Source organism: Bemisia tabaci, chromosome 3 (assembly GCF_918797505.1).
Source record: "Bemisia tabaci chromosome 3, PGI_BMITA_v3".
Taxonomy (NCBI): domain Eukaryota; kingdom Metazoa; phylum Arthropoda; class Insecta; order Hemiptera; family Aleyrodidae; genus Bemisia; species Bemisia tabaci.
Genome location: NC_092795.1, coordinates 37,583,108 through 37,640,393, shown reverse-complemented (window position 1 = coordinate 37,640,393; position 57,286 = coordinate 37,583,108). Strand labels below are relative to the sequence as shown.

General features: G+C 38.0%; 2 protein-coding genes across 2 annotated transcripts; both read left to right on the top strand.

Annotated features, from left to right (window-relative positions):
- The first annotated feature begins 932 nt into the window (after positions 1-932).
- Positions 933-25,502, top strand: LOC109032928 (maltase A1). The gene is given in 12 exon segments (XM_019045276.2): positions 933-1,184; positions 2,012-2,191; positions 13,211-13,368; positions 14,834-14,968; positions 16,307-16,503; positions 19,108-19,306; positions 20,805-20,997; positions 21,000-21,038; positions 21,427-21,625; positions 22,799-22,951; positions 23,794-23,868; positions 25,043-25,502. Coding segments are annotated over 12 exon segments (1,785 nt in total). The 5' UTR covers positions 933-1,012; the 3' UTR covers positions 25,128-25,502.
- A 7,133-nt stretch (positions 25,503-32,635) lies between these two features.
- LOC109032925 (alpha-glucosidase) lies at positions 32,636-51,919 on the top strand. The gene is made up of 11 exons (XM_019045274.2): positions 32,636-32,900; positions 33,520-33,696; positions 34,452-34,612; positions 35,352-35,489; positions 37,879-38,078; positions 38,845-39,043; positions 40,122-40,356; positions 42,146-42,368; positions 49,313-49,465; positions 50,283-50,375; positions 51,359-51,919. Exons 1-11 carry the CDS (start codon positions 32,741-32,743, stop codon positions 51,429-51,431), a joined length of 1,812 nt encoding a protein of 603 aa, XP_018900819.2. The 5' UTR covers positions 32,636-32,740; the 3' UTR covers positions 51,432-51,919.
- The last annotated feature ends 5,367 nt before the right edge of the window (positions 51,920-57,286 follow it).

The window sequence follows — 57,286 nt, the reverse complement described above, 5'->3', positions numbered from 1 at the left end:
GAAGTTATTCCTGGTATCTGGTTTCCTGAAAATGTTTTTGAAAAATTAACTTTTGAGGATTTCCAAGATTTTTCTCTTGGTAAGTTGGTTTGCTTCTCGGATTTGCACACTGAGGAGGACCTTTAAAAGTATAAGTACTTTTTTCAGTTTAATGCACGTTATATCACATTTTCCTGTTAATTATTGAATTTCCTGGAATATTCTGTGACAACCGCTTTTACGTCGCAGCTTTGCGCCCATTTTTCTCCACTTGAGCATTTGACACCCTCTGATTTCCTCCTTTCCTTATTGCCAACCTCTTACAGAGCATCCACACCGTCTTCTTCCGGAAGTAAGTCAATCGAAAACTTGTTTGGGCAACCGATCATGTGTCATCCTTTACAAATGTCCTGAAAAATATATACCAACACGAATACACGGATTTTGGTTAGCAAAATTGCAGAAAATCAAAATTTTGAAAACATGCATTTCAGAAAAGCATGATTCTGGATATTCATCATCGATTTGATATATAGATGAAAATCTCAGTTGATTAAAACCTCATTGACACCAAATTCGTGAGAATATGCCTCACGTAACAACGTCAGACTGATTTATCTGAAATCAGACTGACGCATCTACACGAGGGTGGCATGATATGTACTTTTATTTTCTTGGAAAAATACAATAGTGGTCCTTGATCACTCCACCATGGGCGACGGTTTTGATAAAAAATTTGAATGAAAATCAATGCATTCAAAGGAAAAATGCACACGTGGTAAGCATACCTGTCGTCAATTAATTTAGACCCACGACATGCGTAGTTAAGTAATAGCCTTGAAAAGTTTTCACGTTAATGCAGGTATACAATTTGATACCGGGATTTTTTCTCACCACTCAAAGGCGCCAGATCCATTCCACTCTCCCTATAAATCACTGCACACGGCTTGGTCAACCTTCACTTTTCGTTCGTCAACCTTTCCTGTTGTTAAGAGTGGTAGTATGCTGGTTTGGTAACTTCAGTTTAGTTTCGATGGGTTTCGGCCTATTTGTGGTGGCGCTCACAGCGTTTACTTGTTCGGGACTTGCGCAGTGGCAGGCACATGAACCTCAGGAAAAGAAATGGTGGCAGGAAACGGTTATTTACGAAATATACCCACAGTCATTTTACGATTCAGATGGCGATGGTCTCGGAGATTTGAAAGGTAATGAACTTGTATTAACCATTCACATATTTTTTAACGAAATCGCAAGAGAAAATATTAAATTCAGTGTCAGGAGAGCGTCACAAAACCTGCGTTAGTCGGAAAAAGTTTACAATTTGAAAAAGATAACAATATTCACCGAGAGGTCAGTGAAACATGAAAGAAATATTAGTTGATTTTAAAAAGTATATGAAAACTCCTTAGCACAGTAATTGGATAGGTGTGCAAAATTTGTAACTTTCATGACAAGGTCACGCAATAATGACCGATTAATAAGCTTTGAAACAATCAAATTGGTATCGTAGCTCGCAAGATGGTTTAAGAATATGCGTCAAATTTAAATACTGCCCTATTCTATTAAGGGCAGACTGGGAGGTGCAAATTAACCCGGAGGTAAACATAATATTGCATCTAGCAGTAATGCAATATGACTATAGTCATATTTATTTTGTCCTTATAACCCACGTAGTGCCTCGTGCATATAAGGAACGTATGGGCTCCAGTATATACTGAAGAAAGGTCTAACTTTTCTTAATATATTGTCTGCTGGCAATCACTGGGTAGATACCACTAATATACAAAACTTTGCAAGCATTTAAATGAAAAGATGTTTGAGTTTTCATATTTTATCCGCGCCACTGAGTGCTAAAATGCGCACAAAGAGCGTGTTGACTTTTTTTAAACATATTTATCAAGGTTCCTTATTATTGCTGTTTTTATTTTTTCCCCCGATGCTTCAAATTTTTTACTGAGTACAATAATCTTCTTTGTATCCGGAAGGTCCTCTAATAATTACGTGTGTTTATCAAACTTCTGTCATTAAATAGGCATCGAGGAGAAGATGGACTACATATCCGAGCTTGGAGTTGGTGCAGTTTGGTTGAATCCGATGTATGCGTCGCCAGGAAAAGACAATGGATATGATGTCAGTGACTTCAGGGCCATCAATCCTAAGCTCGGAACCATGGAGGACTTCGAAAGTTTGCTTAAAACCATGAAACAAAACGGTTAGACAAATAAAGATTCCATTTATATATAATACATCGGGTAATCAGCATAAGTCTGGTGGCATATTACATTGTAAGGTATATTGTGCACACGGAATTTTTCATTACCTCTACAGGCAAAATCACCCGAACATGTTTCTGAATCGGATCCGAAACATGTTAGGAATTAAGTTCCGAGATATCATTCTGATGGCCATAGTCAAGAAGGTGTAAAAAAATGAATCAGCGCGAGTTTCCATGACACTTGACGAATGGCATTCGGGACATAATGCGGAATATAACAATTCAGGAAAATCATATGAAAATGATCCTGAGTCCTATTTATAAATGTTGCTGAGATATAGTTAAAAGTTATCTTTTTCATGTCTATTTTTCAACGTTTATCTAAAATGTATCTAGCTGAGATTACTTGAACACAATCGATTCTTTTCGGAATGCACGGAGAAAAATGGAACAGCGTTGTGAACATGTTGCCGGCTGTGTCCGGTAAGAATGCGTTAGAGCACATCTAAGGTGGTGTGAACATCTGGGGATGGATGCGTTTAAGGCATGGGCCGAATTTTTTGCTCTGTCCCAACGACCTGTGCGGAACTGTGCTGAACCCTTGGTACGCCCGACGAAAAAATTGCCGCAACCATCGTTTCGCCTCGGTCTAGCGCATGCGCATAGACGCCGGGGTGTGTACGTGCATTTCCGAACTGCGCCGCGGCACCAAGGTCGAGCTAGGGATGTTCGATTAGTCAAATAATCGATTAATCGTAATCGGTAGTAACCTAGTTTTAATAATCGATTACTACGATTAATCGGAATCAAATAATCGATTAATCGATTAATAATCGACTATTAATCGATAAGATCGAAAGTATGACGCGCCGTTTGGGCAGAACTCTGACCGCGGAGCATCAGAGTGCATCGTTCGCATCGGTATCACCGGTGCAACACATCGGTGCCACCAGCCTTCTCCGGCTTTTGATTGGCTCGCAATTTTCCTCAATTTTCTTTAGTTTGAAAGAAAATTTCTCGTGAAAACCTCTCTGAAGTGCTTCTCAAAGCGACTACAAAGCTATTGATATATTACACCTACCATGTTTCTGTTTTTTTACTTTCAATTTGAATCAAGTCTCAAAAAAAAGCTGTACCTAACCTAACCTCAACCGTGGGTGTTCATTTTCATGGCAAAGAGAAAACATTGCAAATAGCCACCAGCAGTTCTCGATCTGAAATTTGACAAATTTTCAATTTTAAATCATCTTTTGTGACCTAAAATGGTTTTTTGTCGTTCAATCAGTGTCGTCTTAATACCTTTTCACTTCAGTTTCTAAAGTTTATGGCGTTTCTTCATTGTTCCTTTCGCTCCTAATGGTTGAAGCTGAAGCCAAGTAGCTCGTCGGTCTGATCTGCTTTTTTTCCTCGAAGAGGATTTAATTGTGCCTCTCCTTCAAGTCTCAGCTTTAGCAGTGTTACTTTTTCATCATAAACAATTACTTTGGTAATAATCAAAAGTTTACATTTCAGTTCTGTATCTACAAGTGTCTGCATCAGGAATCGTTCTCCGAGAGCAGCATCTCATGACTGCAGCATACAGATGGAAATTAAGCTTGTTTCCTGGTTTTACTTAAACAACTTGTGCTCTAAATTTATCGTTGAAGTGACAAATGGTGTGTATTACTGTACCTGAAAGCCTAGCGTAGAAACTTTGAGCACCTGTCTCAGAGTGAGCGGTCCTTTGTTGCGGTCAAAGCTGCTCATTGATGACAGTTTCTCAAAGGGAAAGTCTTCGATGGATCAAGAAAAATCGTCTCCCTGAAATAGTAGTTAACACCCTTTCTTCATGACAATCTCAAAATGTAGTCCTCGCCCTAAGTTTGGGACCATTTCTCAGTTTTATCCTTGATGTTGCGGTGTCATCAGAAGTGCACAATTTCTGTAGGATCAGTTCATGGTATGATTTGGAATATTTTAATTACCACTTATCTCGGTATGTGACACTACAGACTTCCTGTCATACTTTATTTTCTAAATGGGAAACCACTTGACGGAAGGTTTTAAAAACTGCCGTGATTTTTCTTCTCTTTACGAAGAAAATCCTGCAGGAACTTCAAGGAATGATGTCGATTTGTACTCTTTTATTAAAAGAATATAGGAGCTGAGATTTTTAAACACTGTAAGAAGTTTCAACCATCTGCTCTGCAAAGATAATTTGAATTCAAATCATCCTATGAATAGAATACCATGCGTTCGGAAGGGGTGAGCACTTGAGGTTTCATTTGCCTGGGGAGGCGCCTTTCAAATTCACTGCCAAAGGGACTCTAGCAATATCTGGCAAATGGAAGGTACTGTCCTAGTCCAAAAAATGTAAAGAAAGCCTAACCACCCCCTGGGCTCGGTGTAGTTGCTGGATTTTTCCCCCTATTTCTGGATTATTATTTGAGGATGCCTACTGGATCTTAACTTTCACAGAAGACGGAGTTAATGCTGAAACAGGAAAATTTAAGTTGGAAAGTCCGAGAAGTGGATCCGTACCTCAAGAGTCTGAAGCTTCACCTTTATTCCAGCCCAAAGAGATGGTTATAGAAACATTCAAATTTTCAAAAGATGTTGACCTAGGGCAGCAGAGAAGGAACAAGCAAGGTCAAAGGTTCAACCCGATACAGGGAGAAATGGCATTGATTATTGCTCTGTTTAGAAAAAAAAAAGTTTAAAAACTTGCTTTGGATGTTTTTCACCCCTCTCAGGGAAAAAGAACAGATATAAATTCAGGTATCAAAGAAAAACAGTGACAATAATGGGCGGCGCTTCGTTCGAGGAAATTTTGAGTGACATTTAGTGCTCACAGCATTCATAAAAGCGCTCATAATGACATTTTTGAAGGTTTATCCAAACGTGAAAGACCATTAAAATCTTCTTGACATGACTTGGAAATAATTTCAATGAAATTTCAATGCACATTTCAAAGATTTAGGAAACCTGTGATGATGATTGATTTTAAATGATTATGAGCTTTGAGTTAGACTAAGAACAACACAAGACACACCTGAGCAGCCTGATTGTTGAAATTTTTTGTTTGTCGGGACGGCATGGATGACATAGGTTAAAAAACCGAGCGAGATTAGTCGGCTATGTCTTATCCCTGCTTTGTCGTGCCTTTGTCAGGTGGAATGGACAACATACTGTCGGAAACTTAAGAGGTGCCGTTAGCTTGTCAAAAGTTCAACTTGACATAGGCACAACAAAGCAGCGATAAGACATAGCCAACCAATCACGCTCCGCCTTTTAACCGATGTCATCTATGTCGTCCCGACAAACAAAAAATTTCAACAATCAGGCTGAAATCACATGATTCATTTTGTTCCCTATAATATCCGTAGAGGAATGGTAAAGGAAATCATTCGGAGTCCGATTAATACTCACTAGAAAAGATTTATTCACGTCAAGGAAATACATATTAAATCTTAATTTATACCTACATACATAAGCCATGGAAGAATTATTAGAGAATGACATAGAATGCGTCATCAGTATAAGTCATTAGATAATTTTTCTTGATCCATCGAAGACTTTCCCTTTGAGAAACTGTCATCAATGAGCAGCTTTGACCGCAACAAAGGACCGCTCACACTGAGACAGGTGCTCAAAGTTTCTACGCTAGGCTTTCAGGTACAGTAATACACACCATTTGTCACTTCAACGATAAATTTAGAGCACAAGTTGTTTAAGTAAAACCAGGAAACAAGCTTAATTTCCATCTGTATGCTGCAGTCATGAGATGCTGCTCTCGGAGAACGATTCCTGATGCAGACACTTGTAGATACAGAACTGAAATGTAAACTTTTGATTATTACCAAAGTAATTGTTTATGATGAAAAAGTAACACTGCTAAAGCTGAGACTTGAAGGAGAGGCACAATTAAATCCTCTTCGAGGAAAAAAAGCAGATCAGACCGACGAGCTACTTGGCTTCAGCTTCAACCATTAGGAGCGAAAGGAACAATGAAGAAACGCCATAAACTTTAGAAACTGAAGTGAAAAGGTATTAAGACGACACTGATTGAACGACAAAAAACCATTTTAGGTCACAAAAGATGATTTAAAATTGAAAATTTGTCAAATTTCAGATCGAGAACTGCTGGTGGCTATTTGCAATGTTTTCTCTTTGCCATGAAAATGAACACCCACGGTTGAGGTTAGGTTAGGTACAGCTTTTTTTTGAGACTTGATTCAAATTGAAAGTAAAAAAACAGAAACATGGTAGGTGTAATATATCAATAGCTTTGTAGTCGCTTTGAGAAGCACTTCAGAGAGGTTTCCACGAGAAATTTTCTTTCAAACTAAAGAAAATTGAGGAAAATTGCGAGCCAATCAAAAGCCGGGGAAGGCTGGTGGCACCGATGCAGGGCTTCCGCGGTGAGAATTCAGATAATACGCGTTATGGAACGCAATGGAACGCCCCTCCCACTGATATAATACGCCCAATGGAACGCGTGTAAATTTTATAAAATACGCACGGGACGCACGTTTGGTCATATAATACGCCAATCAAACGCGAAGAATGCACCAATTCCAGAGAAATGTTTGCAAAATACGCCAACGCAACGTCATGACGTCATGACCTTGAGGTTAGAAACGTCACTGCTGAGCGCCAATTTCAAATTTGAAGCTTTAGATAATAAGTATTTTAATTGCTTAGGTCGTACGAGAAAATTACGCCGTTGTGAATGTAACATTCAAGTTGTATTTCAATTTTAGCCATGGTTGAAATTTGGAGAAAAAATGTTTTTTCAAGTAATATGTATGAAGTCACCTAGTGTATGCAGTACAACCAAAAACGGATGCCATACATATATTGTAAGTAGTGAAGGGATCTTTCTCCCCTTACTAAGCAAAAGCTTCAAGGCCCAAAGTTACCTAATTATAAGAAATTTTGATAATTTGACCCATAGTATATAAGAAGGAACTTTCATTTAGGGTTAAACATGGGATCCAAAATGGCGGCAACAAAAAACAACCTCGTCACTGGTTACAATGTTGCTCAAAAGAGCCTGCCTATTGGTCAAGCAAGTCTGGTGTTGTCAAATCTCCGAGTATCAGAAGGAAAAAATACGAAAATACGCAATTTCAACATAAAATACGCTAATATACGCAAGACGCACAATGGAACGCGCGGCTTCATAAAATACGCACTGCGTCCTAAAATACGCAAAACGGAGGCCCTGCACCGATGTGTTGCACCGGTGATACCGATGCGAACGATGCACTCTGATGCTCCGCGGTCAGAGTTCTGCCCAAACGGCGCGTCATATCGAAAGCTTTGATAATGCTTTTTGAATCTCTTGTTTTTTACCATCTAAGTAAGCTGTTACGACAACTCACTTTTGGTTGGGCCAGGATTGGGCTGAAAGTGGCCTAAAAAAAAATCCAATTCTGATTGGTTCTCGCTCATGGAGGCCGAAACTAGTGCACCAAGATGGCGGTACCTCGTATGTGAACAAGAATAATGAAAATATTACCTAATTGTGGTTTATCAAGAGTAAATTGTTATTGCCATCGGTCCAAAATGAAAATAGATTAAGAAATTATTCACAAACCAATCTCATTTTCTTTTTAATTGATCAATTTGTTGATGTTGTTGTTTCTGTGTGACAGACATCGCAGGATTCCTGGTCCTTATCCCCCAATATCGTTCGTTTGAGTGCACTAGTTTCGGCCTCCATGGCCAGCCAAGGCCGGCTGCCAGTCAGCTGATAATCGAGTTGTCGTTACTCTGGGTATAAAGGGACTCTAGTTTAGTAGTTTTCTTACTTTGTTTATTTTCTGTTATTATACCTAAAATTTTGGGCAGTTTTGCCTGTATTTGTATCTTAAATCTTACGAAGAAAATTTTAAATAAACAACTGGTAAAATTTTGAAGCTGCACCATACAAAGAGATGAGGTTGTTGTTTTCGAAATCGGGTTCCTCATACTTACAGTCTATACGGAAATAATTGTTTGTCTACTTAGTTGAAGAATTCATTCAAGAAAAAAAATGTTTTTCGACAGAGTCCAAAATGAGGACTTAGGCCTTGTCTCCACGGCGCAACTGTTGAAGGAAGTTGGCGCAACTGTTGAAGGAACGGAACTGTCTCACAAATGTTTCACTTATAACAGAAACTTTCAAGGTCAGAAGCCTCGAACGTGGAACAGTTGTTTACCTTTTACGTCTGATTTAACCTCAAATAAACGATTGAGTGAGTGCTTATCCCACGATTTAGCTTTAATTTTGCCATTATTCAACATATTTTAAATCATAATTTTACTATAATTGTTGCTTAAGCACTTTTACGCGATTCCTTCAGTTATATGTGGCTTATTTATCCTTATTTAGCTAAACGTAGGACGTTATTTTCTAGTGAAGGTGTTTAGTGTCAGATGGAATCCAGGCTTATTAACTGCTTTTTCAGATAATTCTTGCAACTCTAATCAACATTTTATGACTACAGAAGCAAAGCAAGCAAAGAGCTTTACAGACTACAATTGAGTTATAGCCTTACCTACCAGTTCATCATCTGCGGAGAACTTTTTTACTGTATCCACACGATTTGCCTAAGATTTCAAGATAAGGCACCCTGCTTCCCTTTAAGTAGTGCACCGAATATTTTCATTTCAATCTACCGATTAAATCTAGAATCTGATCCAATCAGAGCTGTGTAGCTCTTGAATTTGTGTGTTATCCATGTATCTATTTCCTGGTTGTCCTACTGGAAGTGTGAGACCAGCCACAACCGTGACCTGCTGACTTATTTCTTTGATCCAATCTCTTGTAAATGATGACTCAAATTCTGAGGCCATCATTTATTGAAACTAGTTCAAAGTTATTGCTCCAAAGTATCGTCACTCTTCTCATACTGAGGTAGAAGGAAGGAGATTTTTTGGTGAGTGCTCTGTTATCCAAGATTTGCAATTTGAGATAAGAATACGGTTTTTATTGAGGCGTGTAACAATTTTTGGTCGTTTAATCACTTGTTATAATTGAGCCTTGGCGTTAGAGATCCATCAACTGTGGAAAGTGGCTCTGCCTGTGCAAAAATATCTTGTGACAGCAGTGAATGTTAGTAAATGCACTTTACAGGTAGACCGAAAGCTCTTTATTCCAATCTACCCGAATAATTAAATTCAAAAGCATCTTTGAATTGAGTTCATATCGAATCTCAATGGGAGAATTATATACAGTGTAAGCGAAAGAATATCAATGGTAAGGTTGGGTTTGTGTCTTAGGTTAGTGAAATGCAATGGCAGGTTCTGAAATCTTGTTTGTCAGTTGCTCTTTACATGAGTCACCTTTGAAAATCAAGTTTCAGAAAAAAAAACACATAGGTAGGCAAACAGTAGTAGGTAGCTTGCCTATTTTCTTCCTGTCTTGCTCATGGACTCGGAGAGCAGTCGGAAAGAGGGGTGAGAAACAGGATTTCAGCGCGTATCTCTGGGAATGTGGAAATTTAAAATTTGTGAAGCGTCATCAGTTTTTTAAGATTGTCATCGTCCGTTGCCTCAAGAGGATTTAGACGCTTCTGCTTCAGCGATACATTGTTGACCTATCAATATCCGCTTATTTTGATCATATTTTGAAGGAGCGATTCCCATAAGTATTCCCGATTAGTTATTTGTTTCACTGCAATAATGGCAGACATACAGTCTTTACGACACCATGGAGTGAAGGTGCGGTGCTTTACTGGATTAGCACTCCTACACTTTCAATGCTTATATCTACCTATTGTAAGATCATTAGAAGCTCGGGTGAAGCTTTCTACATCCTCATTTCGCATCTCGTTGTGAGCCATGGCCAGTGTACCTCGACGGGAATCTGCCCATGGTCTTACCCACCACCTTGGTGGCACCCTTTTACACTTTAAAAAATAAAGGGATGCAGCTGCAGCACTCGTCAAAAAGGCAAAATATGCCGCACTCAACCGAGCATCACTCATTATGACAATATAAGAAAACTCGACATGGACAATCAATTCTACAAGTGCTTTGTTTACAAAAGTTGATACTGATTAACCTCAAAAGTAATTGAGTCGTTCAAATATTCCCGCTTAAATGTTCCGGGAACACTTAGCCGTGTGTCGAGACAGGGAACCTCGGTTGGTGCAACAAACGCGGAACAAACACGCAACAGTTGCGCTAACTTCCTTCAACAGTTGCGCCGTGGAGACAAGGCCTTAAAATTGACGCGCTGGGTGCAAGGGCATTTTGCATAGGCTCACGTGCACATGCACGATAGAATGTAATAACTAAACAACACAAGAATAATTTTCATTCAAAAGGCGCGTTGAAAACTTTCATTTGCTAATGAATAAGATATCGCTGAATTACAGAGTTGATTAAACATTAAAATCAGACTGATGGAATTTCGAGGAATACTTGGTTTGGAAAATTTGATGTGATCGTAGCACAAGAAGAAATGAAATAATTGAGAAAGAAAGTAAGAAAGAACAAGACCGCAGCTGCAGCTACATCTACAGCCGGGGGGCCAATCAGATTTTAGTGCCAGCCGACGTCATACTTAAAAGTCCAATCACATTTGGTTTGGGTGGGTCTATCTGACGTGCCCATGGCCGGAGGTGGATCAACCTTTTGTTTGAATTAATCGATTATCGTTTGAAGTAATCGATTGTATACGATTATCGATTATTTTTTATTAATCGTTTGAAGTAATCGATTAGACGATTAATCGGGGAAGACGTAATCGAGTACTAATCGTAATCGAAAGGTAACCGATTAATCGATTAATCGGTTAGTAATCGATAATCGGAACATCCCTAAGGTCGACAAAAATGCTGAGTAACGGTTTTGAGTTTGCACGAATCTGGTGTCGTTTCTCGTTTGGTCGTTTCTAATCTCTTTATCTGTGTGTGTACCTGCGGTTTGATTCGGAGTCGTATGAAAGTGTGTTTTTTGACCCACTGATTTTCCATCAACATAAATAATCTACTCGGGAGGAATAAAGTGAGCTTGAAAGATTCAAAGCTTTAGTGTGCGGTGTGCCAGCTGTGCCTATGATCTCTCCAAGTTTTATCGCGTTTCAGTTCAGCATTTTGTCTTGACCCAGTGAATTTTCAGTGAGTTCTTTCTTCTTTTCACACAAATTCTAATTAGTCTTCTACTCATTCATACATATATTTAATATTGTACATGCAATGTCCCAGCACATGTTATGTTGAAAGGTACGTTTTGCTTGCTAATTTAAACAAAATATACCTTCCAATCAAAGTTTGTGCTGTACTTTTATCTGCCTGATTCTGCATTCTTATTGTGTGAAATGAAAAATAGAATTTGGATATCTTAGTGCTTCCTCCTTTCGTGCCTTGTTCTACCGATAAGTTCCGCTGTGAAATATACTAGTTACTTGCATTGATAATTTGATACAAAGAAACAACTCATTTATTTTTTTGAATTGAGTCCTGATTATAAATGAAGCCTTTACACAATACCTGCTAAGCATAAATTTAAGCCGCTTTAAGCAGTTTCAGTTAAAAGTAGGTTCCTGTGTCTCATTACCTCATTTCAGTGAATAAGATTTAAAATGCGCATAACCTCAAATACTCAGTGACGGTTTTCGAGGTATCCTAATTCACAAGAATCAGTGATGTCTCCGTAAAGTGGAAATCATTACAATGGTTTGGTTTTGTGAAATGGAACTCCTGTCAAAAGATTTCAAATGCCCATGCCCTGAATAGTGTCTTAGTCCACAAGATTTCTCAACATATGACCTCATTAGGCCTGCATTATCCTGTTTTGGTGAGTTCCTTCACCTTTCATGTCTTCTTTCCAGTGATTTGCTTTTGCAGCATGCCTGTTTCTTCGACATTATCTTTTTTTTCACTTCTAGGTATCTAATTTATTATCCCATTTCTCCTAGGTACTCGCTCCGTTCTATATTTTTGTTCCACTTTTCGATTTTTCCTCCGTGATTTTTCAATTTTTTTAAAATAAAATACCTAGTAGAAGTTAACAAGGTCCTTCAAATGTCAAAATTTTCATGTTGATGAGCATGTTTTCCTCCTCATTATAACTTGTAACATGTAACACCAAAAACATTAGAGGAGAAAAATAAAATGGTGAAGAAATTTTAAGATTTTTTAAAGATTTAAAATGTGCTCAGGTTTTTTCTTTTGTTTTTTTTTTCATCCTCACTGTTAACAAAAGAATAGAACAAAGCAACCTCCCCCTCCTCAAGGGGTAAGGGCTGGGGGAGGGGGATCGCCCCTCCCAATATAACGCCTCCGCCCCCTCCCCGCGCTGACCACAGGCAAAACTGTACGTAGGGGCATGAATTTCCGCATCTGGGTACATAGATTCCGCACCTGGGCGCATCCGCCGAAACTGTGCTAGGCACATCCGGATGGCTGCGCTCAAGTGCAAAAGAAATGTTGGAGCAAAATCGCCATCCGGGACCATGTGCTGGAGTCCATCTTCTGGTACTCAGCGCGGTTCCATTTTTCTCCGTGTGCCGTCAAAATTACTCTATATTAAGTACAAGATTTGTCATTAAAAATATGTTTGCGACCTTTTAAAAATATATCGTTGAAATCGAATCAATGATATCTTTTGAAAATGATTAAACACATTTCTCAATGCACGGCTCATCTGAACGAATTTAAATAAAAGGTCAATGATTCATTGAGCTTTCATACCAAAGGGTTACGATATTTTGAAAAAAAGAGAGTCTCTTGAATCATGAAAGCCAAAAAACAAAAATTTAAGTTGATTCGTAAGTACTTAGGGCATAAAAAGCCGTATTCCTGTTGAATCGTCTCGTTTAGTATTATCCTTGAAATGGTTTTCCTTCCAAATTGCGAGGCAAAAGGTTCTAAATTATACTTACTTTCATCGCTCGAATATTGATTCCAACGATTTTGACCCTTGGGAGGTATTTAAAGTCTGCGGGTACCTTTAAAACTGAAAATACACGTAACTATTATAGATTAAATTTATGGAAAAACCATTTGTAAGAATATTTATCATTGATGGATTGGTTTCCAGGCATCGAGATGATATTGGACTTTGTTCCAAATCATACTAGTGATCAACACGAATGGTTCAAAAAAAGTGTACAAGGAATCAAGCCGTACGATGATTATTATATCTGGCGTGATTCAAAGGGACGGAGAAATGGAAGACAAAGGCCTCCAAACAGCTGGGTAAAATTTTAAAAAATGTTTAACTTTAATATTTTCTCGATTGCCTACTCACAACAATCCAAAGATGGGTTCCCAAGTTTCGTACCCTGCCTTCTTCCCCCCAAAAAAATTGCTTCCTTTATTCTTGAACAAGGACGTTAACCATAAAAATGTAAACGTTTGGGAAATTGAAATTGTCAACAAGGGTTTCAAATGAACACATTAAAAAAACAACAACAGAAGCTGCACTTTGAAAATGAATGGATCGTATTTGATACATCAAACAGGTGGGATTGTATCGATGTCGATTGGTTCAACGTGTAAACATAGCCTCAAAAGTCGATTGAGTGATCTGAAGGAACGGGTTTCTAGAGATAGTTTTTAAGCGTTCAGCCGATAGGCAGCGCTTTTTGATTTTGACTTGCCTCTGAGTACTAGTATACTAGTGCTAATGCGTTTAAATGGCGCACCAGCTCATCGATGTGTATAGGCTTTTTTGGGGGGGGGGGGATACATTTTTAAAATAAATAAAGCTGTGAAAACTGTATTTTATGCTTTTAACGTAATGCGCAGGTAGTTTCGATCGTTTGTCTATGAGAAAATTTCTTAGCGGTAGAGTAATTCTTATCGAAATTGATCGTTGAACTCAAATGAAGCCTAAAAAAAAACACGCCTGATGAGCTCAACGGTGAGCTCATTTTCGGGAAACAATAATACGCGCTTACGGTTTCCTTGGTAACCTTTGTTTGCTATCAGCTGATGTTTTATTTCCATTTCCCAGCCAAGTCGACGGAGTTTATACGTCCTTTCTTCACTAAATACATTTACTAACACCTGAGCGCTTTTCTAATACGACAGTATTAGAACTTTCCCGCTTGTTTTTTATTCTTATGAGTATTTAATAGTAATGCAAAGTAAAATTGTCAGGAATTTTCTCATTTTCCCTATTTACATCATATAATTTTTGTTTTAGCTTATGTTCTATTGTTTTGAACCAAACGATTCATCGAACTTCTATCAAATACGATTTATTTAGGTTCAATTTTAAAGAATTTAGAATGAGGTTCCAGTAAATAAGTATTAAAATTGGATAAAGGTCATGGGTACATAATGCATCATTTAAAGAGGCTCGCCGTCTCGAACGTACAATGTTAATCATTGTAAAGCTAAATACTATACCGGAGTCCATACAGCGCCCAAGAACCCCAAAAGATAGAGATACGGATGCTGTAAAAAATTGAATCTAGCCAGAGTACGGATCTATCTAAAATCTCTTGATATTAGTTTGTTTAATACCACGTGCTCAGGATGGCGCAGGCTTATAAATTTTGCCCTGAAAAACTCTTACTGCTGGAGTTATTACTTCACATAAACATGTCTTTAACTTCTTTACTCGTTAACTTTAAATTTGCACTTTGAACTACTGCTTGTGTCTTCATGTTACATTTGTAACTTTAAACGAGCAATTACTTGCGATATTTTACAGCAATCCATATTTGAGCATTCTCCTGAGAGCGCGTGGGAGTGGAATGACGAGAGGTACCAGTTCTACTATCATGCTTTTAGACGTGAGCAGCCCGACCTCAACTTCCGGAACCCATTGGTCGTCCAAGAAATGAAGGTGAAATCACTTGCACCTCAAAAACACTCTAAAGATCTGAAACTGCACTCGTATATACTTTCAAAGCCGTCTTGATAGTTGATATAATCATCGTGACTATTTACCAATTTAGCACAATTTCAAGATTATTTTGCACTAATTTTTCCTCTAGAGTTATGATCTACGAATTGTGCACAAAAAGTTATATTTTACATCCATCGCGTACCGAACAGATCTTTTAAGCTAGGGGTAAAATCCCCTTCCCCCAAGTATTAATTTTCCACTTTTTCTTCAACGTTTTTCTCGCTACGATCCGCGTCTCCCAAGATCTCGCATTATTGGGATTTTTCAAATATTAACATTTTAGGGTAGTGGGATACTAATTGTCAACGAGTTACATTATTTAATATCCTAACCAATAAGCCGTAATCCGTACGATTCACTTTTGTGACGAAAGCGAGCTGCCGGACACGCATTTCAATCTAGATATGCTGACCTCATAGAGTACGTTCAAGTAAACAATTAGTTTAATTTCCCTGAGTTTACGTCACTATTAACCCAGTATCATAGTGCGCATGCAGCCTTAATAAGTGCAGACCCTTCAGAGATGATACACATAGAGCGCGGGGAGTCGTATTAAAATGAAGTGAGCTGGGGCCTTGTTCTGGTCGACGAGTTCCAAGCGAGGTGTCCGCCGTGATTCGATCACCCTCTCGATACATTTTCGATGCAAAATGGCGATGTAGAACACGTAATAATTCTTATCCTCATTGTTTACATCGAGCCATCGGATACCTGTTTATCAAAAACAATCGATAATGCATCGATATGGTGACCCGGCACCGCACAGGAGTCATGTAATCCGGTAACAGGAAAATGCAAGTGGCGCCAGCTCCCCCATTCCCACTACGACTCTATGCACTCTATGGTGATGAAGCTCGAGGAAAGGGGCAACATTACTAATAAATCTCGTGTAAATATGTACACGTCATCACATCATAATAATAATAATATCAGTGGCGTGGCGTGCTTTTCGATCTATCGATATTTCCTCAATGGGAGCTGCGGTAAATAATCGATTATCAAGGTGTTCGCTGCGAACACCCTGTTCATCGATATTTTTCCATAGGTTTAAATGGCAGATCAATCGATATATCGCAAAGCACGCCACGCCACTGAATTATATATAAAAGGATACCATAGATAGTATGAGTGTTATATGTAGCATATAGTTACGTACCAGTCGGTTTGAGTTTAGTATTTTAATAAGAATGTAATTGCCCTTTGAGAATATTTTAGAGTTTCGGTGTGCCTCTGAGGAAATATTTTGTAAGTAACTTGTGGAGTTTGTTGTCGCAGGACATTCTCACATTTTGGATGGACAAGGGTGTTAGAGGCTTCCGTGTGGACGCAGCCCCTTTTATTTTTGAGGACGATGAGTTGAGGGATGAAACAGGACGACGCTACGCACGCAGAAACTTGCCGGAGACCTATGAGCTTGTCAAAGAATTGCGTGAACACACCGATGCATACGGCCTAAAGAATGACGTTGAAATGTAAGTTTTGTTGTAAGGAATTGTCTCCTCGTAATTGTAGAGTACCTATATTGAGAGAGTATGGCCACTGGGCCCCATGGAGAGGCTTAGGACCCAAAAATGGCGGTGCTTTGTTTTGGTTTTTGTGGATGGGAGGGGGGTCATTGCCAACTTTTGACGGTTATCACCAACCGCACTTGCTGCCAACCTTACTACATCTAAGATGATTTTTCTCAAAAATTGCACACGATTAGCCTTAAAAATATGTAAAGAAGTCGCAATAGTGCATTTGGGTAAATTTCTCGTTACGATAAGCAAAGAAAACTACATTTTCAGTCATTTTGCATTACATTGATGTCTGGCGTCCGCCATTTTTGGGTCGTAAGGGCTCCATTCAGCCTAAGATGGCTGAGCCAATCAGAGATGGTAACACCAGTGGTCATACTCTCTCAATATAGGTACTCTACCTAATTGTAACGAAAAGCCGAACATAAATATACGCTACCTTCTCTTTCCGTGATTCAGAAACCATCTGTGAAAACAGGAAACCGAATATTTTCAAGCAAATGAACAAATGTCTCAGAAAATAGAAAAATAGACGATTGGAGGGGATCAGCAAGACACAGAGAAGATGGAGAATGTATTCAAAGCTGCGAACATTACAAACAGTGGAAACACAAGGATGAAAAACGGGAAACAAGGCTAAAAATATTTTATACTATTTTATATTTTATATTTTTAGCCTTGTTTCCCGTTTTTCATCCTTGTTTTTCCACTGTTATCATTGTCTTGGGCTGCTCTTAGAAATTTGTACCTTTGAACATTACAAATATCTAGGAGTTCGAGTATCCTAGGATGGAAAGATAGACCAAGCCACAAAAGATCGAAACCTGCAGGGAAGGAAAGCTACAGTTCGCTTAGAACTAATATTCTAAAGTTTAAAATTGGTTGATTGTTATCATAAAATTGATGTTCTAATTACAATATTTCGATGTTAATAACAACCCTTTTGAGCAAAGCTCAAGGGGGGAGAATGTAAAAGTAAAAACAGCTGATATTAAGACTTCTAGGTTAGATGAATATATTTCAGTTTTCAGTCTGCTCTACACTGTCGACTTGTGCTGATCAAGTCGATTTACAATGAAAATTCGATGTTAATAACAACCCTTTTGAGCGAAGCTCAAGGGGGGAGAATGTAAAAGTAAAAACAGCTGATATTAAGACTTCTAGGTTAGATGAATATATTTCAGTTTTCAGTCTGCTCTACACTGTCGACTTGTGCTGATCATAAAAAATAATAAGAGAAGAAAAAAATTGTTTTATAACACCATAATCAAAAGCACTGTGACCTACGGCAGTGAAGTGTGTCCCATGAAAGATCGCACCAAAGAGATTCTTAAGGCAACTGAGATGGATTTCTGGCAAAGATCAGCCGGAATCTCGAAGTGGGATCACGTAAGGAGCGAAAGAGTCCGTGGGATTATGAACGCTGGGCAGAACATCGTGCATGAAACTGTAACCAAACAGCTTGTCTGGTATGGTCATGTTCAACGAATAGCAGATGACAGATTGCCTAAGGAGGTGCTAGATTGGGTTCCTTCCGGGAGAGGACACAGAGGGGACGTCCAGCAAAATCGTGGATAGGTGGCATTCAAGATGAAATTACAAGATGACATTTACCGGATGACCTCTGGGTCGATAGACAAGAGTGGCGATTAGGTGTCGCAGAGCGCCCGGGCGTGCTGTAATAGCGGCATGAATGTATATAGAACTCATACATGAATGATTTAATGAGTAATGAATTTATTTGTTATCTAAATTGCATTCTGCAAAAAGGAACCAGGAGAGTTCCGATGTTGCTAAGATTGTGCAACTTTCTTTGCCCTGCAAACAGTGGCGTGGCGTGCTTTGCGATGTATCGATTGTTCTGCCATTCAACCAGGTAAATAATCGATTATTAAGGTGTTCGCTGCGAACACCCTGATTATCGATCCTTTTCCATAGGTTTAAATGGCATAACAATCGATATATCGCAAAGCACGCCACACCACTGCCTGCAAATATAAACTGATCATCAATACAAATATAATCTTTACTATCAATAAACTATGAATTCAAAACGAAAATTCCATTTGCAAATTTGATTGTTTTCATTATTTCAGTAGTTTTATTGCAAAGAATGTATGTTCCACAATCCTAGCAACATTGGAAATGCTCCTGGTTCCTTTGTGCAAAATGCAATCCATTTGTCAATGTGATACTTTTGGTCGGAATTTTCATTTTTGAACACATTAAATAGTGAGTTTCTGTTTGTTTTAAAAGCAACGGCTTTGTTGAAAGTGAAAATTCAACGGAAATTGAAAGAAGTATTCAAAAGTTGCATTTGAAATAAAAATCCAGATGAAATTCAGAAGATGGTGTATCAGTAGTCGTGCAATTTTCTTATTTTAAAGCGGTGCCACGGCCATTTCCGGTGATTCGTAAATAAAAGAAAGCTATCAAAATATTTGCATTATCTAATATGTCTCTGCCTACACTAACCTTAAGTTTGAGGAGTTTTACAATATAAAGCTATTTTTCTTACGTTTTGTATGCTTATTTAACGTTAATTTTCTATTTTTGCAGCTTTTTCACAACCGAAGGATATGCAAGCCCTAAGAAAACTCTTAAGTATTACGGTAAAGAGACTCGCCCTGGTGCCCACTTCCCTTTCAATTTTCTTTTGCTGAAGAAACTTAAATCTGAAACAAATGCTAAGTCTCTCAATGAAACAATTGTTGACTACTTATCCAGTTTGAAAAGTCATCAATATCCCAACTGGGTGGTGAGCTGCTATATTTTAAACATACTTCTCTCCGTCATGAAATTTAAAGTAACTAATCAGGTGCTTCTTTTGTCTTACTTTGCAATTAAAAGGTGCAAATTAACTTCTTAAAATTTCAATCAATCTAACAGTTCTTTTCTGGTTCAAGAAAAAGACAGGTAAATAACCAAGGTATAGCTATGATCCATGGCGCTCGTTGATGACGGCAAAGAGTTACATAACTATTCGTGCTTGATGGATGATCATTTTGCATCCGCGAAATTGAAGACGTTATGGCGCGAGGCGTAAACTCGCAATGCACCGCTCTATGCTGCGAATGAGGTGTCACTCGAAATCAAGGGAAATGTTAAAGAACAAGACGCGGATACGTTACTTCTATCCTCCGATGTGTCGCTCACATAGCCCTTGGAGCACCACTACAAATAAGACAAATAGAACCAATACGAAATGGAAATAGTGCGAGGGAAAGAACGCACGTTGATGACGGCGCATAGATACAACTATTCGTACTTGATGGATGTCCAGGTTACATCTGTAGAATTAAAGGCGCAGTGCTGCAAGGCGTGAACTAGCTAGCAATGCTCCGTGCTTTTTAAAAGTGTTATAAATAACTGTGAGAAGGGACTTACAATTGAGTTATTCGAGGAGGCAGCATTTGATCGGATGGAGACAAAACTTCTGACATTTTTAGTGTCTTTCGTAAAATTAATCAAAACTGACCAAAATCCATTAATTAAAGTCGATTCAAATGCAGGACGGGGAATGAAGGGTCTGTTGCAAGTTTTTTTCCAGAGCATAAGAAGAGTCTCCTCTTTTTGAAAATTAATTACACAGGTTGTAAAATTCACTAGTCGTGATTTTTAAGCCATTTTTACTAATAAATAACTATATGCATACTTTTTGCTCAAGCGAGAGTTGGCAACAAACCTGTTGCCCTTCTACTCTCTTCGATTATGTAGCATCGCGTCCATGATATTGGACTCCATGCTCACCCTTGATATACTTGCCTGCTCATCTCGTCCAAGATCTTGGACTCCATGCTCATCGCCAAACTTTTCACTTCTTTGCTTGAGCATGGAGTCCAATAGCAAGTAAACCGTTCTTAGTTTTAATGTTCATCATGATAGAAAATCGTATACTTTTTTGTATCTAATCTAACTGAACCTAACCTAACCTAACCTAACTCAACCTAAACAATACCTATTTTTCACGAAAACACTTTTTTACGTCTTTACTTCACAAAAATTGTCCCAATAAATTTTTGGACCATATGCTCGTGTATTGTCAGAGAATACCTGCATCCCACAATTTTGGACGTTATGCTCACTTCGGTTTTTCTAAAAAATTATCCCTCATTAAAGTGATCATGGAGTCCAAGATCTTGGACGTGATGAGCAACCGAACATTATATAGGTGATCATGGAGTCCAATATCATGGACGCGATGCTACATTACCCTCTCTTAAAATGAGACCTCTTTGTGTTTTCCTCTCTGTTAGTCCGGAAACCACGACTGGCCGAGGATTCCCTCCCGCATGGGAGCGTCCTCAAGCGTTGATCTTCTGAACATGCTTAACCTCTTGCTCCCGGGCACGTCCACCGTCTACATGGGTGATGAAATCGGCATGGATAGCTACTGGAACTTGGACAAGAATCAGTGTCCTGACGACGTTGGCGAAGATTATCGAACCCCGGTAGAACTCCATTCCATTGGGATACTTCCAGAAACGCAGGTACATACATTGTCAGTTTCTTACGTCGAATCTTCCTGATTATTTTCATTAAATTTAATGAAATTACCCGCATGAAACCAGAGTCTGCTGCCACGGTTTGTGGCTCAGTAAATCGTAGCCGGCCGACAGCAACTTATTTTCAGAATGTAAGGTTCGTGTGAGTTGTAAAGTTGTGTGTAAAGTTGTGTGTAAAGTTGAATGTAAAGTTGTGTGTTGAGAGCAGTGGAGGTTAGGAGTCGTAGAGCGCGAGGGAGTGCTGTAAAGCGACTTATATGTACGTATGTATGTAGAGTTTGTGTCCGTCACGTTCAGTCGATGCTATCAATTACGATTATCAATTAATCTTATCAATTACAATTTAATGAGCTTACTTACTGGTGGGTTTCAGGATTCACGACAGCTCAGAAACCGTGGATTCCAGTCAACCCTGAATATTACTACACAAACGTTCAGTCCGAAAGACAAACAAGAGGCCCGTCTTACTTACGGAATTTCAAAACTATGGTTAGGTTGAAATCTACCCCCGCTTTTACCCAAGGAGAGATGAACTCTTACGTGATTAACAAGCGGGTCTATGCTTTCACCAGGTAAGGCAACTCGAGTTGCAGGACAACATTGCATATTTGCATTTAATGCTCAACATTTTCTGTTCTTAAAAACATGCTGACGATTTGTTCATTTTTTTTACTCAGCTCTCATTTTTATGATGACATAGTGAATTCCCATGGAAGCTGAAAGTGTTTCGGATGAGATTAGTTCCGTCCCGTAATGGGCCTGTTGCATGCAAGAGATACAGCCGTGCGAATAGACTTTTTAGAGGTTAAATGACACGAAAATTACGATGGTCACATTAAAAAAGTCTGAAATACACTCCTTACTGCGCAATTTGCGTTGTTAGGAACGCGCTTTTTCAAATTTTCCTCGTCTGGGGGCAGTTTTCTAACGGCAACTCGCGGCTATTTCCGGTCAACTAAAACTGACAACATAACCTAAAAATCGGAGCTCGTGATATCGTGAAATGAAATGTAGAAGGATTGCGTTGGATGTTTAAAAGTTGATCGATTTGGTTACCGCATAAAGCGCACATGGACCACTATAAGAGATCACGTTGGGTTTGTAAACAAACTGAAGGAAAAAATAACAACAACAACAACGACTCGGCATCTTCCGGAAATCACCGAGCCCGCCGTTTGCTCGTTTCCGGTGATTAGAAAACTGCCCCCAGACGCGGGAAATTTGAAAAAGCGCGTTCCTAACAACGCAAATTGCGCAGTAAGGAGTGTATTTCAGACTTTTTTAATGAGACCATCGTAATTTTCGTGTCATTTAACCTCTAAAAAGTCTATTCGCGCGGCTGTATCTCTTGCATGCAACAGGCCCTTTACAGTCCTTCTATGCACGGAATAAAGAGTACGGTGTTCTTGGATGGCCATTTTCAATCAGTGTGGTAGTACCCCGATACATTGGGTTACTGACCCAAATGTTGCGGTAATACCACAATTGGAAATGTCCATATCATTCAAGAAATTGAGATAGAGCCACAATTTTAGGTTATCATCCCGAACACTTTTTTTTCCGTGTAGTAAAAGAAGGCGAAAGTGAACGTGGGTAATTATAATTGCAAGTTTCCAGAGAATGAATCTCAAATGGATAATCAGCAACTTAGTCTAAGCTCTTTTTAATTACAAAAAAAACGTAATACTTATTAAAATATTATTGATTATCCTTGTTTCATAAACAAATTTGTATTTATTTTACAGAAAAAACCGAAGAATTATCTATCTAATCATAATGAATTTAGGAAAGTCATTCAGCGAACCGTTTGATGTGAGTGAGCATATTGAAGGTATCGGTATTAATAATGCTATCGGCGTGAAGGTGCTCAGCGTAAACTTAGGAGAACTCGGCGATAAGTAAGTGAATTTCGATTTCTTTTCCCCTCTTTAATTCAGCATGGGAGAGTTACCACTGGTAAATCGTATTTTGACTTAATAACTATTGGTTATTTTTTAGTGACAAGTTCATTAACTTTCCTACTGATGCCGCATAAAAACCAGACACATTTTGGAATAAAAACTGCGAGGTCATAATTCTTGTGAATTACTGGGTAGTTTGAGTCAATTTTGCGACCATGGATGTAGAGCCACATTCTTTCGTCTCATACTGTTGTGCTAAGGAAAAACGCTGTTTGAACATTCGAGAGTTGCCGAATTTCCCTTGATAAAACATGTATTTTTGACGACATTCATGCACATTTTTCCTCGAAATTTCCAGATATTTTGAATTAAATTGCGTACAAAATTGTCGGAAAATTTTGGAAAATGATATTCACAATTTTCTCAGTAATTTCGGTTTTTATTGGAGGAGACTTGGCAAAGTTGGAAGGCTCATACGGCGTTTTTCCTTAGCACGGCAGCATAGACAACAGTTTTACCATCGTATTAAACTACAATTTATAATCGTGTGTGCGTTATGAGTCGTCATTGTTCAAGCAATTAATATTACTTCCGGTTGTAAACTAAGAAGTTTATTTTTAAACCTTACGTCATTATTTTATTACTTCATTATTCTTATATTTATAAGGAAACCTCAAAAAAAGTGATACAAACTATAAATTGGACTATTTTTCTCTTGTACTCTTCATCTCAGTTCTCGTTATTCGTTATAATATCTCTTGTTGGAGATATCTTCTCTTAAAGATATCTTAAAGATTTCTCGTCTCTTTTTCTTATTCGTTATTCTCTATACTTTTTAGATGGAGCCTTATATCAAATTTGTTTTCGAACGATTGGAACATGCCGCCAAAATCAGGAATGGTCGTGACTTTCAGGTATGATATGATATGGGAATCAAATTGTGTTTCTCGTGAGAACTCTCCATATGTGAAAGACGCTTACGAGGAGAGGAGCGCATTTCAGAGTTTAGATTTTTTACATTTTCCCAAGATAAAAGTGAGACACCAAGAATAAAGTTAGAAATACAGGAAGACAGAAAAATACTTACATTTTTTTCACGGCTATTTATTCAAGATTGCGGCATTACTTCAAGCCAGCAAATGTACAATACAGGATTCGATGGATCAGATATTTTTGTCATCGTGAATTCTCTGTTAGTTACGGAAAACTCAAATTCTCAATTACATTGGGTCAAGAATCAGGTCTTTTTGTCTTCGTTTCCTCTTATTCACGCCTTTGCAACACTACCTTAAGTGCCTCAGGCAGTTCAAAAAATAACTGTACAAAAAGCTAAGCAGCAGATAAAAAACTGTACAAAAGATGGCTTAATGATTTGTCACAGAAATTACATGACGTCTGTAACCGTTCTGGCCATGAATCGAAGGTCCCGCTATTTTAAGAGGTGCAACGCTAAAACTGACAGCTAGATACATCTATTCGTACTTGGGGGGTGGCTGTGTTGCATATGCACAAACCTGAAGGCGTTTTGCTTTCTTGCTATATACTGGTAACTATGTACTGCGCATATTTACATTGATATTAAGTTCAAAATTTGCTTCCGCTCAGTTTTGGAGCATCTGGATTGAAAAGTTGGTAAAATAACACGCCTCTCGGTTCACGACGTTATGGATTTTTTTTCGTATTTTAATATGAAACAAAAAATAATAATGATATGATCAAAAAATATTAAAAATAATACGGCAAGGCGATAGTAAACGACTGATTACCAATATTTTACAGTATTTTATGTAATCCCTCAATGCTTTCGCAGAATACCTTTAAAAAAAATTTATAATGCTAAAATGATATTCTTTTTGACAAAAAGTAGTAAATGGGAAGTATCAAGATATTAAAAAATTAAAACCTACCACTACTAATGAGGCGTCAAATGTTAGAGACATTCGTTGCTTTTTGTTACTTCATCGCATCAATTAATGTTTTCATTTGAATTAAATGTGATACAAAAAATGAGTTGGGCTTACTGATATGCTCAGGACTTTTAATGGATATTCTGACGTTCTCATAATATTTTTGTTGTCATATTTGCAGGGTACGTTATCGGAATACCTGCAAGTACTCGGCTGATTGGACCTCAAAACCTTTACCTTTCTGGATGTCACAAAGAGATTTGTGAATTGGTTGATATTCCATTCACTCTCTTGAAAGTATAGTTATTAGTCATTGTAAAAATGCAATGATGAAATTGTTCCACTCTTCATGGAAATTCTCTTCCCCAATCTCATATGGCTGGCGGTGCAACATAATCACTGAATTAAGCTAATTTAAAAGAACTTGATCTTTGAGGAAATTCACGGGTGCACACATTTAGTGCAGTAAATTTGGAAAGATCTCTGTGGCATTCATGAAACTCAGTTATCTAGCTTTTGAGCACCACCAAATACTCAAAGAACGTGTGATTTATATATTAGTGGTCCAAAATAATTGTTTATGTGAGTAAATTATAAACAAGGAAAAATGTAAAATAAAATCATCAAGTTAATCATAAAGATTTTTCTGTGTCAAACTCCATGTATTTTCCTCAATTCCTGATGCATTAAGCAATGTATCAGAATAAGCCAAATTATTGTGAGACGAGAGCAACCGTTGAAGATTGGGAAAAGAAGAAGAAAAAATATGAAAAAATTCAAGTAATTCTATCGATTTTAAATTCTAACCACATTTTTTTTTACTATTTTACAGTTTAAGCATATCACTTGGCAATTTCGTGTACTTTCCAACCAATGGGCATGTTGCAAACTTATGCTAGAGCAAAAATTAGAGTCGTTACTCACAGAAAGTGTCTCAAAAATCACGATGAGTGCATCGGCAAAGTCTGAAATGCCCAGTTCCTTCCCTCACAATTTGCGTATAAAATTTGCGTTTTTTCGAGCTTCCCGCTTCAAAAACGATACCACGCGGTACAGGGGAACATTTTGTTAGAGGAGTCATTCCATCCAACCCCTGCTCACAAGGATACCACGCAATATTCAATATGGCCGACGCCAATGCGCTAAAACACATGTGACGAGACGATGATTCTAACCACCTCATAACAATCGGTGTGTTTACATTTACATTTTTCTAGCGTTGACCGCAATCACACGCTGAATGTGGGAGCTGAATGTGGCTTGAATGTGGAAGTCATCGGCCCGATGCCTGAATTTTGCGCGTGACGCGCAAAATTCAACAACGATTCTCAGTATCCATCGGACCAATTTTGAATTTGTCTGAACTATTCGAGTAGATTTGATACACATCTGGATGAAAATAAGTCGAATTTGCTAAATTTCAGCCGTTGGGCGATGACTGTTGACTTCCACATTCAGGTGCTAAATTCAGCGTCTGATTGCGGCATTAGTTAGATATCCGCCTTGATGGAATCGTGCTCTCCTCAACTTGCACGTGGAAGCGTCGGCCATGTTGAGAATGGATTGAATGGAACGTTGTCACCTGGACTGTAGTATCCTTTTTGAAGCGGTAATCTTAATACAACGCAAATTTCATGCGCAGACATTGAAGTTAGCAGAGCATTTCAAAGTTTGCCGATGCGCTCATCGTGATTTTTGATACATTATCCGTAAGGAACAACTCTTATTTTTGCTCCACCAAAGTTTCGCAACAGGCTTATTTATGTTCAAAAAAAGTACTTGCACAAACCATGCATTGATGGCTCATGCATTGGCACACAGGTGGATGAAGAACCATGACGAACAGAGAGTTGGTGAGAAATGGAAGCAAATATACGGGGTCGTGGCTTTTTCTTTCTCAAAAACGCGTATCCCGGTTGCGATGTTTCGAAATCTCTGCTACTATTTTATTTTATAAAAAAGACCAAACAACATCATAGCTTAAAAAATTTACAGAATATTCTTTATAAAGGGAGGAATAATCACTAAAATTATCAAAAAATAACGTTTAGCAGTTTTCCTTGTAGAAAATAAAGAATGACAGGAAATCTGCGACGCCGCAAACCGAGATTCGCATTTCTGCATTTTTAAAATTGAAATGTTCCTTCCAATAAAAGCCAAAAATAGCGGTATTTTGCTTCAAAATGAAGCAATCTTACAAAGATTTTCTGGATCTTTGTCAAAAAAAAAGAAAAAAATAAAGTAAAATAAACCTTTTTCGTGGAAAAATGAATTTAAGAGGCAGATAATAATGCTAACATAATACTGCACTCTTGGTTTTTGGAAACATTTTTGTAATTGTAGTGCTGTAAGTTCTGGGAGTGGCTAGTTGATACGAAAACTTTCCCAAGGGATCTTGAGCTGACTATGAATCCAGTAAAATCAGTAGACTCCAAAGAATGGTCAGCCTCAGTGGTGTAGTGGTCAAGGCAGTTCGCTGCCAACACTGAGGTCCCGGGTTCAATCCCCGGAGGTGACTGATAATTGAGGACACTCAGATATCAGTCATCGTGACTGTGGATGACTATGCCACTCCAATACCCTGACCCTTCGAGGTTACAGGGTGCGGGAGGGACATAGTCACCCAGTAAGTAATCCGTCTGCACTGTTCAACTGGGTTGTGAAAAATCGGTAATCACTCGTAGAGTGCGCGACTGCCAGCGCTACCTATCAGTGTAGATTGCAACAACACAGTCCAACTCGGTGGAGGCATGGCCGTGCTCCGAAAGTCCGTGCTCTGCAGCGTCTGCCACAGTCTTTGATAAGACCTTCCGTTGGCTATCAGACGGCCGCTGAGCCTTGCGGGAATATAGTTGATACTCAATGTGTCAATAGTACGAAGATAAGTTAAGGAGTACGGTCCAACTTCGGGGTGCACGACGGCAGTTGCCAGTTGCCTTGGCCCCTTGAGGGCGCCTCGCCGGCCAGCCCGGCCTTACTTACTTACTTACTTACTTACTTACTAGACTCCAAAGATCAAAAGCTTTGCTGCTGACGAACTAAAAGCTCTAGCTAGAATGATAACCCTGGGATAACGGGTTGCAGTGCCGCTTGCGGACGCAGCAAGAACGTGCAATGCGAGTCAGGTCGCAGGCTATCTGTGTGTATTGAAAACGTCCAATCACTGGCGAGAGATATTGCGAATCAAATATACATAGGCTGTCCCAAAACAACTGGCACTAAGTCTGTCATTCGGAAACTACAATAGATATCGACATGCGGTTTGCGGGAGGTAATAGCTCATACTCTTAGCTCTTAAACGAGCCTAAGTTGAGCTAATTTGGTTAAAAACTCAACGAGTTACATCGATTTTTCCGAGACGTGTAAGAAATACCCCTACGGAATTTTTTGGTAATTGTTCATCCCTTAACTTTGCCTCCGCAAGCTGTGAAATTGGTTCAGACGTTATGAATCAAGTTTCCACTTCTCTGGATGCAAGTTTCCACTTGTCAGCAAGTGTTTCCATCACAGCCGAGAAGTTTTTTTCTGTTTGCAAAGTCAGTTTAGTGAAATTGTCCGGCCTGATAACGCGTTTTTTTTGTGTTTCGTCATGAGTTCACCCGCGGAGTTGAAGCAAGAGCAACGATACGCAATTCGATATTGCGTTCGTCGTGAATTATCTGCTTCTGAAACTGTGAATGAAATGACAGTGGCTTAGAAGTGTTTCAGAAGCAGATAATTCTCGACGAACGCAATATCGAATTGCGTATCGTTGCTCTTGCTTCAACTCCGCGGATGAACTCATGACGAAACGCAAAAAAACGCGTTATCAGGCCGGACAATTTCACTAAACTGACTTTGCAAACAGAAAAAAACTTATCGGCTGTGATGGAAACACTTGCTGACAAGTGGAAACTTGCATCCAGAGAAGTGGAAACTTGATTCATAACGTCTGAACCAATTTCACAGCTTGCAGAGGCAAAGTTAAGGGATGAAAAATTACCGAAAAATTCCGTAGGGGTATTTCTTACACGTCTCGGAAAAATCGATGTAACACTCGTTAAGTTTTTAACCAAATTAGCTCAACTTAGGCTCGTTTAGGAGCTAAGAGTATGAGCTTTTACCTTCCGCAAACCGCATGTCGATATTTATTGTAGTTTCCGAATGACAGACTTAGTGCCAGTTGTTTTGGGACAGCCTATGTATTGTGTCAGATCGAGTGACTCGGAATCATAGAGTACATGGAGTCATAATATAATGAAGTGAGCTGGGGCCATGTTCTGGTCGTCGAGTTATGAGCCTGGTGTGCGTCGAGATTCGGTCACCTTTTCGATACATTTTCGATCCAGCATGGCAATGCATAATTCGTAATAATTCATTTCCTCTTTGTTTGTATCGGATAGATGGGTACTCATGTATCGAAACGATCGATAATGTATCGAAACAGTGACCCGGCACCATGCAGGAGTAATGAAATTCGGTGGCTGGGAAATGCTTAAATGTTGCGCAAGGTCCTCCATTCTTTTTACGACTCTAGGTTATCTATGCTCGAAATCGAAAGAGCACAGCTAGCGGTGGAAACGCGAAATTATTGCGACGAAACCTTGTCATACCGCGCCCGCGCCGGTAATGTCAGCAGGAGAACATGTGTATAACGTGTGGTCTGTTACACAATTCCGGGCGATGTCGTATCCGCAAATACCTAGATATGATATAGGTGACGAACATGTTCTAAAATAATATCTAAATGAATCATTATAATGAGAGATGCGTGGATTTACCATTCAATGAAAAATTCAGCCTTTAAATTCGTCCAAAGGCAGGCGTTTTTTTAACCAATCAAAATCCCATGGTTACAAGGAAAGAAACAAGATGTAATGTCAAAAATGCTTGCCAACATGAAATATGGAGTTGCCCCTTGAAGTAAACCACTGGTTGTTTTTAACTCGAAATTGGACCGCTAGATAAGGTACGAATTTCAGCATTCTGATACATGTTTCTTGACCAAAATTTTACGTAAAACACGATGCACACAACAAATTACCGAAATTAACTCCTTACGAAGATATTTAATGATTCTTAATGCGTGAATTCAAACCACCCGCTCATGAAAACTCAATGGTCTACGTGATTCACATCGCGCGCTAAACGGTATCATGACAGTCTCTGCGATATAAAAATCTGGCAACCTCAATCTTAACGCTTTGGCTCAGTTATAGCAAATTGCTAATATTTTGAACAACACATGATGGGAAATGAACATTGCTCGATTGAGAAGCTTGCTGAAATCGTTGTAGTGGGCGATTTGACTCACGTAGAATTTTGAGTTTCTTGTGAGCGGGCAGTTCAAATTCCTCGTAACCAATGTGAAATAAAAACGTTAATATCTTCGTTAGGAGTTGGTTTCCGTAATTTTCGTTGTGTGAATCGTTTTCTACATGAAATTCTGGTTAAGAAACATGTATCAGATTGCTTAAATTCGTACCTTGTCTAGTGGTCCTTTATGCCGTTGCCTAAGACTGAACGCGTGAAATTAATCTTCGGGCCTCGAATGTGATTGGAGGGATTTGGTTTATTCTTTTGATCGATAGCCTGATCAAAAAAATGAATCGAATGAGCTCGACTGAGAATTATCATATATCGGGCACCTGATGGGATGGGAGTGCTTTTAAAAAGCTCGGCAAAATTCATCAAAATTTGAAGGTCATACTCAAAAAAGCTCATTTTCGACACGTCTAGTGGTAATCTATGGAAAAATCCTCCTACCGTAGCAAAAAGCTTACGTCAGTTCCCCTCGTTAAAAATTAAATCTACAGAAATGCAAAAAATGGAAGGTCAATGATCAAGGCCGTGAGGCGGCGTTTTTTCGTACATTTACCACTTACATTACCAAAAAGGATAATTTTTTCTTAAAAAAGGAGAGCTTCTTGGGAGTAAGTGTTGATTAATGCACTTGCGTCAGACTTACTTCACGTGTTCAGTTTTTCCTCGAACCCATTACCGAAATGCCCCCTGAAAATTTGCCTGATAGCGTAGTTAATTTTTTTATGATACCCGGGAATTGTAAGTCAGTGCTTCATGCCTCTTGATTTTTCCTGGTACATGCTGAGCATCCTCTAGAAATTATGGAATTTTACCTCATTTAGATAGAAGTTTTGAGTGGTAGTGTTGCCACACTTAGAATTAGGGTGATTTTACTTGATTTCTTTCTTTCTTGACAATGCACTCGGTAAAGAATTTTTCACCGATCCCTCTTAAGAAAATAATTTGTGTGCAGACGTCTTGCTTGTTCTTAGTTTTTGGAGTTAGTTCCCCCAAAAAATGCAGAATATGCATTTTTAAGATCAAAAATAAAAAAATTATTAATAGTTACATTTTCGCGTTGATAATCTGGGAGGTGACAAAAACGTAATATTAGACCTTCGCAGTATGTGCATGACGTTTCTACTAACTTTCTTTTAATTCTAATTTGAATTCAACTGAGTTAATCCATTTTAAAACACGATTTACTTTGAAGTGGTCAGCCAAATAGTGGCCTGTTTCAACTAAATGTTTAAATATGAAAACGGGAGGATGATGATTAGATAAGTTTCGGATTGATTCGACTAAAGTCCGCTTGAAAAAATGGCGGAAAAAAATTAAAAAGAATTTGAGGGTGCCCTAGAGAGGGAAAAATGTAAGATGTCTACGCTCTCCCATTTAAAAGGAATTTTTTTGAATGAAGACGCGTTTTATGGCATGATGTTTACATTTTAGACAAATGAAACTTAATGATTTTAAACTTCCGTTGGGAAATTCGGTCTTACTATTGAAGCTAATCCCCAGCTATAGAAAATTTTCGGCTCCGTCATTTACAATACTATTTTTCCGTAGTTTGGAGTGTTTTATTCGATGCGAGAGCCATTAAAAGTGAGCTGCCTCTATAGCTTCCATCAGCTGCCATTGGAAGTGATGCAAAAATTGCGCGACAGAGCTAAAAATGTTACAAAATTAAAAGCATTCACCTTTTTTTACGCCAGAGAAGCTGTGGTGAGCCCCTCAGTTCGTCAATTACGTGACTTCTGAGTGTTTTGATTTCTGAATAGTAAACGACTTGCTTTTCATCGGTTAGACTTATAATCTTGACAGAATTTCTTCACCGTTTATATGAGCCAATATACGCGATTAGGTCCATAACTGCGGACCGATTATTGAAATTGATGGACACAGCTATAGACAAAGAAAATTTATAAGGAGTATGGAACGATCCTATTGGTTGAAATGGGTGGCTCTTATATACAAAGGGAGAAAATGATATACTAACTGTCGGGTTTTTCGTGGGTTGTCGTCAGTTAGTCGAATTTCTACATCCTCTGTCCATTAAAACCACCTGCTTCCACCAATAGGATCCCTCCATATCTCTTTTGTTTCCTTTGTCTATAGCTTTGTCTATCGATTTCAATAATCGGCCCGCTGACGAGAACGACATCATTCATTAGCCCCAGTCTCAGAAGTTTCGTACAACTTTGATTTCTTTAAGTTATAGCTCAAAATGCGGTAAACCAGTATTATGAGAATGAGGCACATATCTACACATGAAACCAAAGGTAATAATGAAGATTCTCTCATTTCCGAAAGTGTAATTCCGAACAACATGGCAAGAGAGAATTCTAGGATATTACAGCCCGCAAGACCTCAACTTAAAAATACTTTTTTATTGCGAATCAAGTGCGTGCACACGAAGTCCCTGGCGTTTTTCTGGTTAAAAGTGTGCTTGAAACGCGTTCACCTCATATAAAACAGGCCTTTGACGAAACCTTCGTCTGCAGTTCCGTCAGAGCAGCGTACTCTGATAGTACGCAAGTTGGAGCTGCGTTACTGAATAGTTCCCCGGTGACTCAGGTGTAACAACTTTCGGAAAATGAGTCGGAATTTGACAATACTGCTGGCAGCGTTGTCAGTGGTTGCAGGTGTGCCAGACTACACGCCAAAGGAAGAGTGGTGGCAGCACTGCATTTTCTATCAGATCTACCCGCAGTCCTTTTATGATTCAAACGGTGATGGAATTGGTGATTTGAAAGGTAAATTTCTCGAGAGATATCTCTCTAAAACTAATTAAAAATGCAAGTACCGCCCCTATTGCTGATGCTGTCACCTGAAGACGCGACTTAATTATTGCTTGTGAAAAAATGAACATCTGACATCTAAAATGAATTAATAGCGTTGCATCACGAGCATTGTGTTATTGTTATCCGCAGTTCCATCCACAAATCACATTTTCCAGAATTAATACATAAGTCTTTGGGACTAAATAGTAATTAAGCACTTTGCAGTATTGTCTAAAACCCGAAAGCAACCCTCTCGCCTCCCTCTATCCACCTTCTCTCTCTTCCTCATCAGCAGTGTTGTCTCTAATGTACATCCGTAGAAAAATTTTAATTACATAAAAATAACGACATTTGAAATTATATGCATGTAAATTGTTTTCTATTCCAAATTTTGTAACTGGTAACTTTTTTATGTCTGTTAGTTACAAATTATTTCAATTTTCAAATGCAAATGTTTTCTGTTATCCAAGCACTTCACTCGTGATAAAAAGGGCATACCTACTTTCTAATGAATTAGATCGAATTTGGAGGAAAATTAGCTACATCTTGTCAATAAGCGTTACTATTAAAATTTTTATTATCAACTCAACAGGAATCACGTCGAAAGTCGGGTATCTTCAGGAGCTGAATGTGTGCGCAGTGTGGTTAAACCCGATATATCCCTCTCCTTGGAAAGAAAATGGTTATGATATAAGCAATTACGTGGATATTCATCCAAAACTCGGGACCATCGACGACTTTGATGCACTCGTCTCAAACTTAAATAATGGTAAACTAATACAATACTTACATATTTGTTTCAGTAGGCTGTCCAAAGTTAGAGACTTTTAGAAGATAAGTTCTCACTTATTCAAATATTTAAGAGATCCAAGTACGTTCCATTTCAAAAACAATAATCTGTCATTTTACTGGAATATTCTGAATTTTGGCTTTGCTGGAGAGTGGGTTTGGTTTTTTCTTTGTATTCGAGCCTCTTTGTCCTGCGTGGTGCATTTTATTTTTTATAAATACGCTGAGAATTGTAACGCTGGAAGTTTTAAGGTGATTCGATGGCCGCCATATTTTGTGTCAGAACGACATGCGATGTATCGCATCGATTAGTTCCATTTTCTCAGCTACTTGTCATTTATTTCGAATTTTGAGATCGCAATTCTATTGTCAGGAGACTGAAGAATTCGCTTACAAATTTTGACAAACGAATTCAACGTATTATAGGCGTGGTTTTTTGGTGGGAAAATCTCGCATTCGAGTGCAGTTTCAATATCAGTGTCGAATGCGATATTTTCCTTCTAAAAAAACCACGCCTTTATTAAATTGAATTTGTTAGTCAGAATTGGTAAGTGAATTCTGTAGTCTCCTAACAACAGCATTGCGATTTCAAAATTCGAAAAAAATGACAAGTAGCTGAGAAAATGGAACTAATCGCTGACACAAAATAATGCGTCCATCGAATCACCTTAATCCCTTGTCTCAAATTGCACTCTTCTCAGAGTTTGATTTTACGAATCTTTCTTTTTTTTCCAGCAAAAATTATGACTGTGTTGGATTTTGTTCCAAACCACACTAGTGACCAGCATGTGTGGTTCCAGAGGTCTGTAAAGAATCAAGCGCCTTACAAGGATTACTACATCTGGAGGGATCCAAAAGGGATGGATGGTACGAGACCTATTCCTCCAAACGATTGGGTAAGATTCCTTCTTTTGTCAACGGACTGCATAGAGTAAAAAAAGGGAAAGTTGCTTTGAAAAGGAAAAGTTTTCAGCAGAAACCTATTATCAAGTTATTATTGTTTTGAGTACAATACCTTTACTCCGCTCCATTAACAGCACCTTCAGGCTGTACAGTAATACAATCATAATTGTTGGTATTATTTCAAAAGAAAGAACGGAGATTAGCTCTGTGTAATTTTCCTATAGGGTTTTTACCTAGAGCAATGGAAAGAATTCCGAGGTGAGGATGTTAAAAAACCGGAAACCTCATTTTCAAAAGTAATATAATGTAGAAAATTAAAGCACATATATTACATATTTATTGATCTTTTGATACACACATTTAAAGTTGGATCATTTCGTCGCCCTCGGACCTGATGTAAGGGCGTAACCACACTTTGCGTTGAACCCCGGCGTTCATGTAACTCAATGCTTCTTCGAGCTCATCTTTGAGTGTAGTTGCGGCCTACTGTCAGCCGATGAGTGACGATTTAAACCCTTCGTATAATGAATGATTGTGTTTCGTTGAGCATGGACTTCGGATTACAAATGAGCTGCCACTGATGGTAATTGAAATCGCCACTTACAAACGCAAATTTTCTACTCTGACTGTAAAATTTAGTGCTAAAGTTCAGACATTTTCAATGTGCCTGTCGTGATCTTAGAGCAAAAATCACACAGCAACCATTTTATTTTTCCTTGGTTTCTTGTGTAGGCATCAGTGTTTCAATCGGATAAGGCCGGCTCTGCATGGAAATGGAACGAAGACAGAAAACAGTTCTACTATCATGCGTTCATGGAAGAACAACCTGACCTCAATTTGCGGAATCCTTTGGTTGTGGAAGAGTTGAAGGTAAATCAATAAATAAATCATTACCCTAGTAGCAGAGTTATATAAAAAATTTGTTTTTAAAAGTATAAACCGTAAATAACCACAAGCTAAAGAATATTCATAGTTTATGTAATGGATGTAAAGTTTTTTAGTTAAAAGTTTACTAAAAAACTTATTTTATTATGTAACCCTTAGTATAAAAGTTATATAACCAAATTCAAAGAGTGTATAAAATGAATTTTCATTATTCTTCCTGGCTGGTAGCGCACTCTAGTTATGAAATGTGCAAGTTTTCATATGCGTTACTACCAGGTGGTGGATCATCGTAGAGTTGTGACTTACCTTAAATCCGCGCCGTCCTAGTCGGGATTAGAACCCACGCTTCGGGATGGAGTTGCAATCCGAAGTCCAGTACTTTACCACCAGACCAGCCAGGCTTGATATGAATGGGCCCCTAAATTCAATCTCTTAACTATCGCAGGCCTCTGAGTCCGTAATATTTTGTTTATTGACGGATTCTTATGATATTTTACCAGACTTTATTATTTATTATTTATTTATTTATTGTTTTTTATTTCATGATGTAATTTTTTCATTTTCATTTTTTTTAACTCTCTCTCATTTTTTTAGCTCTCTCTTTTTTTTTAACTATCATGATTTTTAACTATCATTTTTTCTAACTCTCTCTATTTTTTTTAACTCTCATTTTTTTAACTCTCTCTCTCTCTCTCTCCCCCTCTCTCTCTCTCTCTCTCTCTATTTTTTAACTTTATAATTGCGTCTTTTTCCAGTTTTAATTATTTGGGCCTTTTTCTAGTTTGAATTTATGGCGATGTATTTATGTTATTTATTTATTATTATTATCATTTCCTTTTTTCTTTTAAATTTTTATAATATTAATTTGAACATTTTAAAAAAAATCAAAATTTTTAAAATAATATTTAATAATATTTTTAAAATATTAACAAAAATAATTATGATATACTTTAAAAATATTATAAAATATTATTTTAAAAATTTTAATTTTTTATATTTTTAATATATTTTTAAAATGTTTTAAAAATATTCATTGATTGTATTTCAAAAGTACTTTTGAAAATATTTTAAAAATACATGAAAAACATTTTAAAAATATATTAAATTTCAATATTTTTAAAATATTGCTGTCTAACTGGGGAGGGTTATGAGCCAGACACGCTACCAACTGAGGTAACAGGGCTCCTCGGATTGTGTGCCGAGATATCCCCTTTTAACTCGTCTCGGAGCCATTAGTACCTCTAATAATACCTATCCCACGCAGTCTGAGAGTCGAGGGTGTTCATTGAAATGAGATCATCATCATTCATGAAAATGAGATAGGTTTACGTTAAAGTCATTCAGGTCATTTATATAACAGTTATAATAAGCAAATTAAGCAAAAGGATACTATGCGTATAAAGAAAATTTATAAAAACCCTTCCTCAATTATATAAATTTTATATAAAAGTTATCTTCTGAAAATATGAATAATTATTTTCATGGGCATTTTATATAAAACTTATATACACGATATATAAACTTTAGTTAAAATGGCGATTATATAACCGGTATTAATTCCTTATACGTTTGTTAGGAAGGGGAAAGTGAATCATGCTACTAGGGTAGTAACATATTTAATATCGATTAGACGATAAAAATGTATGGGGTTGTCTCTGATCAAAGGGAATGACTTTGAAACGTCTATTTTAAGAAATTGCGAATAGGTATGTCTATACAGATTTAGCTAAATCAAATGAAATCCTGCTTTCTTTACAATCTTTACCTTAAAGCTGCATAATCATTAAGTTACTCAAACCTTACTCATGTGCTGATTGATCAAAGACGCACTCCTACCATACAAAGTTAACAAAACATGATTTGAGTCAATTATATAGCTATACCTCTTTGAATATATCTGTCAATCGTGCTTTTGTTGCGTTTAATGTGCGAAATTAATGTCGCCTACCAAATTTCAAACGTCTCTATCACATACGTAAAAAGATTAGTGACGCATATTGATAAAGGAAACCAAACACAAGGCTGTAAATAAGGTGAACAATCTTTTAAAATGCACTTATATTGAGCCAAGAAAAAATAAATGCAGGATTAGCCTTTTATCATCTTTTTCATCCTATTTAATCCTAGGTGCAAAACATTTTAGTCGAAGTCTGTTTAATGTCTGTCTCTAACCTTTTTTTTTTTTTTTTTTTTTATACTGCCTTTTTTCAACATTATTTTATTTAATGTCTCGGGCAGCCTGCTTTCGCACAGCTAATAAATTACACATTCTTCCTTATAGAAGCTAAATATTCAGCTAAGCCTAAAAACTACTTCTTCGAATTAGGAAAATACCGATATCAATGTCTGAGGCCTTTTTCGCGTGTTTTTTCAGAACGTCCTCAGATTCTGGATGGACCGAGGGGCGAGGGGATTCCGCATGGACGCTGTACCGCATCTTTTTGAGGATGAGCAACTCAGAGACGAAAACGGAAACGGCCATCAATACACACAGAACCTACCAGAGAACTACGATTTCATTAGGGACATCCGCGTTTACGTTGATGAATATGGAAAGAAGAAAAGTGCCACTATGTACGTAAAATATACTTATATCAGACGGAGTTGCGATGGACTTACAGATTCCAAACTATTCATTCTAATTCTAGGGTATACCTCATTTGTGAATATGTTGGCAACCGGTGGTAATTTGCAAGCAACCAGTGAACATTGGAAAAAAAAAACACATTGGATCTAGAGTCCAGACTCTTGAAAACATTGGCAAAAAAAAAATACTCTTGATTCAATCGGATTTTTTCTTGAATCAAAACGAAATCCGCTTGAATTAAGAGGCAATTGGTTCTTGATTTAAGCTAGATTCTGATTGAATCAAGAGTACTTTTTCTTTTCAATGTTTTTAAGAGTCTGCACTCAAAATCCAATGTGTTTTTTTCCCAGTGAATATCTCAAAACGCAAAAATTAAAAAATCTACGAACAATATTGAGTACTGATTATTTTGTCTTTATGTGAATAGTCACTTTTTCTTCCGTAAAAACGTGGTTGTCACAAGCACACGCTGGAGAGCGTGCAGAGAGATCAATGACATTTGTTAGGTTCAAATCGGACAGGCAACTAAACTAACTCCGTGACAAAGCGTTGAGTATCACAAAACATGAAGGCGTTCCAAGCCGAGATTATGTTTTTGAAGATGTAACCCGTCTAAGTTTCATATACACGCGTCGATGATCATTATTGCAGTTTATCGAAGCATGCATGTTCAGAACAGCAACACTTTTATTTTACAACTTGTAGGTAATTTGTATAACTAACCGATCGTTCAAATTTTCTTTATCCATACAGCTTTTTATCAGTCGAGGCGTATGCCGGCCCGTCGGAAACGATGCGATATTATGGTTCAGTATGGGAACCGGCTGCTCATTTCCCCTACAACTTTTTATTCTTGACTGATGTCGATGATCACACCAATGCGCCAGCCTTACATAAGGTCATCGTTGGATATCTTGCTAATTTAACGAGAGATCAATTTCCAAATTGGGTGGTAAGTTCAAAACATCGCATTTGTGAAGCCTATCATTTGTGCGTATCACGCATGAAAAAGTTATTGCGTATTATTGTCATTTTGAGAATAACGCATTTCACTATAACCACTTGTGAGGCTTAGATTTTTTTTTGAAGACTATTTTTTACCTACGTCGTTTTGTCGACGTGTCATTACAATTGAATTTTCCTGCCTTCTTGCCTTTTCTTTTCGACCCGACCCAGTCCGGACGAATCATCGCGAACTTAAATGCCCGCACATGAGCTTTGTTGAAGCTTTGCTCAGTGAGGCAGTGAGCCTTCACGGACACTTTCGCAACATAGATTTAAAGGATTTTGATTTTTTCAAATGATGATATGGTCCAAAAATCTTCTGAGAAAAGACAGATTTTGCAATTTTTAGAAATTTTCAATCTTCACATTCCTTTTTTAAGACCATTCTAATCACAGGCATCCTTTCATCTTCTAATAATTTCTGGTTACGCCACGCTGCTGGCAACTTTTGTAACACGATACTTTGCAGGAGAACGTATGATTCACTCTAAAAACAGGTTTTTCCTGGAAATAAAATGCATGGAATTTTATTTTTTGCTTTTTTTGCTTTTTTTCTTTTTTCTCTCTTGTTGAATATGGCAATACTTTGCTTTCCCCTGCTTTGCTACCAAACAATTGAAAAAACAAAAATATGTATGTAAGACGGAAAAACAAACACAAAAGTTTTGGATATGAAACAAATTCTAGGTGGCGGTAGCCACCCCGCCCCAATCCAATAAAACCCCCCCTAAAAGTTGAAGACCAAAAAAAAAAAAAAAAAATAAAAAAAAAAAAACAATAATGATAAAACAGTGGAAAAAGTGGGGAAAAAAGTTACGTGCAGAGTCTTCTTGAGGTTATTTAACTAGTGGTGGTAAAAGTTTTGAGCCGCATTTGCAATTGTACAGCCATTGATCAACTTCAATGAAATAATTGACTGAAGAAATTGATTGTAACAAGAGTCAGCTTCTCGTCACATAAAATTACGAGTATTTGTTCGTGCAGAATCGTTCTCCATTTTTCTTCTTTATACTTTTCTCTTTCAGACTGGGAACCATGATTGGCCTCGGATTCCCTCTCGTATGGGTGCATCAACGGCCGTTGATCAGCTCAACATGCTCGGTCTCCTACTTCCGGGTAGCTGCACCGTTTACATGGGCGATGAAATTGGCATGGACAGCTACTGGGGTATAGACAGGAGCAAGTGTCCTGATGGTTTTCGGGACGATTACCGCACACCAAACCGGACCCCCTTCCATTGGAACATCACCAAGAATGCAGGTAAGGGTTTTTTATACTAGTAATCTGCCCGTGGATGAGCTATACTCTTCTGCTGATGAAAATTTTATTAAGAGTAATTTGAGAATGCCGCTGATATCGGTTTTAGATTTCTACTGGAATTTTAGCGGCTCTGGTGCTTGCACTAGAGCTGCTATTCCGGACGGTCCCAGCTGGGGAGTATCAATGCAGCATGTTACATTGTAGAGACCGCGCGTTGGTTGATGGGAATCGGCGCCATTTTCGGCTATGTTCCTTGTCATGACTTTATTTTATTGCATACTGTTTTATTGTTAGTCAATGCTATGTTGTGTATTGTATTTTTGGAATCATGGTGATACAGTCAACAATTCAAAACTTGTTTGTGCTTTTATCTCGTGATGGAAAAAATGTACTTTACGTTCAAAATTTGAAAATTTGAATTTTAAAGTTTTCGCGGTTAAGGAAGCTTTAACCACTGGGTTGGAGCTTCCTAGTCATATTACTTGATATCAGCTGATAGCAAACAAAGGTTACCAGGGAAACCGTAAACGTCTAACAACTATCGTGGCCATTGGGGCGATTCGACAGTTTGAATCGTTTTCGTTGATTGAATCGACAGTTGTCGGATTGTACATCAATGACAAAATGTGTCTAGGCCCTCATTCTTGACTACAACTACTGCCCCCAGAGCCGCTCTCCGACGCCAATGCGTTGGAGCTTCCTGCTTGTTTAAAATCTTGACTAATATTGGTTGAATTTCCACTGATGCGAGCAAGGCCGGATTAAACATGGTGCATGAGAAGCGCGAGGGTTTTCAAACCCGGGCTGGTGTTCCGTCCTCCGTCCTCTCTTTTACTCCCATGCTTAGGAAAAACGTCGTATGAGCCATTAGGCGTTGCCAAATTTCCCTTGGCAAATCGCTAATTTTCAGGAAATTTTTTGAATATTTTTCTATCGATCTCCCAGATACTTTTGTTTGTGATTTGATCTAATACGTCTGAAATTTTCAAAGAAAAATATTCATAATTTTTTCTCAAAAATCAGCATTTTATTGAAGGACATTTGGCAACTCTCGAGTGTTTATAAGGCGTTTTTCCTTAGCACGGCAGTTTAGAAGGGTGGGCGGCCCCAAAAGCTGAGTATTGAGATCACACCTGAGCGGATCTTGGACGTGGTTGAAAGTTTGGTGAGAGTCGACCTTTACACCTACCTCCAAAACCCGTCTCAGTCAATCACCTTGCCTCGATTAGAAGTCTGCGGGCCGATTATTGAAATTGATAGACAAAGCTATGGACAAAGAAGACAAAAGAGATAAGGAGCGATCATATTGGTGGAAGCGGGTGGTTGCAATGGACAAAGGAGGTAGGCAGTATACTAACTAACGGCAACCCACGAGAGACCCAACAGTTAGTCCATCATTTTCTCCCTTAGTCTATAGAACTCACCCATTTCAACCAATAGGATAGCTCCAAACTCCCTATGTCTTCTTTATCTATCGCTTAGTCTATCAATCTCAATAATCAACCCGCTGGGAGGGTTCTGAAGGATCATACCATACTCTATGATTTAAAATCATGAGTGTAACGTGTAACGCTTAACGCTTGAGGCGCGAAGTGCTTCATCGAAGTTGGTCCGCGAAGCGGTTAAGGGGCTTACTTACTCCTCAGTTTAGTAGATTTCTACTCCGTTCCGAATTGATAAAAAAGGAAAGGACAAGAAACACATTCACGCCAGAGGAAGTAACGAATCATGATGCTAGAGTTCTTTGATTTGGATTTGTATAATTATAATTAATTTATGTTTTCCTCAGGTTTCACAAACAACAGACAGCCCTGGATCCCGATCAACCCGGAGTACTACTGCACAAACGTGGAGACGGAGACTAAATACAACAGTTACAACCGGCAGCAACCTAGCGCCTTGATGAATTTCAAGGAAATGACCAAACTGAAACGGGCCATGTATGATGATGCAATCACCAACGGAAAATTCCGCTCTCACGTGTTGAACGATCAGATTTATGCTTTTACCAGGTAAGAAACCGAGCAAGAATTAAACTGAGGTTTTGTGTACAAGCTTGGCCACTTCATCAAATCAAACTTGAGAGCGAGAGCTATGTCATTGGAAAATCATCGATTTACACTAGAAAAAAAAAACAGATTTACACTGGATCTGGGTCCAGACTCTTGAAAACATTGACAAGAAAAAACAAGCAGGAAGCTCCAACGCATTGGCGTCGGAGAGCGGCTCTGGGGGCAGTAGTTGTAGTCAAGAATGAGGGCCTAGACACATTTTGTCATTGATGTACAATCCGACAACTGTCGATTCATGTTTTGTAACTTAGCAGATTTACGTAGCCGGTGTATAAATGTGTATTGGGCTTTGATATGGCGAATACATGGCATTATCACTTGTATACTTTTAATTTTGAAAGCTCTTTGGAGGTCCGCTTCCTAAAAAATCTCTGGTTGATAAGTCGTTTAGCGAGGCTGCAAAAAATTTGCATTTTTATATCTGAAAGTGTAGGTATTGGTTTTTTGTATAATTGTTTTTTTGGATTGCTGGAAAAGTAACGCATACTTCTATAATTTAGGACTGAGTCAGGGAAATATAAGGTTCGTTAAATAGTAAATATTCCTAGTACCGTGTGACACTATTGTTAACGAAAAGTTTTTGCAACTTGTCAAAGAGGTTGTTGAATGATCTTCGAATAACTTTTGATGAGCTAGGGAAATGGAACCATCTGCAGCTCGTGGACTTCTGTACGATATTGTCCAGAATCATCTGAATTTTCAAAAAGTGTCCGCTTGTTCGATACCCAATTTGCTCATTCATGCATACAAGGAGAAGCGCATGAAAGCTTTAGCAGACATTTTGGAGATGAATCAAGAATTAGATGAAGAATTTATGACTTAAATCACGGCACCTTAATCACGGGATGACCTTAATTACGGCAACTATTTATTGTCCATGAGATGCAGATGGTTCCATTTCCCTAGCTCATCAAAAGGTATTCGAAGATCAATTTCATCAGCCACCCGTACGAACCACGTTTCTAGTGACCCGTACTTGCTTCGCACGTATGAAACATACAATCAGAGAAAACAGAATTCATCTTACAATAATCAATAATCAGTAGGACATGAATCGTTGCGATGTATAATACGACATTATAATGCGGCATTACTATTGTAATTCATTTTAATGGATTAGGGGCATTATAAATCATTATTGCCACGTCGGAATGAAATGTTGTAGACTGAATTGAAAAGCATGTTGGCAAAATTTATTATAAAAATAGTATAACATGTAGGTACATAACATAAAGGTAATACAAATTAAATGATTAGAGCGTGTATATTTCATTACATTATAGGTATATTACAATCATTTTTGTCATTGTTGGAAATTTTGATAGTTTGAAATTTGATAGTTGATAGTTGATAGTTTGAGAGTTGAAAATTTGGTTATTTTATTTAGTTAAGGTGATTCGATAGACGCCATATTTTGTGTCAGAATGGCATGCGACATATCCCATCAATTGGTTCCATTTTTTCATTTACTCATCATTTTTCTCCAATTTTAAGTTTCGCAATTCTGTTTTCAGGAGACTAAAGCACTCATTTATCAATTTGTATATTTATATTGAGTTAAGGGTAGAGACGTATTCCTCACCGGAATTGAGGAATGGAGGTGTTACAGTAAGTCCGGCATTAGGTTCCATTTCGACATCAGCGACGATCAACGCTACGATACTGGAAGCCAGTCTTCCGATATTAAATCCCTAGCGGGGAAGAAAAAAAATGCCTAGATTTCGCTAAAAATCCCTAAATCCCCAGATTTGCTCAAATATACTTAAAAAATCCCTAGATTTTGCAAAAAGCGCCATTTTTAACGAAGAATCATGATGTCATTCGATGTAGCGATTTGCAATATTTAAATCTGATTGGCTCGTTTGAATTTTGGCGCTCTCTGAAAGCAGTGCTAATCCAGACCAATAAAATGAAAGAATATTAGTTGATTTCTTATTATTAACAGGTTGAATGCAGTTGAATGTCAAGTACATCGAAGGACGCAATCGTTTTAATTTCCGGCTTATTTGCGGGGAAAATAGTGTTGCCAAAAAGGCCTACAAAATATAGATGAAAAAATGTTTTCGATTGTCGAAGCTAGAATTGAGGTTAAAAAGTTGATTTTTGGTAACTTTACCTCATCAAAAAAAAATCCCTAGATTTCCTGAAAAATCCCTAAATCCCTGGAAATTCCGGAAAATCCCTAAATCTAGGGATAAACCCTTAGACATCGGATGGCTGTTGGAAGCATTAGAGTCAACATTTGAAACGCTGCTGCAGAATTTGCCGGGAGTATAATCGAGTGTTGAAAGTCAGTAGAATTGAACAATGTAATAATTGCTTTCCGAAATAAGCGTTATAATAAAAAAACCACGAATCTGAACTGTTAATACTGGAACACACCTTCTGTAAATGTACCTTGCGAGAGATAAGTAACAAAATAGATGTACTGGAGGAGAAGTGCTTCTCCACAGAGTTTGAAGAAGGAAAAAAAATGCCCAAATTTACTTACTTCAGCATTTTCGGCAAAATCACTGCAATTTCCGAACCTTTTTCTGGCCAGGGGCCAAAATTAAATGATTATGAAGGGCCACTTAGATGTTGTAGATAAAAATAGGACTGTTGAAAAAGTCGCCGTTTTCAATAAATATGTTCCCGGAATGGAAAAAACAGCTCACAAATAAAAGCAAATTGCCATAGAAACTTCTTCACGAAATCACACACACAACGAAGAACGAGGCGCTACAGACGAGTCCGTCCAGGACAAGTTAAAAAATTCCCATGAGCCGAGTGCCGTAGGTTAAGGGCCCGTTCGCCAAAACTAATCGGAACTGTATGAATGAATTGCTCCTTTTAAAAATCAAAACAATATCGAATTGCGATATATTACACAGTTAAGATAGGGCTATGTCCTGTCGTAAGCGGCGACATACAGTCGATATCATTTCAATAATCGCCCCAATGGCCACGATAGTTGTTAGACGTTTACGGTTTCCCTGGTAACCTTTGTTTGCTATCAGCTGATATCGAGTAATTAACTAGGAAGCTCCAACCCAGTGGTTAAAGCTTCCTTAACCGCGAAAACTTTAAAATTCAAATTTTCAAATTTTGAACGTAAAGTACATTTTTTCCATCACGAGATAAAAGCACAAACAAGTTTTGAATTATTGACTGTATCACCATGATTCCAAAAATACAATACACAACATAGCATTGACTAACAATAAAACAGTATGCAATAAAATAAAGTCATGACAAGGAACATAGCCGAAAATGGCGCCGATTCCCATCAACCAACGCGCGGTCTCTACAATGTAACATGCTGCATTGATACTCCCCAGCTGGGACCGTCCGGAATAGCAGCTCTAGTGCAAGCACCAGAGCCGCTAATACCTACTCTTGATTCAATCGGATTTTTGCTTGAATCAAAACGAAATCCGCTTAAATTAAGAGGCTTGGTTCTTGATTTAGGCTAGATTCTGATTGAATCAAGATGAGTACTTTTTCTTGTCAATGTTTTTAAGAGTCTGGACTCTAGATTCAATGCGTTTTTTCCAGTGTATAATATAAATTGTTTTTTGTATCTAAAATGGTAACCAAGAGGTGAAGGTAGGAATCACTAGATGTACATGGTATATCACTGTTGGCACTTTCGGTTTAGTATGGTTTCAGGACATTTTGTCAACGTTTTTTTGTCTGCGCATCTTTTTTGTCCAGTAGTTTACGCCCACACGTAAAATAAGCAACAGTGACTTGGTTCAGGCGTTATATTTTAGTCAGTATGTAAAATTATATTGACAATATGGAAATGAGAAATTGAGAGAGAAGGAGGTGTTGTTATGTTTGCTCATTTTCTAAATGAAATGTCATTACTTTCTCCTTTTGAATCATCTTTTCAAATTGTCATTGGTGAATATTTGGTTTTATTTCTATCATTGAAATATTGAATGTACAATATACCTTATATATGTATTGTATATGTACTTTTCTTAATTTTTTTAAGCGTGCCAGTAGGGCTCGCTTTTTGAAATCACTCGGATGTACCATAGTACAGCACACCGATCAACCAATGCTATTCAACGGGCCGTCCAAATATTTTTTTCCTCGGACCCGTTTTCTTGTCTTTGAACCATTATACTGTCAAGCCCTGATGGTCTCTTACCAAAAAACCGAATGAACTGCTAATTGGGAACCCTTGAGAACATTTTCCTCTCAAAACCGTATTATTTCATTTGACAAAAACCTCATAGAAGCTTTCTTACGCTCGGAGGACTCAACTCTAGAACCTTCTTTCCCGCCAAAACTGTTTAGCCAATGAGCGTCTTGCACTGCAAGTGCAATCTGTGATGAGCCTCGTGACTCTTTATACCATGTACTAACCGTGGCCCCTGCAGAAATCCACTCAAACCACTGCAGTTATCTCCCGATATAGCTTTGGGTGTCAGGTTTCGAGCAAGGCAATAAAAGACGGCGAGGAGAGGGTCGCCTCGTCGAACCTATTATCTTCCACGCCCGATTAACCATTCACCGTGACGCCAGGATCCACCGAATTTTCACAAAAATTGTTTTCCGTCTATTTAGCGAGTTTTTCCTTCCTTTCCGTTAAAGTACAAATAAAAAGAGACCTCATTTGTAAAAATCGGCCGAATAGGAGAGAAGTTACAGTTCGAAATCCAAAGAGATTAACTCAACGCGATTTCGATGCACGGCAGTTCGCCCAAATCACGGTCGTGCGAAATGCCGCATATCAGCTTAAAATCAAGATAATTGGACGGAATCTTTAAAATCAATTTACATTCAACGTTCATGAATCAATATTTTCTCCCAAATTTAGCAAAAAGTACCAATTAATGCAAATAACAAAGACGTGAAAATAGTAGGTATGTGTCCAACATTTTAGTTATTCGGCACGCTTTTCCAACATATTCATGTTTTTAGTTTTGCAGAATAACCAAGGTGATGTAATGACATGAACAATGATGACATGACAAATGAACATTACATCACCTTGGTTATTCTGCAAAACTAAAATTGAATATGGTGTTGTTCAAATCAAACTTTATTAATATTCATGTTGGATTTTTCTGCTTGTTTTTATTTCTCTTTACGAAATTACTGCTTCATTCTGAAAACATTTATATTTTTAAAACGTGACAAATATTTGTAAAACCTTTCCCAAGCGACATTCATCTCAATGAGCCGCAGTTGTACCAACAGAAACTGCACAAATGAATAAAAGGTGAAAAGAACCAAGGTGCATGCAATCTTTTGTTTTAACCCATTTGTAACATCGATCTTTTAGATTCAAATACGTCAAATTTTGAGCATTTCGTTGCGCGTACACCTTGCTGCAGCACAATAAAAGAACAAAATGTAAAAGAAAAAATTAAAGTGCTTGACACGGAATCACCAATATTTAAAAAAACACACATTATATTATTATTCTCCTTAAATAAATTGATACATATTTTCCCCCCATTAATTTAAATGAGAATAAACAATGCAGAGTGGGCTAAAATTTCAAAATCATGAGTTAAAAAACGCTGACTATGCGAGTATAAATATTAAAGCCTAACAGAGCGGAGCGGCGTGCTGCCAGCGTGAGAGGCTCATTGACGCCTACAAACCTAAGTGGATACCTCACGCGTTGCACAATGCTTGAAGTATCCACTTAGGTTTGTAGGCGCCAATGCGCGCGCGCGTTTCGCGCTGGCCGCCCGCCCGCCGTGCGGCGGCGCCTGAAGCAACTATTTCACAACAGAGTAGTTGCACGGTATTATACGAAATTGAACGTATTAAGAATGACAGGTATCCTTTAAAAATACAGATCTTTCCTCGTAAAATAAATCAAGATACTTATCGTACACAGGAAAAATCTAAGAGCCTTTAGCTGAGGCAAATATAGAGGTTTATTCGGTTCAGGTATAACAAGGTGGGAATTTCTTGAAAGATCCTGTTCCTGATCCTTTCTTTAAGTCCTGTTACACCAAAGAGGTGTCGAGAGTTTTAGTGAATTTTGTCTCATGGATTTGACGCTCCCCCATTTTTACCAAAACTCTCAACTATATATTATTCTCCGTTGGACCAAACATACAAAACAAAAATACAAGCAAACCCTCATTCTTCCAAGACATTATATATTTTCATCCAAAAACGTCGAGAGCAATTGTCGTTTGTATTTACATGTGGGCCAATTAACGTTGGGTCTCAACTGTCACGTGGACCAAAACTTCCGTGCCGAAAAAACGCGTGGACGTAAATTATACTGGAAATAACAGGTGCGCGGACAAATATCGTTGACGAAATGTCCTATAACCTTTAGTGTGATTATTTCTTGTTTGTTTTTTATTTCTCAATGTTTAGTTGACAATACCACATCCTATTCATGATGTGTGCGGGGTAAAAAAAAAAGGAAACTTAATGTGGAGTTTTAGTTTGCAGAAAAGAGGCGTTGGATTGTATGCAACGTACGAATATAAAAGTCAGTTTTTTAGAACATCTTTGCTTGAAGACCACGGAAAATTGGCCATAATTGTTAACATGGTTAGAGGTTTGCCAAGAATCATGACAATGAAGGCTCCATGCGGGTAGCTTCTTTTAAAGGGAAATAACTTTTGCCATAGTTTATTTTTGAATTTACTTTTCCTTGACACGGAAAAACGTATGATACTTCCAAGTATATTCCTGGCTGATTTTGATGCCAGCGAGAAGTGTAGCCGCACTAGCCCGAGCTATGGTGGAGTCAGACAAAAATGTGGTTGAATCAATCAGAACTCAAGCTGATGCTTCTGATCTGATTCTGGCTGGCGCTTAAATTAGGAATGAAATTGAAATTTTCATTTTTCCCCGTTCATTTTTGGTAAAATTGGCTATTGCCCTCCGCAAAATAATTATTTTCGTTTCAGAACGGGCTCTCGGTTCACGTACCTTGTGCTGCTTAACCTGGGGAAACATTTCAGCGATTCCTTCAAATTAGCGAGCATGGTTCCAGAAGTCAACAGGTCAAACGCAAGATCGCTCGTAGCCCGCAGCGCCAATTTGGGAGAGGAGTGTGCTCCGTAAGTAATATGATTCGAAACTTTAGCCCCTTGAAAAGACACAATCACTATGACTGTAGCTGTATGCGGCCGCTTTTGATGATATTTCACAATTATTAGTCACTTAACTTTTCCCTTGCCTGATCGACTGAAGGCCCAAATCTTTTACATATGCTAAAAGCAATGCATCGCCATTTTTGATAAAGTTTCGCGATCGCAAATCAAACTAAATCAAAGCGCACGTGCTTTGATCTCTTACACGGATTCGAAGTTCATACATGTATATGATGCATTCCGTCTATCGTTGGTGAATTGCATGAAAAATGAATAAGATTCACCGCATCTAAAATCTAAAGTCGTGTTACTTAGCGATAATTAAGTTAATCAAGATAGGACTTTATCAAGCGAAGTTCTTTCAGTTGCAATTATGCACAATTTAGCGCAGTCCATACCAAACTTTTCAATGTCATATTTTCTCAGAGTTAGAGATTATTATTAAGAGGAGCTACTAAGGAGTCTTTCATAAAGTACGGAACGTTAAATTTTGGACATTTCGACCCCCCTCTGCCTCCTCTTTTTGGTGACGTAACTGACGTAGGCCACTCCCTATCTTTCAACACGTAAAAAAAGGCGTTCTCCTCATTCCGTTTCCCTCACAAAATTGCTACGTAATTTATGAGAAGGCCCTAAAGTTTTTGAATTATTTTTTGTTAAATTTATCTGAATCTTGATAGAAAACCTAATATGAAGCCTTTCTATATTGTAAGGTATTAAAATAGTAGTGTTTGTGGGGAATATTTACTTATGCCATTACTAAATTTATGCAATTCTTTTACAGGAACAACTGCTTTGATAGGATTTTCTCGGAAGATTGGAACATGCCTCCAAAATCAGGCCTAGTTGCAGCTTTCACCACCGTGCGAACAACTTTGTAAGTTCCAATTAAAAGTTTGATTTGTGATATGTGTTATCATTACTATCGGCCATATTCAAACTCGATTCCGAGAACTGATTATACTTGGATTTTAATTTGTCCATACAGCGAAGACCGAATCACTCCGAGCACGTGGGGTGCTCAAATGGAGAAGTCTCCACCAAACTTTAGACAATGCTTAGGAGGGTCGAGGAGAACGTGTTGTAGTAGATCTACTCGTCAATTCCGTGAAAATCAGACGCCACTACCGGGATTCGAACCCGGGACCTATTGACCTAGAATCAGACCCGCCGACCACTAGGCCAACCTGGCCAGCACTGAATTGCTTAGAAAATTATAATTTACTTATGTGACCGCTATTTTCTCCCGACTTTATTTCCCCTTCCCCTCGATGCGCACTCTAACTCTCCCTATAAGCAACGTTGGCCATTTGTTGCTTCCAGATCCCAATGCGCTATTCATGATAAACTTTATAGCTATTTTTGGATATTCCTGGTCGATATCGGGTGATAACGTCATCGAAGCACCTTCCGATGACGTCCATGACGTCCTCTCATGACGTTATTGAGTCACAGGTCCATGACGTCATGGGGAAACCTATAAACCCATGCCCCACGATTAAATGAACTTATCAAATTCTCATAATGCAAGATGGCGGAGATGCGTACTGGTTTTGGCGCAAGTCCGCTATCAAGTTGGCGAGCCGTCAAATTAATGTCCATGAACCCGCCGTCTTGCATTTAAGGAGTTCATTTGATCATTGGACACGGGCTTAAGACGACGACTTTTGGACGCCCGTTGAAAATAGAATACATTGACGGTGCTTCCATACCTGCAATGTCATAATCCTTTTTTAGGTTAACATTTTTGTTACGTATGAACGTGATTTAGGAAATGCACAGTCAGCATTTTATTGATTTGCTGAGGCTCGTTTTAATAACTATCCCTTATTTTAATTGTTTTTTCGCCCTTTTTCGTAGACGTAGCAGAGACTTAGGAGAAAAACCTGAGCCGTACTGGATGGGCAGTAGATTAACCGGTAAATCCAATTAAAACTTCCGTTAATTCAAGCACACCAACACACGGCGACGATGTCAAGATAGAAGTATTGCTGCGCCATTCATTTGATCATGAAATAAGCCGAACCTTCCAGCAAACACGAGTGGCCCAAGTCCTAATTGCAGCCGGTGATTAGAAGTGATTCCATTGAGCTTGCTCTACATTTCAATTGAAATACGGTTCTTAGTCTACTCTACCGTACTAGGCAAGAGCATGCCATAAAAGCAATCGCAGTGTCTATAAGGATCTTCTACTATACACATTTTTCTTCAAAGGAACTCGCATTGTTATGTTAAAGTGCTCAGCACTTCTTCCATCTGATATCTGATATCTACCTGATATGGAAAACTGTACTAAGTTATGCCACTCTTGTTTAACACGGCACAGTAATGTTGCAAATATGTTCCCTCGCCTGAATAATGTTACTACAATTAAGCGCAAATGTGTCCAACAATTGAAAATAAATAGCATCGTGAAAAGAATTATTTAGCGTTTTATCTTACCATTAATTTAATCGTTGCGTAGATCACCACATATTTTTACATCCCTTTTGACCTATGTTTAAAGAGAGTCTTTGGTCAGGAAAAAGAACCGACGGCGCACAGCAAATCGAGTGATTCAGAGAGGGTATCACAGCAATGCCCCGCAGTTTATTGCCCGTGAAACTCAGCCTTTTGCTGTTGCGCGGGGCAATGCAACTAAAAATTTAGTGCGGGGCAATGAAACCAAATTTTTGCAATCCCCCGCAGGAATGAAATAAAATTGTTTCACAGCCCCGCACCAAAAAATTTAGAGTTTCATTCCCCCGCAAATTAAATTGCTGATTTTTCATAAAGTTAGATTCTTTCAAAGTCATCATAAAATTCTGAACGACATCTTCCATTCCTTGGAGTTCCTACTCAACAGCCTGGTCTATTAAAACTTCATGCAAGAAAAAAACAGTTTGCAGCAACTCACCATTCACTGTGTCTAGTTCTCCTGAAGAGGTAAGATATTTCAATTCCAATCGTCCTATATTTTAAAAACACTTTCAGAATTGCACTTCACAGGATTCCCAACACTTCCAATTTCTTCCTTTTCAATTCATAGGAAAGTTAATAAGCTCATTCAAAGTTACTACTGGTCTTTGTACTTTTGGAAGAAAGTAATAATAATAAAAAAAAATCCTACATGCTAAATTTCTTTGAAACAAATGCCTTCCAGGAGATTGCACTTTTATGATGCAGTGCATTGTTTTTCTGTCAATCTTTCAATAAATTTTAAGGTAGATTTTCAAGAACTTGATGATGTGATTTTGCTGCTAAATCTCTGTTAATAGCTGATCTAATGCGGAAAAATCAGTTGAACCACAGAGTGCTAGTAGCTTTCATTTTTCCATGAGGATCCCAGCAAACCAAGCACTTCGTAAAGAAGTTCTAGAAAAAAAGAATAAAAAAACAGGCATTAGTGATTATTTCCTCATTGAACAAATAATTTTAAGAAATTGCAAAATAGCTTCCATCGTTTGAAATGTTTACACCTTGGCATGTTGGATACAGAATGAAGTGAGTGACCAAAAAAAATTACATCCATAACATTGAGAACTACAGATAGAGGGCATACATGAGGCAAAAATAAGTGACTGCTGGATTTTTAAGTCATGCTAAATAAAGAATAAATTTGTTGTTAAGTATGATAGGTAAATTTCTGTATTTGAATTTCTTCTTGCGTTTCTATTTTTAATATTCAATTCATTTTCCTAAATGAAAGTCCCGTCACAGAGATTTCCTACTTAAAATAATTGAAACCTAATGTTCGACAATTAACTGATAAGTAGGTACCACTGGTAAGCATAGTGAAAATTGAGAGCCCAACCTCAGCTTCTAGGAGCAATCCCTTCAGCTTTTTATGATCTTATCTGTGACTTAGTCAATATTTAAACCATGTAATTTATTGTCAGGAAAATCTCATTGTATCTACTACAATTGGATTCATGTAAACCTACATTTACTCAATCACACTCGAAGTATTTCGACAGTGTGAGTCGGCAATCACATAACTCGGTTTGCGACATCGCAGACTTCCTGTCATACTTTATTTTTTAAAAAGAACACTAGTCAAAGGCAATTCTTTAAAACTGCCGAGATTTTTCTTCTCAGTGGGAAGAAAATTCAGCATAAACTTCAAGGAATGATGTCCATTTGTTCTCCTTTCAAAAAATATCATAGAGCCGGAGATTTCCAGACACCGCAAACAAGATATGTGATTGCGGACTTACACCGTCGATTTGCGCTACTGAGCATTTTCAGGAACTTAATGAGAGATTCATTGATTGGAGGAGGGGTAGGGCATGAGCGTAGCAGTAGAGGTGATAGAGTTAGGGAGTGAGGGTTCAGGAAATTCACTCCAGATAATCTATAATTGAACCCAAAATTCGCAGATGGGCATTTTCCACACAATATTCATAATCATTTGAGGCTGAACGTTTGACAAAATTGGTAAATCACCAGGCTATGGTGCGATGTGCCACAGATCTGCGCATCACGCTCAAGATTACCATAGTAATCTGGAAAATGCACTACAGTGTGTGCACCATCATGTAGGTATCAGGTATGATCACAAATTTCAAGTCTCTTTCATCTAGGTGAAATCTGCCACAGGCTGGTTAAAGTACTACTTTATGTTTACTGCCAACTGATTTTTAACTGTTATAAAAATAACTACCATCTATACTTAAAAATCAATGTATGGTCAACTTTAGGTTGGACTTCTATGCAGGTTGTACCAGCCATTACGCAGTTTCAAGCTTGCAAAAATGCGTTTGAGCATGTGTTGGTGCAGCCTCAGGCATTCTTTTTGGATTTCTGTTGAGGACTATTGTGGCATCAAGATGTATGCCACATTGCACCATAGCCTGTACAATTCCAGGGCTTGCAATAAGTTACAGAATCAGAACACTGTATCATCTAGTGGGGATCATGGTCTTTGCACTGCGCATAGGTACTTCGACTACTGCCGGAGGGAGTATCTACTTACAATGTGCAAAACATCAGATTCCTATTATTATGTTCATGTTGAACTTGAGATACTTGATTAAAAGGAATACTTGCTTACCATCAGAAACTGCATGAAATGCCCGTCTTTTCAGAAGAATTTCGAATTGTCGTTGCGAAACTAGTTGCAGTTTCTAAGTGCACTTATCGATTCTTTCATAAGAATGAGGAAGCTTAGATTTCCTTCAAAGTGGGTATAAAATAAGGACCATAAACGAGGAAGAGATGAAAAATTGATTTTAAATTATCACAACAAAAAAGTAATGCCCAGATAATTATAAACACTGAGTTTCGGGCCAGCCAGCATGAAGTTTTTTTTTTTTTTTTTTCTGCTGGTTTAATGGCTTCGTGTCTATTGCACCTTCAGCCAACTTTAGACAATGTTTAGTGTCCGTAGACATCAGGCTCCATGCTCCAGGCTTTTCTAATTTTCAGGGATTAGGGCCGAGGAGAATCTGTTTCAGCAGATCTACTCGTCAATTCCGTGAAAATTAGACGCCACCACCGGGATTCGAACCCGGGACCTATTGACCAAGAAGTTAGTATTTAGTAAGCTACGCTAGTGTTGGGGATATTATATCGATATTTTCAGAATATCGATATTTTTCGAAATATCGGTCGAAATATCGTATCGATATTTTCCTGACGATATTTTGTCGATATCGATATTTTCTGCGAATATCGTATCGAAAATACTGATGTTGGGCGCGAGCGACAGCAAGCGAAGAAATGTGCACATCTACGTCACAGCAATGCCAATTCTTTAGTCCTGATAGGCCGATTCTTATTTCTACGTCATGTCTAAAACTTAAGATGGCTACATCGCCTCACTCATCCTCCTGTCCGTCCCGGCACCCGGCACCACACCAACTCAACGAACAAGTAATTGCTCAGTAAAAAATTCTTACTTCTTGATTCCTACTAAGAAGACTGTTCACCATAGTAAGTCTAGTCCTAAGCAAATTTTGTAAAAATGTTTACTCTAGGATTTAGTGCCTAACTTTAGTTACCAGAGGAGACTATTAAATGCAAAGCCTTTATTCTCTTGTTAAATAATATATTTTGATTAACCTATTTGGTTTAGGTTGTAAGATCTCAATTATGTTTTGGTCCTCTAGTATTAAGTTCAATAAAACTATGTTGTTAACATGTGATAAACTAAGAACAATTAACTAGGTACTTCGTAACTGAATTTAACTCAATATGTATCCAACCTGATCTCATTGGAGTCAAATTTTCATTGTTTCTTCTAAATAGTCATCATTAAGAGATTTCTGTTCGTATAATAATCTTAATAAAATTCAAATATTTTTTTCACTACTTAGCCACTTTTCTTTCTTGCCCTTAAACCCAAAAAATTAGGGGATTGTTACAAAATATTAGTGAGAAAGAAGAAAGGAAGAATCGCAAATATTTTCATGAAATATCATTCATTAGCTTTCTACTTTTTAAAAAAAAAAGTCTGATAGAAAATTTGCAACGTTGTACAATGGAGATCCTTGGCTTTTACAGTCTCACTATTGATGTGTAAGTCATTTATAAATACATTTTATGATTCCTATATCCCTATCTTTTAAATTCTGTTTCAAAAATCGCGGGTGATTATCGAACACTCACATACGATATTTTCATACCGATATTTTAGAATATCGATATTTTGAATATCGTATCGACCCGAATATTCGATATTTTCAGAAATATCGTATCGTTTGAAATATCGGTTTTCTTGAAAATATCCCCAACACTAAGCTACGCTACGAGCTGGAGCAAACGCAGAGAGTTTTAGGTTATGTTGATGTTTTCTCACTGTTTTCTCGTTTCGCTGTTGCCATATGGTAATTCCTTTAAAAGCTCTTTGAGAGGTAATAAGTCAACTTTAGACATAATTAATGTAAATTTAACTTTATTACTGACATGTCTTACTGTAATCGCAGTAAGTACATGCCATTTGTGTTGAAATTACAAAATCTATCTGTAGCCCATTACCTCCAATTTGGCTCCACTGTTATTTTTGCTTTCCCAACCTTCCAAATCAGATGTGCACCATACGATTTGCCGAGCTCATCAGCTCATCATTTAATTCTACAAAGAAACAACAAGTTATTGCCAAAAATCTTCAGCTTATTAATAAAAATCGATCTTAGTAAGCCCTTAGCCGTAGATAGAGTGAAAATTTAGAGATTCAATGGATGTAATATTTTAATGAGGTTGGCTACACTGAGATCGCGGGGATTTTTTTAGCGGGAAATCCTCTGATACTTAAATTCTCGCAATGAACATTTTCAATTTTATCTGACGAACGGGGGTGTTTTAATCGTTTAAAAGCCCATCCGGGTCGACGAATATGCACTATTTTTCACGAGGAATCGGAAAAAAACACTTTTAAAGGCGAGAAATCATTAGTAAGGAAGAAAAAACAAGCCGGGCGCAAAAAATTTACGCATCTGAACACAGCTTGCTTTCTTTAGTTCTTATTCAGCATTTATTTGGTGATGCGGATTTTTATTTTTTGGTGCACGTGTTTTTTTTTGGAGGGGGTGGGAGGGGGTTAACATTAAAAAAAAAACCCAAATACAGTGTATTTCCGTATAGTTCATTGCACTAAGGGAGAATTCTTATTGAAGAAAAATGAGTCACGGTGCTGGGGGGGGGGGGGGGGGGGGGGTCAGCATTTTCAAATATCGTTTTTTCGGTCCATATGGTTAGAATTGGCATAAAAGGGGCTTATTGCGCACACTGGAAGATCAAATCTGTCTAACATCATTTCAAAATGGCGGCCGATTAAAGTTTTGAAACTATCCAGTTTCAAGGACAGAC

Coding starts and splice junctions, on each gene's coding strand:
- LOC109032925 (XM_019045274.2), top strand. CDS start 32,741: ATGAGTCGGAATTTGACAATACTGCTGGCAGCGTTGTCAGTGGTTGCA. Junction 32,901..33,519: donor TGGAATTGGTGATTTGAAAG/GTAAATTTCTCG, acceptor TCAACTCAACAG/GAATCACGTCGAAAGTCGGG. Junction 35,490..37,878: donor TGGTTGTGGAAGAGTTGAAG/GTAAATCAATAA, acceptor GTGTTTTTTCAG/AACGTCCTCAGATTCTGGAT.